The 61,301-nt window shown below is 46.7% G+C and overlaps 1 protein-coding gene and 1 long non-coding RNA gene across 12 annotated transcripts; one reads left to right on the top strand and one right to left on the bottom strand.

Moving 5' to 3' along the window:
* Positions 1-1,216: 1,216 nt before the first annotated feature.
* On the bottom strand, positions 1,217-12,860 carry LOC103796647 (uncharacterized). 4 transcript variants are annotated; one of them, XR_013524827.1, is made up of 5 exons: positions 12,652-12,860; positions 12,266-12,427; positions 8,313-12,177; positions 6,967-7,637; positions 1,217-5,436 (listed from the first exon to the last, which is right to left on the bottom strand). It is a non-coding gene; the product is annotated as an uncharacterized LOC103796647 (long non-coding RNA). The 4 variants fall into 4 exon arrangements; XR_013524828.1 differs by lacking the exon at positions 8,313-12,177; XR_013524829.1 differs by lacking the exon at positions 12,266-12,427 and having other exon boundaries at positions 8,313-8,440.
* C12H10orf71 (chromosome 12 C10orf71 homolog) lies at positions 7,447-41,876 on the top strand. Of its 8 annotated transcripts, none has more exons than XM_078345345.1 (5): positions 7,447-7,510; positions 24,502-24,604; positions 26,725-26,832; positions 26,914-30,770; positions 34,141-41,876. In XM_078345345.1, the coding sequence occupies exon 5, from the start codon at positions 34,284-34,286 to the stop codon at positions 38,586-38,588; it is 4,305 nt and encodes a 1,434-aa protein (XP_078201471.1). In that variant the 5' UTR covers positions 7,447-7,510; positions 24,502-24,604; positions 26,725-26,832; positions 26,914-30,770; positions 34,141-34,283; the 3' UTR covers positions 38,589-41,876. The 8 variants fall into 8 exon arrangements, with proteins under 8 accessions (XP_078201471.1, XP_078201472.1, XP_078201470.1 ...); XM_078345346.1 differs by having other exon boundaries at positions 7,447-7,566; XM_078345344.1 differs by having other exon boundaries at positions 7,447-7,734.
* The last annotated feature ends 19,425 nt before the right edge of the window (positions 41,877-61,301 follow it).

Below are 61,301 nucleotides of genomic sequence, written 5' to 3'. Positions count from 1 at the left end.
CATGGTCTTCATTCCTTTCTACAGCTGCAGGGCAAGGAGTTACCCAGCTTCTTGGTCATACACTCACCACCTCAGCCCCAAAATCCCAAGTTCTCAGTCATTGCAGACCTGCTGTTGCCTTCCAACCCAACCACGAGAGAGCCAAGGCAATCACAATAATGGCCAAATAACTTCGTTAGCCTGCTGCACCTACCCATGCTAAGCACTTGTATCATCCCATTTAATATTTGCAACAGTCATATGATGTAGATACCAAATGGAGGTTTGGCAAAATCAAGCCATATGTCCAAGGTCACACAGCTGGTGTGGGGTAGATCTGAGAGTGCAATGCTTAAGGCTCTGCAGCCAAAATTCGTGAACTGAGCAGCTCAGCTACAGACTCTGCTGGCTGTACCACCTGGAGTTTTGTGTGGCTCGGCCCAGCTGCACACAGAGAAGTGGAAATAGCTGGACATACCTGGCACGTGTGAGCCATATCCAAAGGCTCCTGGAAGGCCAGACCTCAGAGAACAACATGGCAGGATGGGAACCCACCTGAGCTGGGTGCCAGAACCCCCTGCAACCAGCCCAAGCCTCACCTGTGCCTAGTTCTGTGACCTTGGACCATGTATTCAACCTCTTAAGCCTCAGCTCTCTTGCCTGTAAACCACCTCAGAGATGTAGTAAGGAGAAAAGGAGGTTACAAATGAGAAAGCAGCTACAAGTGCCTGATCCACAGGAAGTGTTCAGAAAATAATTGTTGTGTCAAGTTAAGTAGGAAGCCACTCTTGAACAGCAGCTCCCAGGAAATCATCCACAGCAAGTGTGGAAGACAGAGTCGGTGCACCCTGTCCAGGAACAGGCGCTCTTTCTTCTCCAAGGGTAACCCCTGAACCAGCAGCATCAGTATCGCCTGAGGACTTATTAGAAATGCTCATGTCCAGGCCCCACAGAGGACCCACTGAGGCAGGAACTCTCAGGGAGGGCCCCAGCCATCGGTGCTTCCTCCTCTGGGGTACTTGAGAACCACTGCTCTGAGATAAACCCAAACTCTGAGGCTTTAATGGCAGGGAGAGAGGCAAGGCAGCAAGGACTCCCCCGTGGGGCAGTGCCCCACACTCATTCACTGCATGTGAGGTGAGCGGAAGAACATGAGGCAGGCAAAGTACGTGTCCTCTTGGAATTGCTTTTGGGAGAAGGGAGTATATACAGACAGAGCACAGTCCAGAAAGCAGGATGGTTTCTGTTAATTATCATGACCATGAGGAATAGAATGAGGGTGTGACAGAGGTCAGCTGGGGCCAAGGTGAAGATCTCCAGATGGGATAGCCGTGGAAAAGTCTCTCTGAGGAGGTGACACCTGAGCTGGGGCTTGAACGATGAGAAGGAAGCAGCCATGTCGGGGCGGGGCAGAGTGCTCCAAGCAGAGGATCCGATAGACAGGTGCAAAGGCCATGGGGCAGGATGGAGCTCCATGCAGAGACGGGCAAGGAGCTTATGAGGCTGGAGCTGGTCCACCTCTGAGGCTAGAACAATCCTGCAGCAGCCGCAGTGCGTGTGGGGCAGGTAGACAATGGCCTTCCTCTCCCTGTTCCCTGTTCTCTTTACGGGAAAGAGAATGGCTGGCACCTGGGGTGCAGAGTAGCGACAGCAGGCTTGGGCTTTGCATTGCAGTCCTGCCTCCAGAGTCTCTCTCCCCTCAGCCAGGCTGCTCTGTACAGAATCCCCTCCTCTGCCTCTGCACTGGAGGGAAGCGCAACTTCCAGGAAGGCCCTGCTTCCACCAGCATGTTAGTGACATGGCACCACGGAAGTGAGTGATCTGAGGAGAATGGGAACCCTGACTTTGATGCCAGCTCTGCTGCCCAAGTACATAATTTGGGGTGAGGGGCTTCACCTCTTTGACTTCATTCTGCATGTGGAAATGGAGGTAAGAATGCCTCCTCCTAGAAGGGTTGTGAAGATCCAGTCCACGCTGTGCATGAGATCACTAACAGCACACAGCTTCTGGAAGGGCTTGGAAAATGGCAATACACACCATATTTTTCTTCATGCTCAGAAAGTCTCATTTTAAGGCCCAATATTTTAGAGGCAAGGGTGAAAGCAAATAGAAATAATACCAGTGATGTAGGAATACACTTGCAAAAGTTTCTGCTTTAAGTCTGAACTCAGGGCAATGGCGATGGAGAAATTGAAACTCCTTTACCACGAGCAGCTCAGCCCTGATCTCAAGTCGGGTCTGGCCTGATGGACATACCAGGCAATGAGGGTGAGGGTCCGTGACCAGGAGCAAAGCCCAGCACTGTCCAGTGGAAATACAGCCCATACCACTATGTTATTTCAAATACTCCAGAGTCACGTTCCAAAAGTAATGTGCGGAAGTAAATTTCAACAATGTATTCAATTAAACCCAGAATATCCAAAGCATTTTCATGTCAACATCAAGACTTTTGTCCTAAGGAAATCCAGTGTGCATTTTACACTCACAGGTCATCTTGATTCAGACCTGACAAGCAGTTTCAAGTACTCATTAACCACATAGGGTTGGTGGCCACTCAAGTGGACAAAGTGGCTCTAGGACAGAGGTCACAAACTGCCCATGAGCCAAATCCCTCTGCTGTCTGTTCTGGGACAGCCCAGTGAGCTAAGAAGGGTTTGTACACACTTCAATAATTGAGGGAAAAATGTCAAAATAAAAATATTTATAATACATTGAAACTATATGAAATTCAACTTTCTTCTTTTAAACTCTGAAACTGAAGTTTCATTTACTGTGTTGGCTACTCCCATTTGTTTAGAGTGTCTCTAATTGCTTTCGTGCTACCATGGCCTAGCTGAGCTCTTTTGACAAAGACCCACTGGCCTGCAAAGCTGAAAATATTTACCATCTTGTCTTTTGCAAAAAACTTTTGTCAACCTGTGCTCTAGGGAGCAGCTCCTCTTCACACTGGGTTTCCAGATCCCTCTGAGTGTGGAGAGGTGAGCCACTGCACCCAGATCCACCAGGAAGCCAACCTCCCATCTGCTTGCCATGGCTTTGTTGTGAGACTTGTTAGTACTTCAGTGAACTGAATTTTCTTCATTTCACAGCACAGGTTCTATTTCTTACGTCTAAGCCTTCCACTGTAAAGTCCTAAGCAAAGAATCCTGAAGGAAGCGCCTTGAGGAGAGTCCCCAGCCAGCGTGACCGTCAGTTGACTGTGACAGCTGCCATCCCAGCACCAGGCTGGTCAGATGGGGAGAAGAGCAACCCTGTAGAAGGGACCTTGGCAACCTGGGCTCTTTCAAGCTATGAGCTACAAACAGGGCCCTGCCCCCATAACTCCAGCCCTTCTGAGTTAGACATTAGCAGGCAACAACCCCACCAACCCAGTGCTCCTGCAAGAGGGGTCCTCCTGCTCAGACCCCTCGCCAGGCGGCCAGCCCAGCGGGGCCTGAGCCCCCGAAGCACCCTCCTCCAATGAGGCACCATCTCAGCATCAGCCCCGGAAACACACTCGTGCTGTGCTTACAGTGGGCACAGAATCCCCATAACAAATCACTAGTTAAGGAGGTGCCCTGCAGGCATTGCCTTCACTGCAGGGAGAGGCAAGATGAACAGATGGGTCAGAGAAGGCTCTGTCCTGCACTTGGGCTGGGAGAGTACTAGCTAGATAGATGGCCAGGCGAGCCCTTGTCTGCATCCTCTGTGCTGCTATTAGCTGTGGCATCCCGAGACCTCTGTAAGCCTCATTTTCCTCATCTGTAAAAAGGAAACACTAGGCCAGGCATGGTGGCTTATGCCTGTAATCCCAGCACTTTGGGAGGCTGAGGAAGGCAGATCATGAGCTCAAGTGATCGAGACCATCCTGGCCAACATGGTGAAATTCTGTCTCTACTAAAAGTACAAAAAATTATAGGTGACGCATGCCAATAATCCCAGCTACTCGGGAGGCTGAGGCAGGAGGATCACTTAAACCTAGCAGGCAGAGGTTGCAGTGAGCTGAGATCGCATCACTATATTCCAGCCTGATGACAGAGCAAGATTCCGTCTCAAGAAAACAACACAAAATAAAGCAAAACAAAAGAAAGGAAACATTAGCTGCCTTCATACAGAAAGACTGAGGATTTTGTGGAACAAAAGCACAGAAAGTGTTTTCCTGGCATATAGTGAGTGCTCAGGAAATATCAGTTCCCCATATCTCATCCTTCCCTAGCTCCCCGATGGACAGTGATTCATGGGGATGGGACAGAATAATGCAGGGACCTATGATCAGGAGTATGCAGGATGTAGGTTAATTGATGTGAGGACTTAGAACCATGTAGGGCACAAAGTAAGCATCCTATATGCGCTGGCTTGCACTTTCATTTTGCTTTTATTATCAAATAGGGAAATGCAACACCCTCCTGAAAAACATTATGGAAGTGACTCCTAAGGAAAGCTGGGTGATAGTGAAGAAATGTCTCCCAACAGGAAGTCACAGAACCAGGATACAAAGCTAGAAGAATCAGGTGAGTGGCTTCCTGTTATTTGCAGGGATGTGAACTTCAAATACCTAGAACCAGAAATTGGCCGGAAGGACCTATTGTGCACTACCCTTATTGCCAGCTTTTGAACATTTCTAATTAATACCAATGCGGAGCAGATTAAATTTGCTGCAAAATTAAGTTCGCAATTACCAGATGCAGCAAGGCCATAGCTAGACCTTCTCCTCCCCACTCTGTTGGGTGGCCGTGCTGCCCTCACAGCGTTCCAGAGGCCTTGCTGAGGGTTACAGCCAGTGAAGCCACTGCAAGAATGGGCCACCAGAGCATGCCGCCTGAGGACAGCTTTATTTATGCACTTTTAGAATGTACAAGTGGGCCTTGTTTTTCTGGACGGCTAGGGAACTCACTGGCTCACATAGCGTTCATGGTTCCACATTTAGAGTTGTGTCTTCATTCACATTCTTTCCATGCAGCTCACAGCTCCTGGACTGGACGAGAGTGGTCACTTTGCCTGGGCCAGTACCCCGGACAGATGCCAGCTCTGGGCCATGCAGACCCTGAGTGTTCTTGGTCTGGAGTTTGGGCTGAGTTCTGTGGCTGGGGCTGGTCTGCACCAGGGTGCCCACTGTAACTGGCACAGACATGGAGTCTATTACAAGGGGCAGGTAGGAGCACTTCCAGGAGAAATCAGATTCTGCAGGGGTCAGCCATGCTCAGGCTTGCTGGAACCTCCAGCCAAGCTCTGAGGGCTGCCTGCTCCCAGGACAGCCCTCAGATGGGTCAACTGGGTTTTATTATTCTCTCCAGACCCTTCCTGCTGACATCATTGACAAAGCTACCCGCCACTGTCTGGTCCCCAGAACATTCCCCAGCCATCCCACGGTGCTCTTCCCTCAATCGGCCACTTGAAGCAAACACCATTCGCTCCTGCCGCAGAGCAAAGCTTGCCGTTCCTAGGATCCTAAACAAGACATAAGGTCACGCTCTCCTCCTGTGAAGAATGAAACGTAAGCTGGGGAAGGAAGGTGCTGAGGAGGGGAGGAAAGCAAATTAGGAAGAGCAGGGGCCCTGTCAAAGCTTCCAGCTCATGTTACCCACGGCCCAAAGCAAACACCTCCATAAACTGAGATTTAGTAATGCAACATTTCCTAACATCTGGAACAAAATGATTTGGGTCAAACAGATGACATATGAACTGACTATAAATTTGTTTCAATGCAGGGGGGAGGAAATTAACAAATATATCAAATCCATATCTATTAGGTATTGTCATCTTCCATAAAGTTCTTCTGTTCAGGACACAAAGCAAGGCAATTTAAATTTTCTTTAAAGGAAAATAGTAAGTAAATGTTGATACAGATAGTTGAGGATGTCACAAAAATCATGGGGAAAAATAGCAAATAAATGACTAACACTTGGGAAGCTTTGCAATAGATGAGCATATTCATGTACATGAGCTCCCCTGACCCTGAATCCCACAGAGCACAGGCATTCTCTCCACTTTAGAGATGGGTAAACTGAGGCTCAGGAAGGGTAAGTATGTGACATGTCAACTGGCTAGGAAATAATGGAGCCAGGGCTCCAAATCCTGTGTACTTTTTAAAAATGTTGTTCACATCTCAACTTGATGATTTTTCTCTGCTCTGTTGGCGTGTGTTTGTTTTACAAACAGAGGAGGTAGGGAGATAGGTAGGTGGGTGGATAAAATCGAGAGGTTCACTTTGGACCTCCTTCAAAGCATCTATGAGTGCAGAGGAGCAAGTGGTCATCCCCACAGCAAGATTCTGAAGCTCTCACGGCAAAAGGCAAATCTGGAGGCTCCCAGGAGGAGGTGGGTCTGAATGCTCCTGCTGTTTGGGCACCTCGGTCTGCAGGGCATGGACTTGGTTTAGACAAAAGTGCATAGACCTGGGTCCCTGTGACTCTGGCTGCTAGCAGGTTCAAGGCTGGAGATAGTGCCAGGCCCTAACTTGGGGCCAGGACACAGGTTGCTGCCCTTGAAGAGCCCACAGGGGCAAAAGGGACAGTCTGCAAATAGACCCAAAGACACAGTGCACTGCAGACTAGCAGAGGCCTTGAGCATAGCACAGAGCAGGACACCCAGCAGGGACAGTCATCTCTGCTTTCTCAGGCCACAGGAAGGGAAGCATAAAAAAGGATCTTGGAAAGAAGTGGGGAGAAAAATAATCGCTCTTGCATTAAGTCCTGGGAGCAGGCAGACTATCCTAGGGCCAGCCTGGGAGAATAAGGAAGGCACCCTGGGAGCTGGCACAGTGCAAGCCAAGGAAAAACCAGTGGAAAAAGTCTGGGAGGTCTGAGGGCAGTTTGGGGAACAGGTGACCCCAGCCCAAGACAGAAAGCAGCCATTGGGAAGGCAGGGATGAGCCCACCTCAGGATTGCAGGGGGGCCAGCCCCTCCAGAGGTGGAGAGGGGAGCCCTAGCCTGGCAGAACGGGATTTGTCCACTGGTGCTTGCACCTTGCAAAAACTAGGTTTGCAAGCTCACCAAGTGGACACTTACCTTGCCTCTTCCCCGATTATTTCATATCCATCTGCAACTCTCACCCTGAGACCCAGCCTGGCCTTCCCCCAGCTGTATATTATTCTGCTCCAAAAGCACAGCAGAGGACAGCTCCTTACTCGAGGAATGCGGGCAGCGGTCGTCCAGAGCCGATGATGAAACGGGCTATTTCTGCCCCGGGACATCAGCAGGGCTCCAGGCGCTGGCTCCAAGGCACACACTCTCCTGTTTTTAATGTTTCCCTAAACAAATGTTTTCCTTCCCACCTTGGGATATTTTTATTTGACTCTAGGTGCTGGAACAGCTTTAGCAATCGTTCTGGATTCAAGTTGGAATCGTGGTTAGGGTCCGGCTAAGCAGCAAGCAATTTCTCACTCCCCAAGTGATCTGTTACTCGTGGCTGATCTGGATGTAAAAATAGCAGCTGAGGCTGTTTGTTTAATCTGACTGTTACTTGACACCACGCGGGTGTTGCAGTGCGGACTGTTTGCCTCTTCCCCACCAAGAACACCATTTGGTTTCCCCCGGCTGGGTCTCTATTTAGGTAAGCTTCACGGACTTCCCGTGTCTGGCCAGCTTCTGGTCACTGATCTTCCTCAGGTGGGTAGGTTTGTGAGCTGGAGAAGGCTTGGGTCCTGAGTTCACTCTCCTGTCACCTTTGGGCAGCCTGGCTAAAGAGGAAAGAAGAAGTCTTGGCTGCTGGGCAGAGCCGGGGTTCTCTCCCATTCCCGAGGAGGCCTGAGCAGCTGGACAAGCAGAGAGCGGAAGGTACAGCCCAGACACTTGTCTGGCTCCTTAGCGTGGGCAGGGAGGCTCAAGCTCATGGCAGAAGGGACATTCCCGCTGGGCCGCTGCTGTGCTGGGGATGTAGTTTGGTGCCAGGGTGCTGTGCAGGGTGGTGTGTGTGTGCCGGGAGCCCACAGGTGCTGGGGCTGAGGTTCTCTGTGTGCTGGAAGGGCCTTGGGGACAGTGTACCAGGAGCTGTATATATGCGTGGCTTTGTCCTTAGGTGTCATCTGTTAGGGCTCTCTGCTCCCACATGGCTAAGTGAGTGCACAGATGTGCCCAGGCCACAGTGTTGTCAAATGGGGGCCCCCCGTGGTCCCAAGTTATCAGCAATCAGAGCTGAGGGAGGCTGGCTCTCTTGGCTCCCCCCAGCACTGGGCCAGGCAGGGTCACACCAGCTGTAACAAAGAGGAAAACTGGTGACTGCAACGCTCTGGCCTGTGGACTCTGTGAGCATGTGCATCCCCAAAACAAAGCCCTCCACAGGCTGCCTGCTCTTCCACACCCTGGGAGGCCCCACCAGACTCTCACAGGGTAGGCTTGGCTGAGTCTGAAACTACCTCTTTAATTTTCTAGTGGAGAAGAATTGATCATTGAGTAAGGCAGTGGTCAATGTGTGTGGAAAGCTAGATAGCCTTAAGAAGAATCATTGTGTAGGCCTTCCGCGTAGCTCCATAAGTATAGGAACCTGGGGAGATTAAACAGATGTGTGTGGTAAGTGAGGTCCTGTTTTCCAGCATTTGAGTTCCCTTTACACTAGTGGCTAGTAACTATGGTGTGTGGTCTGAGCACCTGGTTTTGTAAATAAAGTTTTATTGGCACACAGACATGCTCATTCATTTGCATATTGTCTAAGGCTGCTTCTATACTCTATCAGCAGAGGCCATATGGCCTGCAAAACTGAAAACATTTACAATATGGCCCTTTGCAGAAAAAGTTCGCTGACCACTGTGTTACAAGAACACTTCTTGAAATGGGTCAATTTAATACAAAAAAAAAAAAAAAACAGTGAAAGTTCTTGCTGTCAGAATAGCTTGTAAGTCAGACCCTTCCAATGGCTGGCTGGCTCCTGAGCCTCCTGCACCTTCCCAGGCCTACTTTTCAGGCCTGGCTGGTACAGGAAATGTCCAGTTTGCTGTCATGGTGCTGGGAGGGTTAGCTTAGCAGTGGAATCACCAGACACACAGCATGCCCATGTGGCCTGGGCCGAGCAGGGCAGATTGTGCTTATCGGGGTGGTTTATAAATAGCCTTCTCTGGGTGACTCAAGTCCAACACACATCTGCCCCTGGGTCTCTGGGATGGGAATGAGTTTGTCTGCTCTTGGATGACCAGAAGCTCATTGGGAAGGCAGCAACTGTGTGCAGTGAGGAGAAAGGGGGCTGGCGGAATGCTGTGTACTGGAACAGAGGGGTTTAGGTCTCCTGGAACCTGGGGAGTGAGAGGTGTTGAGAGTAGAAAAGGCCAGAGACGGGCTTGCATCCTCCCACCTTGATGCCTTTTTGCCAGGACAGAAATAAGTGTCTTTCCTGACCTAAGGAAGCCCTGGAGACCCCTACTGAAGAGGGGAAGACCCATGTCTTGAAATAGCCCTATTCTTCCAGTCTCTGCCAGAAATCTCAGTAACCCAAGCCTGCTGGTGGGAACAGGGCTGGTCCGTCTTTTTCATTGCCTCTTGGGATTTCATTCCATATGCCCCTAGGTTACTGGAGGGAAGCAAAGGGCTTCGAGAGAAGGCCACACTGCAGGGACACATGGGGCTGCTGCTCCCCAACAGGGCCTGGGCCCATCAAGGCTGGAGTGGGTTTTGGTTTTATTTCCACTTGAGGGTTTAAACCTCATTTCAAAAAATCCATCCAGTCCATAGTCCTTAACTCAATCGTATGCTTCATTTAGTTAATTGGAAAAACCTCAGACACCCCCTCATTTTTACTTGGTTTCCAAGGGTTGTGTGGCATGAGCTGGTGGATGGGACAAAGTGGGAAGGACAAGGGATCCATGGAGGCCTATCAGGACCCAAACCTGGAGCATGCAGAGCACATGCTGATGCTCAGATATGTCACCCCCAATGTAAGTCATCAGTATCACTCTGGAATATTTCCTGGAAGGGGCTGCCTGTGGGAAGAATACAGTGTGATTAATCCACAGCCTCCTAATGTCAAGGGGAGGCAGAGTGGATGCTCAGCTGACCTGAGTTCTCAGGGGAAAGACTGAAGCCAGCTCAGTGAAAAGTGCATTACCTTCCAAGCCCGCATCAGACGGCCTAGGGTAATTCTGACAGCAAGAAAATTCCAACAACCGATCAACCATGAATAGCTTCCTCCCCAGACCTAGAGACCTTCCTGTCTTAGATGAAGGGAAAGGGATGTTCTTCTGGGCCATGACACGTGGCAGACAGGCAGGCCTTCCTCTCATCCTCCATTCTCTGCTTGACCAATCCCAGGGGCTCCTTTGGGCCACCCCACTCTGGTCTGTCTTTCCTTGCCTCAGTTGATCACCTCTTTCACTAAGAGCCCCCTTCCCAAGTGGACTTGAGCTGCTAAGGGGCTGCAAGCCTGGCTGAAGGGAAGGATTTCATCTGGGATATTTTCCATTTCAAAGCCTTCACCTGAAGCTTGAGGAAGGCGGGGAAAAGGGAGGCTCTTCGGTTTGCTTGGGAAGCCTCTGAAGGAGTTTCCGAGGCTCTCTCCCTACTCCCCACTGTGTTTGGATGCTGGTTCTAGGCCTGGCACCATTGAGCCTGCCTGCAAGGGCCAGGTCACGCCAGGTCACATTGGAGCTGCCCCTTGGCTTGCCCTGTCCCGGACTGCCAGGCCATAGTAGCTCCACCAGCTCATCCTCTTACCTGGCCCTGTCTGCCACCCTCAGAGGCAGATCAGCCCGAAGACTGCAGAGGTCAAATAGTCCAAGCTCAAGCCACCTGGGCCACACCCACCAGATGAGAACATTTCTTGCCCTCAGTTTCCCCACCATTTCCCCTGTGGAAATCATTGCCTGCGGACCTCCCATGTGCAAAGCTTTGGAGTGTCTGGTCTCATTCTCAATCATCCAGCATGGTGGGTCTTGTGAACCCTCTCATGGAGGCAGGCGTGGCAGCTTGGAGAGATTGAGTAATTTGCCCAAGGATGCACAGTGAATGAGGGGCTTGAGATCTGAATGCAACACCCATGTCTTGTCCTCACTGCCTACTGATACCTACAGCTCTCTTCACCACCCAACAGAATCCCTAGAAAGGAGGCCATCCCATCACCAAAGAGTCAAAACCTTTCTTAGGAAAAAGAAACCTTCCTTAGGAAAGCCGAGCATGCCTAGAGAGGCACACAGGCTTCACCCCAGCTCCTCGGGACCTCAGGAAGTTGCCCAGGGTGCTGCAGGGATTCCACACTGCACTGGGAAGCCTATGGCTCTGCAGGGGACACAGGACAGGCAAATCTGGGTTCACAGGTCAGCTCTTCCACTTCTCAGCAAGCCCCCTGGACCTCAGCTTTCTTCTCTGTAAAATAGGAATAACAGCTCCCACATTGAACGGTCCTGCAAGCATTAACTGAGCAAATGTATGAAAAGTTCCAGGCACGTGGTAGAAATGCAAGTACTGCCCTCCTCACTCTGCTGTCCTACTTGGAGATTTTTTTCCTCTCACTTAAACTCCAGCTTGGGCCTGTACCTTCCAGAGGTCAAGGAGAAAGTCCGATGCCTCAGGGTTCAGCTGGTTCATGCTCACAACTCAGCAGGAGAGCAGCTGGCACCATGCAGGATGGACCCCAGCCCCATGGTGACCACGCATGGTGATCACTGCCCCTCTTACACAGAAAAGGTCATGGATCTGAGCACCTTCCACATGTAGAGTGGGTGGAAGGCCAAGCCCAAGTGTGGACATGATGTTCCTGGCTCAGGACAAGGGCAGACACAGTACAAACCACAGCCATTGACAAGCACCAGACCCAAGTGGCCCAAGAGACTATGACTTGTCACTACAACCTCCCTGAAGCAGAGGCAACCTCCCGTCACTCCCGATCAGCTTTCTCCAGGTGTGGTCTCATGGCCAGCAGACCTCCCGAGTCCTGAGCGGGACCACGCGCTGTCTGCTTAGCCAGCCCCCAGGGCATTCTGAAATGCATGAGGATGCTGCCTTAGGAAGGGAAAGGGGGGCAAGGGGCAGGCACTGTTCTCAAACACAACAAGAGGTGCTCCAAGGAGCCAAGTTTTTCCCACCAGCACAGCTATAGGCTGAAATAAACATGGTTGTTAGAGGAGCATGTTTCGGCTTTAAGTTTGGAAGGGAGAACTGGGCTGGCCACACAGAATGCCTTTCTTTGCCACGAGGAAGTCCGTGAAGCAGTTGGTCTTGGTCAGCTCCTCACACTGCACTACAGGAGCCCATTCTCGCCTTTCCTTCCCCTGGCTGAGCCACCTCATCACTGCTGTGCTGGTTGGAGAAAGGATAGTGGTCATCTACCACCTACTTTCCAGCCTCCCGCAGGGACATGAGGAGAAGGCCAGGCACAGCTTCAGACCTATGAGGGAGGCTTAGGAATTGCCAGGGGTGCTCTGTGTGAGGTCCTCTTCTCCTTATCCCAGATGCAGACCGCTTCATGGCTTCCAGGGCAGGAAAGATAACCTCTGCAGGAGAGCCAGGTCCTACACATGCCTCCTCTAGCTACTAAAGCCAGTGCTCCCTGGTGGAACAAGAAGCAGAGGGAGATAGGTGAGCAGTGCTAGGAGAAAGGTTGCTACCCTGTCCTCACCCTGCATGAACCTGGTGGCAGATAGAAGACCATCTCATCTCTTGTCTCTCTGCCCTCACTGCATTCTGCAGAGACCTGGCCCTGAATCCTGGCTCTGCTGCTCTCTGGCTGTGTGACCTTAAGCAAGTTCCTCAACCTCTCTGACCCTCAATTACCTAAAATTTCTTTGGTGTCAGCCCTCCTGAATTTGCCAGTTGTTGCGCCCATTGGGTGAGGCCATGGATATAGAAGGTGAGACAGGTGGCAGGAGCTCCATCAACAGAATGGGTGTCTGAGACTGCTGGGGTGCTAACACTCGGTGACAGCTTCTCCAGCTCTGCTTCTCTGCCTGTGTCACGCAGCCTCATGGCACCAGTTTACATATGAGGAACCTGGTATATAGATGTTGCCATGGACTCTGTAGAATCCCTGCCCTCCCATGGTTCTCAGGAGTCCTGCCTGAACCTCCTCTCTCTGCCAAGCCTGGCACCCTTCAGGGCTGCTTTCAGGGGGCTCCCCTCCCCGTACAGCCTGGCTCTTTCCCCAGGGGCTGGAGAGAGGATGGTTCCTGAGGAGATACCCCCATCCCAACAAAAACAAATGCCTCTTCCTCCAGGAGCTGGGCTTCTGTCTAGACAAGGCTCTCCAAGGTGGAATCTGGTCATAAGTTACAGTTATTCCTTCATCACCAGATCCTGATCCACAAGCCTCAGGCTGCTGGGTCTGCCTTTCCGTTTAACCCAAAGTCACCAAAGCAAGACTGAGGCTCACACAAGTTGAGTGGCAAGTCCAAAATCTGTCTGATTCTGAAGCTCTTAACTGGAGAGCTGTGTGCCCCACTAGGTTTCAAGGTCTTTGCACCCCATGCTGTGAAATCCCAGGTGTGATGGGGTATGGGAATAGAAGGACATCCTATGACCACAGGTCTCAAGATGAGCTTGAAGGAGGCCTGAGGGTGAGAAACAGGAGTATGGAAAACTGCACAGTAGCCAGGGGCAGGTTGGTCGGCAAAGGCACAGCATGGTGCTGAGCAGAGACTCTTAACCTGTGGCTGGGATTCCAGAAGCTGCTAGAGGAGGCTCTCTAAAGACAGATGAATGGGACCACCACTTCTCTAGGAGCCCTGGGTTCCTGCCCCACACCAATGTATTAAATTCTGCCCTACACATATTTCTCCTCTGTAAGGAACAAGAGTAACTCCTGTGTCATGAGGCTATTGTGAATATTGATTAAATAATAAATATTAATTAATAATACTAGGTTATAAAGTACCTTTATACCAGGTACTCAGTCCCCATTCAGTGGATAAGAGAAATTTCTCTCATCCACTCATTCATTCACTTGCTTAGCAAATAAATGGCCCCATGCAAGGCACAGGCACTCTGTGGGGACTGGAGACATAGCCTAAAGCAGAAAGGCAAGGCCAGGACCATGGACCTGCCACCAGGGGGTGGGGGGTCTCCTCCCCTCCCCAGGTGAACCTGGTTAGTCACTGTGTTTGGGCCTTGGGTCTCCAATTCTCCATCCAGATGAAAATCTGGCATTACCATAAACAGGGCAACCATAAGTTGAACCTAATTAAGGTATGCCTAAAATTTCTGGTCTTAGAGAGTTTGTGTTTTTTTTTTAATCACTGTAGATCATAAGTCATCATTAAGTCCTGAAGTCACTTAGTAAGTTGGGAAGAGGTTTTTTTAAAATGAAATACTAGAATAGATTAGATTAGGATGGAGCAGTACATATAAGAAGGGTAAGCTTTGCTTTGTCAAGTTTCCCTTAATACATATGTGTCCAAGCATGTTCTGTGCCATAATGTAAATGCATTTCTCACCACATGTAGAAGAAAAACCTCTGCTCTGCAGAGACACAGGGTGTGCATGTCATTCACTCGCTCCCCAGCAACCTGAGAGGTGAGGTGCAGGGCTGCAGTGGCCAGGGCTTTCTGAACCTTCTTCTGGTTCAGACATCCTTCCTGCTGTGGTGGGGACCCAGAAACTTGTGGGTTGGCTGGCTCCAACATCGAGAGACTCCCAAGCAGTGCCTGCTGTGGGGACCAATTACATGAAAATTCCTGTGTCCAGCATGGGGAGCAACCTTGGGGGCGGCAGTGCCGGAGGCAAGCACAGCCAGGCTGGTTTTATTATCCCTATTTTCCAGGTGTAGCAGTTAATGACACCCATGATGACAAACTTTAGAACTGGGTCTCAGCTCTTTCCACTGCCAGCACTGCCTATTTGATGACTCTGTCATGTCAGGTCCTGCCATTTCCAGAATCCAGGGCAAGATGTTCCTGGGAAATGTGGAGGGGAAGAGCAAGTGAATACATGAATGAGTGAAGGCAGGAAGGACAGCCTGGTGCTGGCCAGTGCTCCCTCCCTGATTCTCTAACAGTGGTTCTTAGCCAGAGGTGATTTTGCTCTGAGCCTTGGGCAGTGCCGATGATGTGAGGGCTGAGAAAGTCTGTTGGGAGCACCTGTGCCAGGTCATGGCATGGGGTCCACTTGCAGATGAGAAAGCCCAGGCTCTCACATTCCATGTATCTCTTAGGGCTGCTCTGTACCCTTCAGCCATGGTTGCTGAGTGGTTTCTTCAGCCACTACCCCTGGGGCATACTGGACTTCTACCTGCTGCAGGATTTAGAGGCCCCTACATGTGTAATGTGGTTTGTGGAAGATTCAGAGTCCCACCAGGCCAACACTGCCATCATGGCACCCAACCACATCCTGTTCCTAGGACTGGACAAAGCCAACCTTGTTCTCTCCCAGGGCACAGGATCTCAGGATCAGTTTGGGAGCCTTTGGCTTTCCCAGTCTAGAACCTAGTACAACTCGGCAACCATGGCTGAAGGGTAAAGAGCAGCACTAAGACCTGCACCCAGATCCCAGGGGGACCCACAATTTGCATGGCCCCTGTACTCCTGAAAGAACTGTGTGTCCCTCCTCCAGCAACTGCCCCGGCTGGCCTGGCAGTGGGGGTGGCCTTGCAGCTTGGGTTGGGTCTAACAAGGAGGTGCAAGGATCAGAAGGCTAAGCAGCAGAGCCATGGCTGCCAGGCTGACCCTGCTTTCTCCCAAAATCTCTGCCCTTCAGGCAATTCCTCTCCTGGGCAGTGGAGTGGGACTGGCACTCACTCAGCCCTGAGAGAGTGAAAGACAGGGTGAACAGAGTTGTCTTGGATCACATGCTCTCCCTTCCAGATCTTTCCTGCTCCTACTTTTACCTGTGATGCCCACATGGCTGCTCCTATAAAACACCTCTGAGCTCATGAAGAGAAGCCAAGGGCCCTTTGCTCAGGTAGCATCTGGCCACTGAGGCTGGGCCCCTCGAGGTCTGCAGAGAACAACTGAGAGTATGGTGGAGAAGCTGGCAGTGCCAAGCCTGAGCTCTTTCCTGGTGGAAGGGACTGTCTGGAGACTGTGTCTGGCTAAGTCCAGCCCATCTGGCCACCAGGAGCTCCAAGGTGTGATCCTCCATAATGCTCCACCTCTAGAAGTGGTCAGAAACTGTGCGAGGAGGTGCTGCTGACAACTCACAGTTAGCCTTTGTGGAGTGAGACACTACCCCAGTCTAAGCAGTACAAGCCCCACAGCCTGCTGGGATTCAGAGGCATGCCATAGCCCCCTGAACCCTGCAAGGCCCACTGGGCACACCTTGTCCCACCTCTGCCTGGGATGTTAGGTCAACAGCAAGAAATCAGCCAGTGCTACAAATCCAGCACTTTTTGCCCCAGAGAGCTGGTTATTAAACAGTGCTCGGTTTGCCGTGGTCATCAGGGAACAGGAACCAGGAGGGGACAGGTTGTGGGAGACTGCTTGAACTCAACCAATTCTCCCCCTCTCTTCTTTATCCTATGAAGTCTCATTTCTCCTGCCACAAGCATCCTTCCCTGGGTCTGTGATGCCAGGTGTTCGGCACCCTCACATCCTGGGTTAGACTAGGCCCAGTCTTCCCTGTGCCAGGTTCCTTGGCCTCTAGCTGCAGGCACAGCCCTGGGTCTGAGCAGCACTTGGAAGCTTTTGGTGAATGACCTATCCAGACATGGCAGACTGGCTACCCAGACCAGAAGTCAGCTTCAGGCTGGGCTGAGCCCACAGAGAAAGCATCGCTCCTTCACTCTCTCCCCAGAGGGCAGCAGCCCCTGCTACCACCTGCTCACATCCAGTTCTGTGGGTCTGGCAAGCCCAAGCAAGCTGGTTTCTTCAACCCCTGGGGCATACTGGACTTCTACCTGTGGCAGAATTTAGAAGCCCCTACATGTGTAATGTAGTTTGTGGAAGATTCAGACTCCCACTAGGCCAACACCGCCATCATGGCACCCAACCACATCCTGTTCCTAGGGCTGGACAAAGCCAACCTTGTTCTCTCCCAGGGCACAGGGTCTCAGGATCAGTTTGGGAGCCTTTGGCTTTCCCAGTCTAGAACCTGAGTTTGGGTCCAGTCAAGCCAGGCCAGGCTGCAGGCTGACACCCCTCTCCCATGTGCCAAATATCAGGCTAGTGGAGCCCAAATGTCCAGACCAGGTGTACAGCAACCTTTATGCAAATCAAAGTTCTGCTTTACATGCATAAGAGGCGCTGCCCAGTGGAAGCCAGTCTAAGGCCATCAGAGGTAAAGGCACTTTTACAAAGCAACACCCTCCCAGGATCCATCCAGTTCTGGAGCAAAGGGCCCCGGTCAGCCCTGCACGTGGCTGTATCTCCAGCACCAAAACAGGTAACAAGTCACGCTTATGAGATCCTATGCTTTCTTCTTATGAACTTATAATTTCTGATTTCCAAAAGTCAAAAGAGGTTACAAAGACACAGCAAGCCCCACATGGAAGGAGCTGAGGAGGCATAATTCTGGCGCCAGAGAGCAGGGCACTGAGGCAGAGGACTGGGTGAGGCCCCGCCCAGCACTCCCAGGCCTTAAGCAAGGGACCAGCGGTTGACCCAGCCAGTTACAGCTCAGTTTCGTCAGATGTAAGATGGTGAGGGGAGCCTATCATGCCAAGTGTTACTGAGGATACGTGAGCACAGGCAGGTGCAGAGGTTAACCTGCTGCTTCACAGATACTCAACACATGTCAACTGTCCTCACCTGGAGGACCTCAACTGAGGAAGTCAATTTGCTGTTTCATTGTTGGCTGCTATGGGCTGAATGTGTATGCTCCAAAATTCATTGGGATTAACCCAGTGAATGATATTAGGATGTGGGGCCTATGGGAAGCAATTCGGTCATGAGGGTGGGGTCCTTTATGATGGGATTAGTGCCCTTATAAGAAGAGACATGAGAGGGCTTGCTTATACATGTGCACTCTCGCTCTCTTTCTCTGCCACATGAGGATACAACAAGAAACTGTCCATTTACAATCCAGGAAGAGGACCCTCACCAGACACCATATCTGCCAGTTCCTTGTTCTTGGACTTCCCAGCCTCCATAACTGTAAGGAGTAAATGTTGATTTTAAGCCTCCCAGCCTACAATATTTCAGTTCAAGCTAAGACATTCTCCTCATAATGCAGAGAACATAGATAAGTACATTCCTCTCTAAAGCAAGAGGGCTGTTAGAATTGCACAGAGAGGTCAATTGCCTTGGCCAAAAACTGACCAGCAAAGCACAGGTCCAGAGCAAGGCACCCTGTGGTGTGGGGTGGTGGAGGCTGTGTGTGCTGTGCATCTGTGGGTGGAGGACCATCTGTGAGCAGGACTCCAGACTGTGCACAGACAGGGAGGAGTTGTCACACTTCACTCCACTGAACTGCTCCTCAGACAGGCCTGAGTCAATGATTCAGAAAACCAACCCAGAAAGAAGAATAAGAGGAATCAATTCCAATTTGTTAGAGCCTTCTGGGTGTGATAAAGCCAACCCCTGCCATCTCCACTGTCTTCCTGTTTCCCCTTCTCTAAGAATTGAAAGCACCATTCAATTAAGGTAATTAAATTCACCCGAAGATCTTGGGCTCAAAACCACACTACCGGCAAGTGGTCAAACACAGCAACAAAGCAAACCCCAATGGCTTCCTGTGGAAAGATGGGCAGGGACAAGGAGGAAAATGGAACGCATCTTCAGCAGCTCAGAAGCACAACCTGGGCCTGCAGGGGAGCCCCCAGCTCTGCAGAGCCTAGCTGTCTGAGCCTCCAGCAGCACCAGAGCCCTCCTCAAACAGGAAGGACTCCATGTTTATGGGCTGAATCAAAAGTTTCACTTCTATGGATGTCTGGGAGAACTGAGCTGAGAAGATCCTTAGGACATGACATGAAAGTGAAATGAAACCCTCCTTTTCTTCCCCAGAGCCACCAATTCTCCCATGAACTCCAGCCCATGAGCCATAAGCAGGGCTGGCGACACCTCCCAGGACATGCCTACGGGAGCCTGAGTCCACAGGCCACAGATTAGGGGTTTCATCCTGGAGTAAGCACAAGGTGGTAAGGTGGTGAGTCCAGGCTCTCACCCGCAGTTCTTCCCTGTCTTTACATGCTGTGTGGCACTGAGCAACATCCTGCACCTCTCTGCGCCTTCATTTCTCAACCCAAAAGACAGTGACAAGGCCCACTCAGCTTGCCTCAGAGGAGTTATGAGAACCAAACAGGAGCGTAGATGCTGACGCTTGTTATGAACTACAGGGTGATGCATATACATGAACCGTGACTCTCACTGTGTCATCCCAGTATTGACTCACCGCATTGGCTTCCTCTGATTGTGATCCTCTTTGAGTGCTAAAAGTCGGTGCCACCCTCGGGTTGCCAGATTTAAAAGAAGAAAAAGAAGAAGTCGTCCAGTGGAATTTGAATTTCAGATAATGAATAATTTTTTTAGTATGAGTGTATCCCACATATTGCATGGGATACACTTACACTAAAAGAGCATTTATTGTTTATTTGAAATTCACTTTTCACTAGGTGTTCTGCATTTTTAATTTGCTCAGTCTAGCAGCCTGGCCATGCCAGACCACCTGTGCAGTGTCTCCAGGACCGCCGAGACCCAGCCCCAAGCCTACTTTGTCACTCACCAGCTGTGAGACGTGGAATATCCGGGTCCTCCCTCTAAGGGTGCTTTGTCTCACCTCATGGGTGATTGTGGTCCCGGATCTGGGCGTTCCAGGGTCACCAAATGGGGCTCTGGCCCTATGGACCTGACGCGCTCCTCAGCTATGTGGGACGGGCACCTGTAATAGGGCCTGGCATGTAGGGATGATGAGTCTCCTTTGCACTTCCTATCCTTACAGACTGGGACACATGAGGGTCTGGGGCAGATCAGCAAAAGCTGGACTGCATGACTTTCTCAGGCTTGGGCTGACTGCCAGCTGGGAGCCCAGAGGAAGACAAGGAGAACATGGACCTCTGTCCCTCTGCACACCACAATAAACCTCGGTCATCACATCCGAGGGTCCAAGAATTGCACTCAGCAACCAGCACTGAAAACACTGCCCAGTGATCAGAGTGCACCAAGCGCTCTGCAGGCAAAAGATGAACCAAGACAGGGACCTCACACCAAGGATCTCAAAGTCTAGTAGGAGAGATAGATTCACTGCTATGAAAGAAGAATAAAGCAATGTAAGTGATAAAAAGAGAAGAAAAGATTCTACAAGGAACAGAACAGATGAGGAAGTTGTCAGCAGCTGTGGTTGAGGACAGAGAGAGACATTCCAGGCAGAGGGACTGCTACTTGAGGGATCCAGTCCAGGACACTTGGGTCCTGTGGGAGCAGGCAGAGCTCCCCTGCCAAGAGGGCCTTGAGGGTCATGCATAGGCATTTGTAAGGGATTAGGAGGGAGAGAGAATTGCATCCGCAAAAAGCAGCACATCCAGTCAATATTAACAGCAACATGAGGCATGGCATGGAAACAAAAGCATCATGTGAGAAAACATTTCAGAAGAGTTAGAATTTAGCAATGACTGTGCAAAGGTTATTTCGGTGCTCATCTCAAGGAAAAGCTGATTCATGGTGATCCATGCTCAGATTGAGTGTGTTTGATGTATTCTGTTTCAAAAGATGACCCTACAATTAGGAGAAGACAATACACATCCTTGAGTGTAATTCTCCAGGCTCCAAGGCTACAGGGGACTCCCAATTCGCCTGTGCACATAATCACAGTGGGCATGGCAGACCCTTCGCTGTTCTGCAGGTGCTCAACTGGAAGGTCCATTTTTAAATTCTTGCCAGAAGATCCTGTTTCCCCTGGTGTGCTCCGGTGTTTTGCAGAACCTTCTCCACCTGCTGCTAGTTTGGCCCGGGTCAGCAGAGGAAGTGCTGGAGGTTTGCAGAACAGGATGCCATTGAGTCCTGCAGAGTTACTAGAGGTACAGAGCAACACCAGCATTTGGTCCACTGACCCTGTAATTTAGATAACGCATCACCATTCACACTGTGGCTGTAAGCAGAGCCCCAAGTAATGCACTCAACAAATGTTTGCTGGACGCTGGCCCTCCAGAAGGCATCAAAACCACTCCCCAATTTAGAGCACTGAGAGTGAGAGCTGCGAGAGGGACCAACTGGGAAATGGCAAAGTCATGATGAAGTCACCTCTCATCTCTCCCTGATAAAAACGCACTCCGAACATACACAGTACATGCCACACTGCAGACGGACACCTTCCCCAGAGCCAGCCAGTCAACAGTCTCTAAGAACAATCCCATCCACCTGCTTCCATCTCTTAGCAGGGGGAATTTTTCATATTTGGGTGTTTGGAATCAGAAAGCAAATAATATCCACTTGGATTCAAATTCACTAATTTGAAATTTGTGATAATTCTGTGATTAACAAATTATAATTGACCGTCAATAAAATAAGTCCTGCTAAGCCTGTCGACAGTGTGAGTAATATCATGACAGGTGGAGGGGTGTGCTCATTTATTTAACAGAGATTGCTTGCACTATGCGCTATGCTACATGAAAAAGAGACAGGCATGGATCCCTGACACCAATAAGCACTCAGGTTAGCAGGAGGGACAAACATTAAACAACAAATCATTCAGTTAAATGTTTAATTATAATTATGCTAAGTGCTGCAAGATGACAGGTATAGCCTATGATAAAGGGATTTAATGGGCGGACTTGGAATAGCCTGAGGAAACTGCTTCATCGAAGGGACACGTGAACTGGGCTCCGAAGCACATGCTGGAGTTAACCCGGTAACGATGAAAAGATGGAACTACAAAAGTCCAGGCAGAGGGAACAGCATGTTCAGAGGCCCTGAGGCAGGAAGTAGGGTGGCATGTTGAAGAAGCTGGAAAAAGACCAGGGCAGCTGGAAAGCCAAGCATGAGGGTAAAGATCGAACAAGGTGTGGATGGAAAGAGAGAATCTCTGTTAAGGAGATTGATCTTCATTCCTTAAAACTGGAAAGCCATTGAGGAATTCTAAGCAAGAGGTCAATATGAACAAGTTTGAGTGTTGAAAGCTGCCTCTTGGCACAGGGCAGGAATGGGCTCCTGCAGTGGTTCAAGGATCTGAGACAGCATTTTGGGACACATAGTGACCATGGAGATGGAGACCAGGGTAGAAGGAGGAGACCTTTGGAGGTGAAACTTATAGGACTAGAAAATGGATGTCATAGGGGAAGACATAGGGAGGAGGAGGAGGAAGTTAAAGGCGATGTCAGGTTTCTGGGGTCCCCAGGGAGAAAGCTGGCTTGCAGAAGGCTCATGGATTCTGCTTTAAACATGTGGGTTGGAAGGGCTGTGAGACAGGGGTACCGAGCTGCCTGGTGGATGGGAGGAGGCATGGCCTGCCCTGGTCACAGCCTCAGTGTGTGGATGCTTGCAGGGACCACGGTGTGGGGACAATCACCTGAATGGAGACTGTAGAGTGATAAGAGAAGAGGTTCCATGGCTGAGAGCAGAGGAAATCCAGCAGTCAAGGAAAGGAAGAGACTAAACATTCAGACAGGGAGGAGAGAAGAAAAGAGTCCAAGTAAAAGAGCATCTCAGGTAGACAGTGGCCACGGGTCTAGATTGCAACCTAGAAGTTAAGTCAGATGAAGAGCAAAAATGGCCCCTCAGAAGATCCATCAGGGAGGAGTGAGGGCCAGACACTAAAGGCCGAGTGCAACGGGTAAGGAAATAATGGAGGTAGGGAGGAGATAAGAAGCATTTAAGAGAACAGTCTTTGAAGGCCACAGACATAAATAGGAATTGACCAGGTCATGATTAAATATTGATGTTTATTTCTATGCATTCATTAGACCAGGTTCCAAGACCTTGTTTAGAGGATGGCCCTGCCATGTGCACTGTATCTTCCATCATGCTGTCTGAAGGGGACATGCCCTTTCACCGGCAAAGTGCTCTATGAGCAAGACTTTTCACCAGTTCAGAGTGGCTTCCTTCAAATTCTTCAAAGTGGTGAGCAAGACAGATATTTGCTGGCCTCTGGAAAATTCATTCCTGCAGCAATGTCAGTGAGTCCACAAGGCAACTGTCTGGGGGAAAGCCCAAGCACAGGGTGAGGTGTCCCCTAATCATTCACAAAATAAATGCCACCTTGTCCTTCTGCATCTCAGTCTCATCCATGTGTGGCACCAGGTGGGTTTCATTTTCATCCCTAAGTCAGATCTCAGTGGAGCTGCAGGCAGGGGTGTGGCCTTATTATTTAGAGTTCCAAATGGATTGATCTGAATTTTTCGGTAGGCCGTAAGACCCAGAGCCAGGAGTCTTTCTCAACAAAATTCCTATTATCTTTTCCCTTTTTATCTGTGTCTCAAAAAAAAAATTTTTTTTTGCCCTCCAGGAAAAAAAATGTCAGAATAAAGATAACCCAGTTCAGAGCATTACCACAAATGGTTATTGAGCTTCTATTTATTGAGCTCAGTATACAAAGGTGTACAAGACTCCCTTACTGGATTCAAGGAGCTTCCTTTCTAGTTAAAGAGAGAAAGCAGTGATTATCAGTTCTTGAAACATATGGATCATGATATATGAAGTGACAACACGGCTGAGCTATGGAAAAGGTAAACCCAGCATGCTTTGGGAACATGAAGGAGGCCCATCTAAGCCAGCCTGGGGAGTCAGGGATGGGTCCTCACCGTATGGTGGTAGACACAAAGCACCTCTGTGACTCTCCAAAGAAATAGACTCCACAAATTCAAGCTATTATGATTATTAATATTATTAATAAACTACCTTGAACTAGATTAATATCCAGGAGCTGCAAGCTGGGAAAGGTCTTGTGGAAACCCCAAAGGTCTGCATTTAGAATGTGCAGAGTGGATTTATTTTAATTAGTTCACTCTTCATTCTGAGCATTGTGAAAATCCTCCTGGGCAGCTTTTTGGTTCTTTTAGCTGTCAAAAGACTCAAGCCTCCTGCCAACAATGAATCCAATACTGTGCTGCCATTTGCCGAGTGGACTCAACTTTCACTTCTCCAGTTCTCTTTGCTGCAAAACCCAACTTATCAGTTCACTGGGAAAAGGCCATTGGGTCAGATTTTACTAGCAAAAGTAATTCACAGCTGGGTCAGTCAAATTAGAAAACTCAAAGGCTTAAAACAGGTTCTAAAAATGTCTTGGCCCATGGACAAATTAATGAACATTAGAAGAGACATAAACAGTCAAATATGCCTGTTTTTTTAGAATTTTGTTGCCCTCAAGTATGGATTCCTTTTCGTTTTTGAAGGCCAACTACAGTGTTGTATAACTGACATTTAAAGATACTTTGGGTTGGGCATGGTGGTTCAACCCCGTAATCCCAGCACTTTAGGAGGCTGAGGCAGACAGATCACTTGAGGTCAGGAGTTCAAGACCAGCCTTGCCAATATGGTGAAACCCCGTCTCTACTAAAGATACAAAATTTAGCTGGGCATGGTAGTGCACACCTGTAATAATCCCAGCTACTTGGGTGGCTGAGGCACAAGAATTGCTTGAACCCGGGAGGCAGAGGTTGCACTGAGCCAAGATCACACCACTACACTCCAGCATGGGTGACAGAGTGAGACCCTGTCTCAAAAAATAAAATAAAATAAAATAAAATAAAGATACTGAACTTCTTCACTGAACTTGCGCTTGGACCTTTGGTCAGTTGGGTTCCACTGAAATTATTTTTCTTCTTTCTAGATGGGCAGTGATGACACCAAATATAAGCACAAAAAGACATTTTAAAACTACAGATCCTAAAACCCAACACGGCAGGCTCCTGCAGCTTCCAGTGCTGTAACAGGTATGGAACTAACTCAACAGCAGCATGTAGAAACACCTTCTGTTTTTGGCCACTATGCTGAAAGGTACCATGGGGGCTGGGGGGAGAATGAGGTCAAGTTTATGACTGTCTCATCCGACCTCAGGTATATCAAATCAGAATTGAAGAAATTATCTGAGTAAAGGTAGGATAGTGGGGAGAGAGTGTCTCTTTTTCCTGAGGCAGAAGCAATGTGGTTATTTTCTGAATGCTCTGAAGATCAGTGAACATCCTTCACCACTGTTTGGAATGAGGATGTAAACCCAGGATTAGGTAGGGTTCTTCAGCCATAAGCCATAGAAGCAGAAACTGAACAAATGAGACAAAAATGCATATGTATTAAAAGAAAAATGGAAGTCTTGTAGACTCAAGGTGATGGCTAAAGTTCCAGGCTAGGAAGCATCAGGGACCAGGCCTAGCGAAAGCTCTACCACTGGCAAGGAAGCCTGAGCACACTTCTGTCCTTCTATGGCTCCAGGAGAATTGCTACAGTCTATGGGCCTGTCCTAGGTCTCATACCTGCTCTTGGCCCTGGGAAGCCTCTGCATTCACCTTGACTTTCAGCCCCACTAAGACTGAAAACCAAAGGGAGAGGATATTTCCCAAAAGGAATCAAGTGCTTTTTCTCAGAGGATGTAAGCTGAGTATTCAAAACACAAATAGCAAATACCTACTAATATGAAGATATGTTTAATTGGGTAAAGGCTCCTTACTTGACTCTATCTAAGCTTGTAAATTTAGGCCTACAACTAACCTGTTTTCATCTAAATGAAAGTGTAGAAAACCCCAATTCTCATTCAAAGTGTAGAAACCCCCAATATTACTGAATTCAGCCATTGCCAAGATCGGAATCCCAGCATTGAGGACACCAGGAGACTCCTGACCATTTTGATAGGATCTCAGGGTACAGAAAACCTGACTCACAGTGGTCAAAGCCACTCAGCTTCCATCAAACCCCACGCCAGCCTTGATAACACAGACTCGAGGGGGATGGTGCTGCCACGGGTTCACAGCTTAGCAGTGCTGACCTGGGCTCCTCACCCATCCACACTGCCACCCTCTGCAGGCTGGCCTTCAGTGGCCATTGCTTATCTCAGAGCTGCAAAGTGAATTCAGTGTTATGGTTGAGTCATGCACCCCCCAAAAGACTCTCATAACTTCGGAATGTGACTTTGTGGAAATAAGAGTGCTACAGAGGTATTATACTTAGTTAAGACGAGGTTATTAAGGTAGGCCCTAATCCAGTATGACTGGTATCCTTATGAAAAGGGGATATTTGAGTAGGGCACAGTGACTTATGACTGTAATCCCAGCACTTTGGAAGGCCAAGGCAGGCAGGTTACTTGAGCCTGGGAGTTCAAGACTAGCCTGAAAAACACGGTAAAACCCCATTTATACAAAAAATACAAAAATTAGCCAGGTATGGTATAGTGCACCTGTAGTCCCAGCTACTTGGTAAGCCAAGACGGGAAGATCACTTGAGCCCAGGAGGTCGAGGCTGCAGTAAGCCATGATTATGCTCCTACACTCCACCCTGAGTAACAAAATGAAAAAAAAAATTAATAATTTAAAAATTTAAAAATTCTTTAAAAAGGAAAAATGTGGACACAAACAAACATAGAGGGAAGATGATGGGAAGACACAGGGAGAAGATGGCCATCCTCAAGCTGAGGAGAGAGGCTAGGACAGATTCTCCCCTACAGCCCTCAAAAGGAACTGACCCTGCAACACCTCTGTTTTGGACTTCCAGCCTCCAGAACTGTGTGACAATACATTTTCAATGTTTAAGCCATTGTTTGTCATGGCAGCCCCAGCAAAGAAATCAAGTAGTTTCTCGCTTCTTGTCTGCATTCAAGGCAGGAAGAACGGCACTGACAGAGCAGAGAGAGCAGGAATTATTCCTTTGACCAGAAAGGCAGGAACTTTCACAGACTGTTGGCTGCTTCCATTGCTGTGACCACAGGCATGTCCCCTGGCCATGCTAGCTGCTTGGGAATCTGAAGACCGGAGCTTGTGTCTTCTACTGGGGAAGGTGTGAGCCCGGCCAGCCTTAGGGTCTCCTCTGCTCCCCACGCAAGCTGATGCTCTTTCCTTGTATGCAGCCTTCTAAAAAGTATATGCTGTCATGAGTGTGTGCTTTCCATGGAGCCAGAAGCCTGTCTTTCAAGGTAGGGCTGAGGAGCCTGTGCAGAGAGACCTTCCCAGAGCAGGTCAGTATCTCCTCATCAGCTCATTTAGTCCACTAGAACTCAGGTTCCATCCTTTCTCCAGCTCAGTTCTGTCGTTCACAGAAACAAGTGTGTCTGCTGATGAATCAACATTGGAAACTCACCAGAGTGCTGTGGTCAAGAGATGGAAACAACAAACCCCAATAAAGCCTGGCTTCCAGGGTGAAAGACAAACATCACTGACAGCCCGGCTGCTCTGAGCCTATGCCAGGATGCTACCCCTAACCTCCTGGAGCTTTGCAATGAGGCAACATGATCCCCACTCTAAAGAAACAAAGAGAATTGTTGCAATCTCACAGCACACATGCAGATGAGAGAGATGTACTGAGGTGCCTGGCGGCCAGCCTGTGGTCCCTCATCAAGAGGACATGGAGCCAGATAGGACCTGGGGCTTCTGACATGCAACTTGGCCTCCCTGATGGGACCACCTTCACTGTCCATCTCCTGGAGCAATAGCAGTGACTAAGGCCAGCCAAGCAAAGAGGGAAGAGCGTCGCCTGCTCAGCTCTGCTGCTGTGAATGGGAGTTGTCTGGCAGTGTTTGATCTGCCAGATGAATGCTTAGCAGCACCCTGTCAAATATCTGCTGTCTTAGACACCCCTCACTTGCGTCCACTCTGCGATCCATACATGCTATTTTATGTAACTTTTAATGTACCCATTCTCTTATCCCCTGCCCCAGGCTGGGCAATGTTCTAGGCAATGGGAGGTATGTGTCCCAGGTAGAGCAATAAGTATTCCAGAAGGCAGCAGCACCTGCAGACAGGATCCACAAGAGAATGCCATGCAGCACCATGCACCCATCAGGATGGGTACTATGAAAAAAGAAAAAAACAAAGCAGAAAATAACAAGTGTTGGTGAGGACATGAAGAAACTGGAACCCTTGCACACTCTTGGTTGAAATGAAAATTGATGCAGCCACTATGGAAAACAGACAAGAAGCTCCTAAAAAAAATTAAAAATAGAACAGCCATATAATCCAGCAATTCCACTTCTGGGGATATACCAAAAATAATTGAAAGCAGGACCTTTGGGAGATATTTGCACACCCACATTTGTAGCAACATCATTCACAATAGCTAAAAGTTGGAAGCAACCCAAGTGTTCATCAGTGGAGGAATGGATAAGCATATGTATATATACATATGTACACACACAATATATATATATACACATACATAGACACACTATATATATACATACATATACACACAATATATATACATACCTATAGACACTATATATATACACATACTTATACACACACAATATATATACACACATGCATATACACGCAATATATATATACACATACATATACACACAGTATATATATACACATACATATACACACTATATATATACACATACACACAATATATATAAACATACATATACATACAATATATATACACACAGTATATGTATATATACCTACACATACACACTATATATATATACATATACACACAATATATATACACATACATATACACACGATATATATATATACACACACATATACACACTATATATATACACACATACATATATACACAATATATATACACATACAGACATACTATATATACACATACATATACATACCATATATACATATACACACCATATATATACACATACACACTATATATATACACACATACATAACACATACATATACATACAATATATACATACACATATACACACAATATATACATACATATACACACAATATATATACATATACACACTATATATACACATACATATACACTCTATATCTATACACATACGTGTCTATATATATATCATACACACACACATATATATATAGTGGAATATTATTCAGCCTTGAAAATGAAATTCTGGCACATGCTATAATATAGATAAACCTTGAGGACATCATGCTAAGAGAAATAAACCAGTCACAAAAAGACAAATACAGTATGATTACACTTTCTGAGGTTCCTGAAGTCATCAAATTTATAAAGATAAAAAGTTGAATGGTGCCTTCTAGCAGGAGGGGGAAATGGGAAGTTGTTACTTAATGGGTGAAGAGTTTCAGTTTTGCAAGATGAAAGAGTTCTGGAGATTGACTGCAGGATAGTATAAATATACTTAACACTACTGAGCTGTATCTTAAAATTGATTCAAATGAAAATTTTTATATTGTGTGTATTTCACTACTTAAAAAAAAGAAGGTGCTATAACAGAGGTAAAGAAGAATTAGGGAGACCCCAGGGATGTAGAGTTGGGCAAAAGGGGCATGTTGCTGGAGCCCAGTCAGAGACTGGCGGAGGGGCCATAGCTACAGAGGACTGGGGTCCCCATGTCACAGCAAGACAGGAGGGCTGGAGAAATGCCAGGGATGCTGACTTCCCCTCCCTCCAGGCTCCTGCAATCACGTCCACTGCCCACCCCCACAGGCTAGTCCCAGAGGTAAGGGGCCCAGGCAATGCAGACTCTGGGCACCGTATCCTCTTGGGGCAGTTCTGGGTTGAGGAGCAATCAGTGATAAGACAACGTAGCAGTCCCCGCATGCCTTCCACTGACAGTCTAATCATGGGTAAACCACAAAGATGTAAACTGAACCTTAGATCATGCTCAGTACCATGAAGAAAATAAACCATGCACAGAGAGAAAGATGAGCAAGGAGGGAAAGCTCCATGGAATATCAGGGAAGGGCTCTGCAAAAACACCACTGCTCTTCAGGCACTGTATGGGTCCAATTCTGCAGAAGACCAGAACCAACAGAAAATGTTGGTACAGAGAGAGAGCAATCTATTTTAAGAAACTGGCTTAAGTGACTGTGGAGGCTGACAAGTCCGAAATGGGTATAGCTGGAGACCCAGGAAGAGTTGATGACACAGCTCCAATCCAAAGATGATCTGGAGGCAGAAATTCCTCTTCCTCAAGGGTTTGTCTTTTTTTAAGCCATTTTATTGAGGTATGATTGGCATACAAAAAGTTATATGTATTTAATGTGTACAACTTGATGAGTTTGGAGAGAAGTATGCACCCCTTGAAACCATCACCACAATCCATGCATAAACCCATCCATCACCTCTAAACATTTCCTCCCACCCCTTTTATTCATTATTTTTGTCTGTATGTGTGATAAGAGCATTTAACATAAGATCTATCCTCAGCAAATTTCAAGCACACAACCCAGTATTGTTAACTACAGACACCTGCTGTACATCAATCTCCAGAACCAATTCATCTTGCATAACTGAAACATCTCATCCTTTGACAAATAACTCCCCACTTCCCCACTCCACAGCCTCTGACAATCCCCATTCTACTCTGCTTCTGTGAGTTTCACTATGGCAGATTCCTCGCGTAACTGACATCATGCGTATTTGTCTTCCTGTGACTGGGTTGTTTCTCTTAACATTAGGTGCTCCAGGTTCACCCATGTTGTCACAGATTTCAAGATTTCCTGCTTTTTTAAGGTGGAATAATTCTATTGTATGCATACACCACATTTTCTTTATCCATTCATCCATGGATAAAAATTTAGTTTGCTTCTGTGTCTTGGCCATTGTGAGTAATGAACATGTGGGTGTAGATACCGCCTTAAGACCTTAATTTCACTTCCTTTGGGCCTGTACCCAGATATGAGAATGCTGGATCAGATAGTAGTACTAGTTTTAATTTTTTGAGGAATCTTTATACTGTTTCCCACAGTGACTACATCAATTTACATTTCCACCGACAGTGTACAGGGTGGTGTACACTGTTTCCCTTTTCTCCACATCCTTACCAACACTTGTCATCTTTTCTTTCTTTGAGAATAGCTATCCTAGCAGGCACGATGTAATATCTCCTTGTAGCTTTTATTTATTTATTTATTTATTTATTTATTTATTTATTTATTTTTCAGATGCAGCTCTCAAGTAGACCACAGTGAGGTATATTTATGCCTTATGCCTATAACTTAATTTTTAGGCTTCACCGTGATACATTTGCATTTCACTTGGTGATAATTCCTTAGTAATAAGGTATGATGAGATTTTAAATATTCTCTTGATTTGAGAAAACAATGAACAGACTAAATATAAGATTTAAAAAGTTAAATTACATTCTAAGTCTTAGTTGCTTAAATTAGGAGGAGTTTTAAATCTTGTTAAAAACTATGGAAATCTAGGTCTTGTATGCAGGCAGGCATATTTTTTGAGACAAAGATCTTTTTGAGAAAAAAAATACCAGCCTTTCCTAAATTGTGTAATATAATATATACACAATTTTACAGTCAACTTCAGGACCTACATTTACCCACCTAAGCCCATCTAAGGAATCCCAAGTGTATGTTAATAGTTGCTAGTGAATGTTTGGGTTGTTCCCAGTTTTTAGCTATTATGAATAAATGCTGCTATGAAGATTATTTTATGTGTGTTTGCCTCACATATATACACATTTGTGTTATGTACATACCTAAGGTAGAATTATTGCCTTATACATTTTCAAGAATGCTTAATTGTGTAAATTTTTGCATATGTGTACATTCAGCATTAATAGACATTGCCAATCAGCTTTCAATAGTGGTTATATGTATTTACATTCTCTTTTTTTTTTGAGAGTTCTAAAAGTGTTTATTTGTTTACTTGTTCTGGATCTGAGTTCAAGTCCTGGATATTCTTGTTAATTTTCTGTCTCGTTGATCTATCTAACATTGATGTTGAAGTCTCCCACTATTATTGTGTGGGAGTCTAAGTCTCTTCGTATGTCTTATGTATCTGAGTGTTCCTGTATTGGGTGCCTATATATTTAGAATCGTTAGCTCTTCTTGTTGCGTTGATCCTTTTACCATTATGTAATGACCTTCTTTGCCTCTTTTGATCTTTGTTGCTTTAAAATCTATTTATCAGAGGCAAGAATTGCAACTCCTGCTTTTTATTTATTTATTTATTTATTTATTTTTGCTCTCCATTTGGTTGGTAAATCTTTCTCCATCCCTTTGTTTTGAGTCTTTGTGTATCCTTACATGTGAGATGGGTCTGGATGCAGCATACCGATGGGTTTTGGTTGTATCTTTTGATTGGGAGATTTAGTCGATTTAGATTTAGGATTAATAATAATATATGTGAGTTTATTCCTGCCATTTTATGTTAGCTGGCTGTTTTGCCCATTAGTTGATGTAAATTCTTCATTATGTTGATGCTTTTTGCTTTTTGGTATATTTTTGGAAAGGCTAATACTGGTTGTTTAATGCTTCTTTCAGAAGCTCTTGTAAAGCAGGCCTGGTGGTGACAAATCTCTGAGTACTTGCTTGTTCACAAAAGATTTTATTTTTCCTTCACTTGTGAAGCTTAGTTTGGCTGGATATGAAATTCTGGGTTGAAAGTTCTTTTCTTTAAGGATGTTGAATATTGGCCCCAACTCTCTTCTGGCTTGTAGGGTTTCTGCTGAGAGATCTGTTGTAAGCCTGATAGGCTTCCCTTTGTGGGTAACCTGACCTTTCTCTCTGGCTGACCTTATTATTTTCTCCTTCATTTCAACCCTGGTAAATCTAATGATTATGTGCCTTGGGGTTGCTCTTCTTGAGGAATATCTTTGTGGTGTTCTCTGTATTACCTGGAGTTGAATATTGTCCTGCCTTGCTAGGTTGGGAAAGTTTTCCTGAATAATATCCTGAAGGGTATTTTCCAGATTGGATTTATTCTCTTTGCTGCATTCAGGTACACCTATCAAATGTAGATTAGGTCTTTTCACATAGTCCCATATTTCTTGGAGACTTTGCTCATTCCTTTTTATCCTTTTTTCTCTGATCTTGTCTTCTCATTTTATTTTGTTAAGTTGGTCTTCAACCTCTGATAACCTTTCTTCTGCTTGATCAATTCGGCTGTTAAAACTTGGGCATACTTCGTGAAGTTCTCATGTTTTTCAACTCTGTTAATTCACTTATATTCCTCTCCATATTGTCTATTCTCGTTAGCATTTCATCAAACCTTTTTTCAAAGTTCTTAGTTTCTTTGCATTGGGTTAGAACAAGTTCTTTAACTCCCAGAAGTTTCTTATCATCCACCTTCTGAAGCCTACTTCTGTTAATGGAACACACTCGTTCTCCATCAAGCCTTGTTCCGTTGCTGATGAGGAACTGTGATCCTCTGCAGAGGGAGAGGCATTCTGATTTTGGGTATTCTCAGCCTTTGCAGGCTGGTTTCTTCCCTTCATTATAAATGTATCCATCTGTCATCTTTGTAATTACCGACTTTCTAATTAGGTTTCTGAGTGGACGTCCAAATTGTTGATTCCCAGCGCTGGAATCTGAGCAACCCACTGTGCCAGCTAAAACAGTGGCATTAAGATTGATGGTGGTTTTCTGCCTGGGAGTCTCCAGTCTGGCTTCCTTCTTGAGTCCATCCTTCAATCAGCTGAATAGGCAACTCTGCCTTCCCAGAGCTCCAAACATCAGCTAAAAAGGGGACCAGTCCCGTTTACTCTGCACCAAGAACCACCGTGCCGAGGGGCTGGCAAAACTGCAGCACCAGCCGCAAGAGTCACGCTGGCAACCCATGGGGCTCCTCCACTGGGAAACTCCTGGTCCATGAGCAATACAAATTCATCTGAAAGTGTCCTCTCATTCTCTGCATTTTCACTGGGAGCTACAATCCCGAGTTGCTAGTGATCAGCCATCTTGGATCTCTCTTCCTCCTTGTAGCTTTTATTTGCATTTCCCTGATGGTTAGTGAAGGTGAGCACCTTTTTATATACCTGTTTGCCATTTCTATGTCTTCTTTGAAGAAATATCTGTTCAGTTCCTCTACCCATTTTTAAATCAGAAGCTTTTGGGTATTGTTTTGTTTTGTTTGTTATTCAGTTATAGGCATTTCTCATGCATTTTGGATATTAACCCTTTGCCAGATATGCAGTTTGAAAACATTTTCTTCCATTTCATAGAATACCTTTTCATTTTTGTGATTGTTTCCCTTGCTGTGCAGAAGCTTTTGAACTGATGCAATCCCAGTTGCCTATTTTTGCTTTTGTTGCCTGTGACCTCAGTCTTTTTACTCTTAGGGCCTTCAGCTAATTAAATGAGAGCCGCCTGCCTTACAGGTGATAAAGTGCTTTCCCTAAAGTCTGCTGATTTTAGTATGAATCACATCTAATAAATACCTTCACAGCCATAGCTAGACTGATCTACAATCCAGACGTATAGCAGGCTAGCCACGTTGATAAGTAAAATTAACCATCGCAGGCACCATTTTCCACCTGGATGAGCACATATTCTTGCATAGACCTGGAAACCCTGTTCACACCCTGCACTTTTTTCTTTTGCAGAGAAAAAAAAATCCCCACTTTACAATTACATCTGGTCAATGAGAAGCTCTAGTTTTGTGGGAAGAGGGAAACACCTAGCCTTGCCAGAATCATCACCAGAAGCGCCTGCCGGCTGAAGAGGACAGCTTTCCTGGAGACAACAGATGATGCAGGGAAACAAGAAGTGCACAGACGGGTTCAGCGACTCCTCCAGCATCGGCAGTGTGTTGGATGATGCAGACAGAGAGGTGAGCAGCCTCACAGACCGGGCGTTCCGGAGCCTATGCATCTCAGAGGACACATCCTTCCATGACTCTTACCTGGCCGTGTCCCCAGATATCAGCCAACAGGTGTTTGGGACTCTCCAGCAGAGAACAGTGAGCCACACCCAGAGGAAAAGTGGCATTTGGAGCCAATTACCATCACAGGGCACAGAACATTCGGGCTGGGCAGCCACCTTCCAACAGCTGCCCAAGTACGTTCAGGGAGAGGAAAAGTACCCCAAAACCAGCCCCCCACCAACACCAGTCCAGAGGAGACTGGAGGTGCCAGTTTCCGGTCTCCGGAGCAGCAACAAGCCTGTATCCAAAGTATCAACACTAATTAAATCTTTCGACAGGACCGAGACCCAACGTTGTGAGAACAGAACCACTACCAGCAAGCCTCCGGCTCTGAAAAATCCCCCCAAATTTGCCCCTCTTCCAGAAAGCAGTGTCAACTTCTGCTTTGATTCTGCCTTTCTGACAGTCAGGAGGGTGCCCGCTGAAGTTTCCAACACCCATCAGAACAGCCAGCAGCCCAGCAGAAAGCACAGAGAACAAGAGTCCCCCAAGAATCCAGAAATGGCCTGTCACGGCTCCAGCAGCTTCCTCCCGGCTCCAGCCAGTGACGTGACCTGCTCATCTGAGTCAAAGTTCCCCTCTCCACACCACAAGCCAGCCACTGGTGAGCCTGGGAGAGGCAAAGGCACCTTTCTGCACAGTGAAAATAGTGCTTTTGAGTCGTGGAATGCCCACCAACCAAAGCTGCTGGAGAGAAAGGACGCAGCTGGAGCAGTCCCAGAAAGAAAAGCTCCCAAGTACTATGGGGATGCGACCTTGCTAAGAGAACCCTGTCCTCCTGAGTGCACAGTCTCTCCCTGCCAGGTCCAGGCCCACTGCGGTCAGGAAGAGAACAGAGTGGCAGCAGGAGCTCTGTCCACATCTGTACCCTGGGGGTGCAGGGATCTAGGATCCCAGGTATTTGCTGTGGAAGGAAAAGCTCCCAGCTCACAGCCTGATTCTCAAGAGAAGCCAGCCCAGCCCCCATGGAGGAAACAAAAGACTGGCAAGAAAGGGAAAGAAAGTCTACAAGATGCATCAGAAGAAAAGACACAGACCAACAGGAGAGGCCCACCTTTGTATACAAAACACAACCCCCAGGGACAGTTTTCAGAAAATGATGCTCTTGACCTGCCTGTGGAACCCAATGAACATTATGATCCCCCCTTTAACATCAGTAAGCTCCTGACCCCCATCATACCCAACAAGCATGCCCTGGATTCAGCAGAGAGCCAGCCGGCAGAGGGAACCCCATCACCCCCAGGACAGCTAAACGGATACCAAGAGAAGGAGCCCAGTGAATGTCAATCTCGAGACAGCTACAAGTCCAAAGCCCCTAGCCTGCTGTTCAACCTCAAGGATGTGCGGAAGCGTGTTAAGAGCACATACAGTCCTTCACCTCTCTTGAAAGGGCTTGATGAGAAAACCAGAGGTAAGGTTGACGGAAAGCAAGAACCCATAAGCAATGGTGTCATCCTCCCCAACGGGCTTGAGGAAAGCCATCCAAACCAGATTTCTAAGGAGAGACCTGCCAATGACCCCACTGCATCGCACATCAATGCCCAGAAGGACCCTACGGATGACCCCAGTGAGCCCTCTGCAGACAGCTATCTAACCCTCAGCACAGCTCCAACTATCACCAAAGCCCCCTTCTATGTCAATGGGGAGGCTGCTGAGAGAAGCAGTTATGAGAATGAGGAAGCGGAGCGAGAGTTGGAGATAAGTCCCGCTGGGTCCAGCTGGTGTCCAGACTCCAGGGAACGCCGCTCCAGGAATCACCTCTCCCTAAGGCTTTGCAATAGGGATCCTGAACCTGGAGGGGCTACTGAGAAAATGAAGACCCACCAGTTAGAGAATGGGCTCTCCAGATCTGTGTCCCAAGAGACAGAACCTGAGAGGGAGGCAGGACTTCAGAACACACACTTGAACCAGAAATTCTCCCCAGGGCCCCTCTCTCCTGAGGAGGAAGATGTGTTTTACAGTGACAGCCAATCCGATTTCATGCCGAGCCTCCAAGGTAAGGCCAAATTCAGCACCAGCTCTTCAGATCAATCCTTTGCCTCATTTGATGATCAACAGAAGACATGGTTTACTGAGAACCAGCAGGAAGACAGGAGGAAGGACGTGAGTGCAGGTGACAGTCAGAAGGATGAGAAGGAAAATGTGATGGGGAAGGATGAGCCGCAGTACTGCGCCTTAAGCAAAGGGCATTCATGCCTGGAAGAGCGCAGCCAGGGGGAAGCATTGCAAAGAGAAGGGGAACATGTGTCTGGAGGAAGAATCAGGAAGGCATCAGCAGAGGAAGCTAATTTCAGAGGCTCTCAGATTGGAGGAAATAAGGGTACAACCTTTTCACAGGCTAAAGACCTTACCCCCTCCCCATCTTCTGCTTCAAACAAGCACATGCTGTTTACGATTAAAGACAACACCCTTAGAGTCACCCCCGTAATTAAACCTATCATGCTGCCTCTCCTGAGGACCATGTCCTTGGAGGACTCCCTCGGCAGTGGCCACAAAGAGGAGGAACTGTCAAGGCCAGAATGGGGTGAGGATCCTGGGTTCTGTGTCCCTGAAAACCAGGACATTCTTGGTACATCGACACCCACTAACACAAAGGGTACACGTGTGAAGTGCATGGCCAATGAGGTCATGGGGGACCCCTGGCAGGGGTCCAGCACAGCCAGAATGGAGGCCTCTCAGCCAGCCCCAAAGGGCCCATCTATGCCTCTGGTAGGAGACGGGGACAGGGTGAAGTCACCCCCAGATGCAGCATACAGCGTCATGGCAAGCAATGGCAAGAGCAGTTCCACAGACCCAGGGAAACCAGCAGCCCCACAGCACATCCCCACCATCGCTTTACCTGAGGGCGACGAAGAAGACCAGCCACCCCCGTGGCAGCCTGAATCCTGTTGGGAACAGCAGACACCAGGTTTCAAGAGTCATTTTTTGTCCACACCCAGAGCAGGCCCTGCTGGCAGAAGACCGGTACCTGGTGAGGCGGTGAATTCTCCCAATTCCAGCTCCGTAGGGGAGAGCAGCGCCTGCTCCCCTGCCGCCAGCAGCATTTGGGATGAGGCTTCCCAGGCCCCCAGAGAACTGGAGCTGCTGCCCAAGGAGCCTCCTCAAGCCAGCACCTGGGCCAGCCCCAGTCCTGCCAGGGTCACCCAGAGGGAGGACCTGACCCATGCCCTGGTGTGGGAGGGCAGCTCTGACCCCCAACTTGAACTGCTGGAAGAAGACCTCCGGACACTCTCTCCAAGAGGTTCCTTGCTGGATGTGGCCACCAGCCCAGCAGGCGCCCGTGGGAGACTTGAGCTTCCTGCACAGCTGGAGAGGGCGGCAAGCAAACCACCTGCAGTCCCACCCAAAACAGAGAAAGCCCTGCGGCGGGCGAAGAAGCTGGCAAGCAAGAGGAGGAAGACTGACCAGACAGAGGAGAAGCATGGCAAGCCACAGGAGGGAAAGCTGTGCCCGGAGGACTTGGAGCAGGCAGAGCAAAGGCCACTGTGTCCCAGAGAGAGGCCCCGACACAGTTTCCCTATGGTCCGTTCCCTGCCCCCTCCCGTGCACCGACACTCTGTGTCCAGCTTCTCCGAGTCTGTCGGGAGACGGCCTGGGGGCCCCCAGTCCCTCACACCCCTGCCCACTTACCCCGCCACCCAGAAGGTCCTCCAGGATCCGCAGTCCGGGGAGTACTTTGTCTTCGACTTGCCACTCCAGGTGAAAATCAAGACCTTCTATGACCCAGAGACGGGCAAGTATGTCAAGGTCTCCATCCCATCCTCTGAGGGGACCTCCCCAGAGCCGCCCCCACTGGATGCCCTTGCTGCTCCTTATGTGCTGTACCCTGGCTTCCAGCCGGTGCCTGTGACAGCCTTGATGCCACTGCGCTGTTCGTCTCAGCTCTCCGCCCCCACCTTCCTCAGGCAGGGCCCTCGCGCCTCTGTGGCCCACACCAGGCCCCAGAGTGTCCACGAGGCTGGACTACAGCTGACCCCAGAGCCTCATGGTGACTGCACCCTGCACTCTGCCGGCCAGCGCCCCCATAGGCCTCCCCAGAGCCCAGGAGAAGAGGGCGCAGAAGCTCCAGGCCTGAGCATCATCTCCACCGAAGACCTAGAGGACTTTGCCACAGAAGGCATTTCTTGAGTTACTGCAGACTGACCTCTACCCTCAGATGAACCCAGAGGAGCTGACTTCCCCCTCCCCCAGAACAAGGAACACACACACACACGTGCACACTCGCACACACACTCACACGCATGCACGCTCAACATACTTAGCCTTTTTGGATCCCTAAGTCCAGAAGGCAGTAGGGATCCCAAGACGACCTCACCCGAAGGGCTCCCGGGCTCTCCTCTGACGGAGGGGCGCTGCTTGCTTGGCCTGGTCCCCTTCATGTCAGTTCCCAGGTGCACTCTACTCCAGCCCTTCTCCTTCGCTTCCTTCCCCCCTGTCCTGGCCTGCCCTGCTCTTCCCTGTCCCTGCCAACCAGGTGGGTGTGGCAAGGCCACCACCTGGTCCTGAGGGTCCCTGTGCACCCACACCCACCCACTCACTTGTAGGCTCCTTGGTGAGCAAACCCCTGAGGGCCCCAGCTCAGACACAGCAGCCCTTTCAGGTCACCTCAAGCAGACTGGCTGAGGACCAGCCCAGGGCAATCTTGCAGAAATTATTATTTGAATAGAATGGGTTTCCTTCACAGGGAGAAACTTGCCTATGAAAGCTATTTTCTGATCAAGAAAGGGCCACTTTTTAAAAAGTGAAACAAGTTTGCAGATAAGGTTCTGTCCCTGGACTCCTGTCTTCCTTCTGTGGGCAGTGGGGTTCAGGGTTGACAGAGCCACCTCCCTGTCTTCCACAGCCTGGCATCTCACCTTGTCACTTCAACACCTGTCCATGCCTTTGCAGGGCCAGGCCCTCCACTAGGTCCTGCCCCATTTCAGTGACCAGTACCTGTGCCCTGCACTCAAAGGGAAATTGTGTTCTCACCCTCTCACCCCTGCCAGTTCCTGACCTTGGGGATTTGGAGAGAAGTATCGAATTAACCCAAGAGTCTGAGAGTTTTACCTAGTGAAACTGGGGGCCACTGCCCAGCACAGTAAAGCCAAAATCCACACTGAAGTCTGTAGTGGAAGAAAGGAGGGTGTTTATTTGCAGGCACCAAGCAAGGAGAATCAGGCAGCTCACACTTCAAACCTGCTCCCCAGTGGCTTGCAAGCATGGATTTTTAATGGCAAGGGAAATTTTTAGGAAAGCAGAAGTTCCAGGTGAAATTGTAAATCAGTACATGGAGGGTACATAGTGGTTTGGCCTAAAAAGGCAGGATATCTTGAATCAGGGGCTTATGGGTCATAGGTGGAGTCCAAAATTTCTGGAATTGCAATTGGTTAAGGAAGAGAAGCTTTGTTTAAAAATGTGGGTTAGCAGAAAGGAATGTTAGCTCTGGCTTGTTGGGGGGACTTTCCCCAAGCCCCCCAGGAAGAAATTTAGAACAAAGAGCCATGCTCCAAGTTCAGTCCTCAGCTCCCTATTATCTGAGGTCTCTGTGCCAGTGGATCCGTATGGTAGAGTCTGGGTTTCTGAAAAACCACTCAGAGACACCTATTCAGATGTTCTCTTTAGTTTCCAGAGGGACCCAAACATCCCACGATTCTAGCTTACTTGGCTGTTCTTTTAGGTTACTATTACCTTCCTGCTTATCAAGTTGCTCATTTGCTTCTCAGGGCTAGCTAGGTGCTTGGAATTTCTCTTGAAGGAGTCCAAGATTTTCCTGTATTTCCACAGTTGGGGAGGGGTCCCTGCCTCATCTCAAGAGCAGGTGCCCACTTTCAGGCAGCCGGTTAGGAAGGAACCGAGCACCCGGGGTCCTGGTAGATTTCCACGCCACAGCTTCGACAGAAGCCTCTTAATTCTTGTTCTACTGGAAACACAGGGCCAAAACGTGCCTCCCTCCTTGTTTAGAAACCTCAGCAGCTGCCAGGACTGTGCTGCCCAGGGTCCAGGGGACCATGCAAGATGCATCGTCCTTGTCCTGTTGTTGCAAAGGTGCTGTTTCCACACTGGGAGGATAGGGAGGCATTCAGTAAACCAAGTCCCAGACTCACACAAATACAGGGGTTTTGAACACAGTTCAGGTCATCATTTGGATTCAAGATTTCATACCCAGTTGATTTCCCAACAAGTGTAGCCACACCTCAGGGATGACAATACCACATAAACCGCCACCCCCCATCAATGCCATTCAGTTTGGCCACACCTGTCACCAGCCAGGTGACCAGCCAGTAGTACAGGCAGACCACTGTCCCAAAATCTGGTTCCCATGAGTCACTCACTGGATGCACGCAACAAGAACAAAGTTGCATTTTGGCCCTAGCTCCAAATCACCTCAAGCATCCTCTCCACTTTGTTTTCATCTCACTAAAACATGAGAAGGAATATCTCATTTTACAATTCTCAGAATCCAAGGAAAAGAATGGCCTAACAAAGGAAGAGTCCCTCCGTTCAACAAGAACCACAGTTATAGTAAATATGTCCCCTCAGGGGAAAACATTACTTTGGGGACCTTATTTTGGGGAAGCAATCTTCTTCCTTAGAACTGTATCGACGGGGCTGTGGGCAGAGCTGGACACATAAAGACTTGCTCCCAGAAAGTCAGCTAGAAGGAAGCCTCGCTCCCTTACAGCAATAGGAAGTGTTCATGAAGCAGATAATGCCAGGGCACACAAGCAGAGAGAGTCTCCAGCCAGTGAAGCCCAACTCACTGGCCAGTGATGTTTTCTTCTTTCCCTTTGCTCCTGAGGGAGGTCATGTATACCTCCTTTCTTCTTCCTCACTCTCTCCTTCTCTTTCTTTCTTCCTTATTTCCCTCCCTCCTTCTCTCTCTTTCTTCCTTCTTTCCTCCCTCTTTTATACAAATGTTTGCTCTGTGCCAGGCACTTCGATTGGCGCTGATGGTACCATGACAATAAGATCTGGTCTCTCTATTCAAGGAGTTAAAATCTAACAGAGAGAGAAGACAATCACAATCCCGCATATTAAGTAATTTAATGGGTTGCTCTAAGGAGCACCTAACTTGGTCTGGCCTCAGGAGTTGGCACCTGAACCAAGTCAAAAAACACAAAGCTTTCCATTAATTTATGAAAAAAAATCAGAATTTCCCCAGCTATAATCTATCAAAGATGACATTGATTAAATACTAATAGAGTTGTCTTGCCATATCAAAGGGTATTCATTCAGCTAATTTTTCATCAGCATTTCTAATCAGCACAAAAGCTGAACCAGTGTAGCCTCACAGGATAGACCTTTATTGATAGGTCCTTCAGCTTCTGAACTGATATTTCACTCACGGGGTTGCCCAGAAAAATCACTATTTCTAGCATTGTGTTTACTGGGACAGTGGTAAGATTTATGAGAACATGTTGTTTGTGGAAATTACAGATGTTGTCTGCATCTTCTGTGTAATGCCCTGGCCCTCTTCTGTGAGTATGACCCCTCTAAATGTCTCCTGGGGAGAGGGCATGGAGGTGGAACACCTCCGGGGAACAGTTGAAGGTCCCAGGCTGTTTAGCTAAACATGACCAAGGGCTCACATTATCAAGCATGTACCATGTTCTGACCCATGAGTGGAGAGCTTGAGCCTGGACTGGGTCCTCCCAGTAAACCCATCAGAGATGCCCTCATTAGCCTCATTTTACTGTAATGGAAACAAAGGTGACAGGATGGGATATAACTGCCCATAGTCACAGAGCCACTAAGTGAGGGGCCACACCAGAGACTTGGGCCCCTCTTATTTCTAGGTGGACTCTTTAACCCTCAGCCAATGCTTTGTAAGCGTGATCCCTGGAGCAGCAGCCTCCACATCACCAGGGGCATGTGAGAAGTCCAGAATCCCAATCTCCATCTTCACAAGCTTCCACAGGTGGTAGATCCATTTGTGCATTGAATTCTAAGTGCTGTCAGCCTCTGCTCAGCCTGGATAAATTTTGGGGTGGTGCACTGGATGTCGTCATGTCTCTACAGCATTGTTTTGTGCAAAGGAAAAAAAAGCAGCACGTCTAGATGGGGGAGTTGCAGGAAAGCTGGTTGACACTCAGAGTGAGAAAGACATCTCTGAGGATGAGCATCATCTTTTTTTTTCTTTTTTTGAGACAGAGTCTTGCTCTGTTGCCCAGGCTGGAGTGCAGTGGCACGATCTCAGCTCACTGCAACCTCTGCCTCCAGGGTTCAAGCAATTCTCCTGCCTCAGCCTCCTGAGTAGCTGAGATTACAGGTGTGCACTATCGCACCTGGCTAATTTTTGTATTTTTGATAGTGACGGGGTTTCGCCATGTTGGCCAGGCCGATCTTGAACCCCTGACCTCAAGTGATCCGCCCAGTTCGGCCTTCCAAAGTGCTGGGATTACAGGAGTGAGCCACCACACCCAGCCACCAGCACCATCTTGACATTGTGTCAACTGCTGGGGATAGCTGAGCTCCCGCCACTGGAGACATCCAATGGAAGCTGATGACCCCTTTCCTAAAACAAAGATGGACTCATATCAGAAGGGACCTAACTATCTTTTGGAACCCCAGGCTACTTTGGGGTCCCCAGTATGCCAGTGGCAAAGATGCGAGGTCTCAACAGGGGGTGGTCATAGACACATGATGGAAAACATTTGCATAAAAAAGGGAGCTCTGTGGCAAAACCTGAATTCTATGCATGTGGAAAACATTTTGGCCCAGATACACCATAAAGTTGGACACAGCTGTTTATACAGGTCTTCCAAATCATTCGGATATGAAGTCCAAGGTGACTGGAGCAAACTCAGAGCCACATCCCCCAGCTTGTCACCACCAGAGCCTTGTTTAGGCTTCCTCAGTGTCACCACGCAGAGCCACCTGAACAGAGGACTCTTCCCTTCCACCCGGTGGCTGTGTGGGCTCCTCCCTTAGCTCCCAGCTCCCAGCAGAATGCTGCAGGCTGCCTGGGCCTCAGAATCATTTACGCATTTGTTAACACCTGTTAGTCATGCAGGCCCTATTTCCAATTTACCTCATCAGATTCTCCAAGTGTGGGAAAGGGTCACTGCAGAGGTTCAAGTTCCCAGGAGGTTCCGGTTCACCCAGACTCTCAAACGTCACTCCAGAGCAGAGTTCCACACCTGAGCCCCACATACTGGCCAGGCACTGCCGGGCCCAGAGTTCTGTCCACGGACACCCTCCTGTGGAAGGTTATATGGAGGAAGGGCCTGGGGGGCAAGAAGAACTCAGAGGCACTGTTTTCTCCATGTGGAAGCTATGAATGGGGAAAGGCATGGCAGCTCTGGAGGGCCACCCAGGGCAGGGCTAGCCCTGCCCAGAGCCACCTTGCCTCTCTGCTTCCTGCTACCACACCTTCCCCTCCTCCTCCAGGTGTGCCCCAAAGCTCTATCAAGAGGCTACTCTTCCTCGGAAGGGAGGAGGAGGAGGGGCATTGTTAGAAATAAAGACTTCCCTTTGAAGGGAAGTTCAAACTTTTCCTCTGAAGGTTTCATAATTGCATCTGCTTAGACAAACTGACAATAGATTAAACAGAGAAAAGGCCTACAAATTTATTAACATGCAAGCCCAGGGGAGTCGCACGAAGTATGAAACTCTAAGAAGGACCAGATGGTTGAAGCTTAAATACCCTCTTCAGATGGGAGAGGGAGTTGGGGGTTGCAATTCTGAGGAAGAGTAAATGACTTTTTTAGGGAAGATAAATGGGCCTAAAGAACAGACAGCGGCCTAGAGCAAAGTCCCCTGGGTCCTGGGTGTCGCGTCCACTTCAGTCTTCTTTCTGAGCCTTCTTTCCTGTAAGTTCATCTCTGTTTGATGAGATAGGGAGGGGGTCCAAGACAACTGCATTCCTTCTGGAGGAACTTCCCTTAGTCAAGAAAGCCCTTCCTTGTCCTTTGGGAGAAGCAAAGAGGAGAGGGACACGGTCGAGAGAAGGTCAGAGGGACCTTGGTTCTGGGGCTGCTTCTTTAGTTCAAAGTGTTCAGCATGTCAAGGTGCCACACTTTAGGGTAACACCTTCAACTGGGTGCAGCCTGGGGCTCTGAGCAATGCCAGCCAATGTCCGAGGATGAAGGCGCTCCACTGGCCACTATCCCAAGCAGGGAGTCGATGTTCTTGTGTTCATCGTTGGCCAAACTGTGGTTTCGTTTTCAAGTCTTTGCACTGTCTCAGAACTTTTCTCCAGCCTCAGCTTGCTCTGCGCACTTCCCAGGTCCTTGCCTAGTGTCAGTCCTGCTCCAGGGTCCCAGCCCTCATGTCCATCCTTTCTGAGCTTTAGAGCCCTCCCTTAGGCCCCTTCATGAGAGGGTTGTCGGCACCTCCGTCTTGTCCTTCGTGATCATCTATGTTCCTGTGAATTCAGAAGCCTTGGGCTCGTGTGGTCCTCGTTCCCATTTACAAACACCGTATGTGTAGTTGGTCTCCTTCAGCATTCTCATGCTTTTACCAGCCCATTCCTCCTCACTGAGGAAGCCTGAAAGAGTCAGCAGGCCAAGTCAAGAGTTAATTGTATGGTTGGCTTCTAGTAGAGACTGCCAGTCAGCGCTGACAGAATTGGAGGCCTCACTGCTACTTTCTTGCACCAAGTCCTCATGTACTTGTGTGAGGAGTGGTCCCTGCACAGGGCAAGATGATCTCAGCGCCCCCACTCTCCAACTGTCCTGACTCACACACGGTTACTACGTCTCCACCACGGGGCAAGGTGATCTCAGCGCCCCCACTCTCTGACTGTCCTGACTCACACACGGTTACTACGTCTCCACCACGGGGCAAGGTGATCTCAGCGCCCCCACTCTCCGTCTGTCCTGACTCGCACACAGTTACTACATCTCCACCACGGGGCAAGGTGATTTCAGCACCCCCACTCTCGGTCTGTCCTGACTCGCACACAGTTACTATGTCTCCACCACGGGGCAAGGTGATCTCAGCACCCCCACTCTCCGACTGTCCTGACTCACACACGGTTACTACGTCTCCACCACAGGGCGAGGTGATCTCAGTGGGTCCCGGCATCTGTTCTGACTCACACACAGTTACCACATCTCCACACACAGTTACTACAGCTCCACTGTCTAATGTGCTGGTTTCCCAGAAGGCGGATACCTCGTGATTGAAAACGTTGACCAATGCTTCACATCACTAGTCATTAGGGAAATGCAAATGAAACCACAATGAGATACCACCTAACACCCAATGGATGGCTGCTATCAAAAAGAAAATGGAGATAGGGGACTCAAGATGGCGCTGTGAGAACAACCCAGGATTGGAGCTCTCGTTGTGTCCCCGGAGCGGTGAGTCTGAGCTGCATTTTCAGACTGATCTTTGTTGCCCACGGAACGGGGAAATTCCCAAGTGAAGAGGAGACGCGGGACGCCAGGCAGAACCTCCGCCTGGCGAAGCAGGCAGCCGGGGTGGCGGCGGCTGGCCCTGCCCAGCGCTCCCCACAGGGTGCGCTTGTCCAGGTGCCCCGTTGAACTGGCAACCGGAGACGTGAGAGGGCTGGACTTGAGACTAAGCTAGACTTGGACAGTGGGCCAGCCCAGGGGGTTGCAGGGACAGAGCGTTAGGGGTGGCCCAGCAGGACAAACAAAACCGCGATTTCAAACAAGCCCCGTGCGATGGCCCGAGACGCTCTGAGGGGGAGGGGCATCCACCATTACCAAGGCAACCCGCCCCAATTGAGATGCACGCCCACTGCTGACACAGCCTGCCGTAGCCGAGGCAACCCGCTACAACAGAGAGACTCCACCGCAGGGCATGGCGGAGAACACAGCAGAACAGCTGAGCCAGGACGAGCCTCACACCAGCAGGGCGGAGCCTCGGCAGGCAAACAGCAGCTAGTCTGCATCCTAGCTGGGCAGGACCTCAACGGACATCCAAAAATAAAGCCCAAACCCCTCAACACAGAGCATTTGAGAAAAAAAAGGGTTTTTTTAATGAGCTCTGTTGCAGCAGAATCAAACATAGCAGCCTAACAGCCCTGAATGAACAACAGAGCTCACAATTCAGCAATTAAGCTCCTATAAAGTACAAACTGTCTCCTCAAGCAGCTCCCTGACCCCTCTATATCCAAAAGACTGACATTAGGCAGGCATCATCCTGAAACAAAGATAGCAGAAAAAGAAACTGGTAGCATCCCTCGCTGTGCCACAGCTGCTAGAGGTGCACCCCAGACAAGCAGAGTCTGGAGCAAACCTCAGCAGTCGTACAGCGAAGGGGCTAGACTGGTAGAAGGAAAACCAAGCAACAGAAATACTTCATCATCAACATTCTGGGTGTCCACTCAGAGACCCAATCGAAAAGTCAGCAACTACGCAGACAACCAGCAGAAAAGTCCACAAAGATGGGAAGAAACCAGCACAAAAAGGAGGAAAACACCCGAAACCAGAACACCTCGCCTCCTAGAAAGGACCAAAACTCCTCACCAACAAGGGAACAAAGCTGGACGGAGAATGACTGTGACAAAATGACGGAATTAGACTTCAGAAGATGGATAATGAGAAACTTTTGTGAGCTAAAAGATCATGTATTAAATCAATGCAAAGAAACTAAGAACCTTGAAAAAAGATTTGAAAAAAGATTCGAGGAAATGATAACAAGAATGGATAACTTAGAGAGGAATATGAATGAATTAAAGGAGCTGAAAAACACAATACGAGAACTTCGCGAAGCATGCACAAGTTTCAATAGCCGAATCGACCAAGCAGAAGAAAGAATATCTGAAGTCAAAGACCAACTCAATGAAATAAAACGAGAAACCAAGATTAGAGAAAAAAGCACAAAAAGGAATGAATAAAGTCTCCAAGAAATGTGGGATTATGTGAAAAGACCTAACCTACGTTTGATAGGTGTACCAGAAGGGGACGAAGAGAATGAATCCAAGCTGGAAAATACTCTTCAGGACATCATCCAGGAAAATTTCCCCCACCTAACAAGACAGGCCAACACTCAATTGCAGGAAATACAGAGAACACCACAAAGATATTCCGCAAGAAGAGCAACCCCAAGGCACATAATCGTCAGATTCGACAGGGTTGCAATAAAGGAGAGAATACTAAGGGCAGCCAGAGAGAAAGGTCGGGTCACCCACAAAGGGAAGCCCATCAGACTCACAGCAGATCTCTCGGCAGAAACACTACAAGCCAGAAGAGAGTGGGGGCCAATATTCAACATTCTTAAAGAAAAGAACTTTCAACCCAGAATTTCATATCCAGCCAAACTGAGCTTCAGAAGTGAAGGAAAAATAAAATCCTTTGCGAACAAGCAAGTACTCAGAGATTTTGTCACCACCAGGCCTGCTTTACAAGAGCTTCTAAAAGAGGCAATACACATAGAAAGGATCAACCAGTACCAGCCATTCCAAAATCACACTGAATGCTAAAGAGCATCAACATAATGAAGAATCTACAACAACGAACAGGCAAAACAGCCACTTAGCATCAAAATGGCAGTATCAAATTCACACATAACAATATTAACCCTAAATGTAAATGGACTAAATGCACCAATCAAAAGACACAGACTGGCAAATTGGATAAAAATCCAAAACCCATCAGTGTGCTGTATCCAGGAAACCCATCTCACATGCAAGGATACACAAAGGCTCAAAATAAAGGGATGGAGGAAGATTTACCAAGCAAATGGAAAGCAAAAAAAGCAGGAGTTACAATTCTCATCTCGGATAAAATAGACTTTAAAGCAACAAAGATCAAAAGAGACAAAGAAGGCCATTACATAATGGTAAAAGGATCGATACAACAAGAAGAGCTAACGATCCTAAACATATATGGACCCAATGCAGGAGCACCCAGATACATAAAGCAAGTTCTTAATGACTTACAAAAGGACTTAGACTCCCACACAATAATAGTGGGAGACTTTAACACTCCACTGTCAATACTAGACAGATCAACCAGACAGAAAATCAACAAGGATATCCAGGGCTTGAACTCAGACCTGGAGCAAGCAAACCTGATAGACATTTACAGAACTCTCCACCCCAAATCCACAGAATACACATTCTTCTCAGCACCGCATCACACCTACTCTAAAATTGACCACATAATGGGAAGTAAAGCACTGCTCAACAAATGCAAAACAACTGAAATCATAACAAACAACCTCTCAGACCATAGTGCAATCAAGTTAGAACTCAGAATTCAGAAACCGACCCAGAACCACACAGCTTCATGGAAACTGAACAACTGGCTCTTGAATGTTGACTGGGTAAACAATGAAACGAAGGCAGAAATAAAGAAGTTCTTCGAAACCAATGAGAACGAAGACACAACGTGCCAGAACCTCTGGGACACATTTAAAGCAGTCTCTAGAGGATAGTATATAGCAATATGAGGAGAATGGAGAGATCCAAAATTGACACCCTATCGTCAAAATTGAAAGAGCTAGAGGAGCAAGATCAAAAAAACTCAAAACCCAGCAGAAGACAAGAAATAACTAAGATCAGAGCTGAACTGAAGGAGATTGAGACACGAAAAACCCTTCAAAGAATCAATAAATCCAAGAGCTGGTTTTTTGAAAAGATCAACAAAATAGACAGACCACTAGCCAGATTGATTAAAAAGAAAAGAGAGAACAACCAAATAGATGCAATAAAAAATGATAAAGGGGAAATCACCACAGATTCCACAGAAATTCAAACCATCATCAGAGAATATTACAAACAACTCTATGCACATAAACTAGTAAACCTGGAAGAAATGGATAAATTCCTGGACTCCTGTGTCCTCCCAAGCCTAAACCAGGAGGAAGCTGAAACTATGAATAGACCAATAACAAGGTCAGAAGTTGAGGCAGCAATTAAGAGCCTACCACACAAAAAAAGCCCAGGTCCAGACGGGTTCACAGCCGAATTCTACCAGACACACAAGGAGGAGCTGGTACCATTCCTTCTAAAACTATTTCAAACAATCCAAAAAGAGGGAATCCTTCCCAAATCATTTTATGAGACCAACATCATTCTGATACCAAAACCCGGCAGAGACCCAACGAGAAAAGAAAACTTCAGGCCAATATCCATGATGAACATAGATACAAAAATCTTCAATAAAATATTGACAAGCCGATTGCAACAGCAAATCAAAAAACTTATTCATCATGATCAAGTAGGATTCATCCCGGGGGTGCAAGGCTGGTTCAACATACGCAAGTCTATCAACGTAATTCACCACATAAACAGAACCAAAAACAAAAACCACATGATTATCTCAATTGACGCAGAGAAGGCATTTGACAAAATTCAACAGCCCTTTATGCTAAAAACCCTCAATAAACTCGGTATCGATGGAACGTATCTCAAAGTAATAAAAGCTATTTATGACAAACCAACAGCCAATATCATACTGAATGGGCAAAAACTGGAAGCATTCCCTTTGAAATCTGGCACTAGACAAGGATGCCCTCTTTCACCACTCCTATTCAATATAGTACAGGAAGTTCTAGCCAGAGCAATCAGGCAAGAAAAAGAAATAAAGGGTATTCAAATAGGAAAGGTGGAAGCCAAATTGTCTCTATTTGCAGACGACATGATAGTATACCTAGAAGACCCCATCGCCTCTGCCCAAAAACTCCTGAAACTGATAAGCAACTTCAGCAAAGTCTCAGGATATAAAATCAATGTGCAAAAATCACAAGCATTCGTCTACACCAAAAACAGACTTAAAGAAAGCCAAATCAAGAATGAACTGCCATTCACAATTGCTACAAAAAGAATAAAATACCTTGGAATACAACTCACAAGGAACCTAAGAGACCTCTTCAACGAGAACTACAAACCACTGCTCAATGAAATCAGAGAGGACACAAACAGATGCAGAAACATTCCATGTTCATGGTTAGGAAGAATTAGTATCATGAAAATGGCTATACTGCCCAAAGTAATTTACAGAATCAACGCTATCCCCATCAAGCTACCATTGACTTTCTTCACAGAACTGGAAAAAACCACCATGAACTTCATATGGAACCAAAAGAGAGCCCGCATAGCCAAGTCAATTCTAAGCAAAAAGAACACAGCGGGGGCATCACACTACCGGATTTCAAACTATACTACAAGGCTACAGTAATCAAAACAGCATGGTACTGGTACCAAAACAGAGATATAGACCAATGGAACAAAACAGAGGCACCGGAGGCAACACAACATACATACAACTATACAATCTTTGATAAACCTGACAAAAACAAGCAATGGGGAAAGGATTCCATGTTTAACAAATGGTGTTGGGAAAACTGGCTAGCCATGTGCAGAAAGCAGAAACTGGACCCCTTCCTGACACCTTACACTAAAATTAACTCCAGATGGATTAAAGACTTAAACATAAGACCTGGCACCATAAAAACCCTAGAAGGAAATCTAGGCAAAACTATCCAGGACATAGGAGTAGGCAAGGAATTCATGAACAAAACACCAAAAGCATTGGCAACAAAAGGCAAAATAGACAAATGGGACCTAATCAAACTCCACAGCTTCTGCACGGCAAAAGAAACAGTCACTAGAGTGGATCAGCAACCAACAGAATGGGAAAAAAATTTGGCAGTTTACCCATCTGACAAAGGGCTGATATCCAGAATTTACAAAGAACTCAAACAGATTTATAGGAAAAAAACAAACAAGCCCATTCAAAAGTGGGCAAAGGATATGAACAGATACTTTACGAAAGAAGACATATATGAGGCCAACAATCATATGAAAAAATGCTCATCGTCACTGGTCATCAGAGAGATGCAAATCAAAACCACATTGAGATACCATCTCACGCCAGTTAGAATGGCGATCATTAAAAAATCTGGAGACAACAGATGCTGGAGAGGATGTGGAGAAAAAGGAACACTTTTACACTGTTGGTGGGAGTGTAAATTAGTTCAACCATTGTGGAAGACAGTGTGGCGATTCCTCAAGGCCTTAGAAATAGAAATTCCGTTTGATCCAGCAATCCCATTACTGGGTATATATCCAAAAGACTATAAATCGTTCTACTATAAGGACACATGTACACGAATGTTCATTGCAGCACTGTTTACAATAGCAAAGACCTGGAATCAACCCAAATGCCCATTGATAATAGACTGGATTGGAAAAATGTGGCACATATACACCATGGAATATTATGCAGCAATCAGAAATGATGAGTTTGTGTCGTTTGTAGGGACATGGATGAATCTGGAGAACATCATCCTCAGCAAACTGACACAAGAACAGAAAATGAAACACCGCATATTCTCACTCATAGGTGGGTGATGAAAAATGAGAACACATGGACACAGAAAGGGGAGTACTAAACACTGGGGTCTATTGGGGGGAAAAGGGGAGGGCCAGTGGGAGGGGGAGGTGGGGAGGGATAGCCTGGGGAGAAATGCCAAATGTGGGTGAAGGGGAGAAGAAAAGCAGAGCACACTGCCATGTGTGTACCTACGCAACTGTCTCGCATGCTCTGCTCATGTAACCCAAAACCTAAAATCCAATAAAAATTTAAAAAAAAAAAAAAAGAAAATGGAAAACAACAAGCATTGGCAAGGGTGTAGAGAAACTGTACACTGCCCGGTGGTCCACGCCATAGTCCTGGTTCCCATCCCCACTGCTTCCAATCTCTTGCCCTCAATTCAATCAGGCCCCAAACCTGTCAATTCTACCTCCAGGTATTTGTCAATCCATCGCCCATCTGCACCCACCGTCATCCCTCACAGGACTGTTGCTGACATCTCTTCACTGCTCTCACTTCTATTATGACCTCCTTCCCCACTGCTCCCACAGGGTAGCCTGAGGTTCTGACTAATGCACCTTCCGGATTCGGGAAGTACCAAAATGTTCCTGCTCACCTCAGGATAGAGCTGGGCTCCAGGGCACAGTGTGCAGGATCATCCTGTATTGGAGTCTCCATCCTCTCCAGCCTCATCGCCCACCTGTTCCTACAGCTTCCTTACACCTCAGCTTCCCTGAGCCTCTTCAAGATGATGGAACAGGCCATTTCTTGCCCTTTCCACATGTCCTTTCTTCTGTGGCTGTGTAAAGACCTGCCCACCAGGTTTTAACACCGCTGCTTCAGAAGGTGGGAAACTTTGACCCCCTCCCTCAAAGGTGGGAAAACACCATGCCACTTCTGCTAGCCCTCTGGAACACACTCCTGAAGTCCTAGTGGCCACAGAGGCAGTCTTTGTATCCTATGTCACTCCACCATAGGAAAGCCACATCAGTCCATATGGAGAGATGGCCTGGAGGGGCGCTGGGATCACGTGTACTAGAGGGTGTACTAGGTGGTTCGTTTTGGTTTTGTTTTTGTTTCTGTTTTCTTTTTGAGAAGGAGTCTAGCTCTGTTGCCCAGACTGGAGTGCAGTGATGCAATCTAGGCTCACTGCAACCTCTGCCTCCTGGGTTCAAGCAATTCTCCCACCTCAGCCTCCCGAGTAGTTGGGACTACAGGCAGGAGCCACCATGCCCAGCTAATATTTATATTTTTAGCAGAGACGGGGTTTCACCATGTTGGTCAAGCTGGTCTCAAACTCCTTACCTCAAGTGATCCACCCGCCTTGCCCTCCCAAAGTGCTGGGATTACAGGTGTGATCATTGTTATAAAGAAATACCTGGGGCTGGGTAATTTATAAAGAAAAGAGGTTTAATTGGCTCACAGTTCTGCAGGCTGTACAGGAAGCATAGCGGTATCTGCTTCTGGGCAGTGTGGTGGGGGATCTCAGGAAGCTTCCAATCATGACAGAAGGCAAAGCAGGGGCAGGCACATCACATGACAAAAGCAGAAGCAAGAGAGAGAGTGGAGGGGGAGGTGCCACACACATTTAAGAGACCAGATCTCACAAGATCTCACTATCATGAAGACAACACCACACCATGAGGGATCCACCCCCATGACCCAAACACTTCCCACCAGGCCTACCTCCAACACTGAGGATTATAATTTAACAGAAGATTTGGGCAGGGACATATATTCAAACCATTATCAGAGGTGGAGGCCCCCAGCCAGTTCGGCATGCTAATCCATACTGTTTTAGCTCCATCATGGGCTGACAGAGACCAGGTTCCTGACTCACAAAGCTGAGAAAGACAATGAAGATTATTGTTGTTTTAAGCCACTAGGGTTTTGTAGTGCTTTATGACACAGGAGCAGATAACCAGAGCCCTTTCTTTCTCCCAGTCTCCCTTCCCTCTCTACCTTCATACAATCCCTGAAACCTCACTCTCTTCCAGCTTTCTCTTGTCCACTTCCTGTGGGTCCTGACCAACAGCCTTCGCTTGTCCACCTCCTGTGGATCATGACCTGCAGCCTTCTCTTGACTACTTCCTGTGGGTCCTGGCCTACAGCCTTCTCTTGTCCACTTCCTGGGGGTCCTGACCTACAGCCTTCTCTTCTTCACTTCCTGTGGGTCCTGACCTACAGCCTTCTCTTGTCCACTTCCTGTGGGTCCTGGCCTACAGCCTTCTCTTGTCCACTTCCTGTGGGTCCTGACCTACAGCCTTCTCTTGTCCACTTCCTATGGGTCCTGGCCTACAGCCTTCTCTTGTCCACTTCCTGGGGGTCCTGACCTACAGCCTTCTCTTGACTACTTCCTGTGGGTCCTGACCTGCAGCCTTCTCTTGTCCACTTCCTATGGGTCCTGACCTGCAGCCTTCTCTTGTCCACTTCCTGTGGCCTGACCTGCAGCCTTCTCTTGTCCACTTCCTGCGGTTCCTGACCTGCAGCCTTCTCTTGACTACTTCCTGTGGGTCCTGACCTGCAGCTTTCTCTTGACTACTTCCTGTGGGTCCTGACCTACAGCCTTCTCTTGTCCACTTCCTGTGGGTCCTGATGTACGGCCTTCTCTTGACTACTTCCTGTGGGTCCTGACCTGCAGCCTTCCCTTTTCCACTTCCTGTGGCCTGATCTGCAGCCTTCTCTTGTCCACTTCCTGCAGTTCCTGGCCTACAGCCTTCTCTTGACTACTTCCTGTAGGTCCTGACCTTCAGCCTTCTCTTGTCCACTTCCTGTGGGTCCTGACCTGCAGCCTTCTTTTAACTGCTTCCTGTGGGTCATGACTTACAGCCTTCTCTTATCCACTTCCTGTGGTCTGATCTGCAGCCTTCTCTTGACTACTTCCTGTGGGTCCTGACCTTCAGCCTTCTCTTGTCCACTTCCTGTAGGTCCTGACGTACAGCCTTCTTTTGATTGCTTCCTGTGGGTCATGACTTACAGCCTTCTCTTGTTCACTTCCTGTACGTTCTAACCTAAAGCCTTGTCTATTCCCTGTGGATTCTAATCTACAGCCTTCTTTTGTCTAAATTCCATGGATCCTAATCTTATAACTCTCTCTTATTTACTTCCTAAGGATCCTAACTTTATAGCCCTCTCTTTTCTACCTCCTGTGGATCCTGTGGATCCTAACCCTACAGCTTCCTTTTGTCTAATTTCTACACATCCTAACCTTAATGTCTCATTTCTACAGATCCTAATTGTACAGACCTCTCCTGCCTAATTCTTACCAATCCCAACCTTATAACCTTTTCTTGCCTCATTCCTCCAGAGTTTAACCTTGCAGTCTTTCCTAATTTCTAGAGACCTGAAACATATAGCCTTCTCTTTTATATCTATTATATACCTTAAGGTGTCCCACCTTAGACACCATGTCCCTCTAGGGAGGCTGTCCCTGATGCCCTAACTGCTAACCACTGGCACTGTGTACTTCTCCCCTCATTGAACATATTGTCATTGTGTATTTAACTGTCTCCCTCACCCAGGCAATGGTCAGTTTTGGAGGGAGGAAACTTGCCTGTCCACATTATGTTCCATCCCCAGAGACTAACAAAGTGCCAGGTATGAAGTAGGTAACCAGTAAACATCTTTCAATACAGTGGAATTCTTATTTTAAATTGTTGGGTTGAAGCCAGTAAAAACAATTTTTTGGAAGAACAACCAATGGCATTTTGACTGTTTCTTCACTTTTCCCGGCTGGCTGTTGAATACCATGCAGATGAGCTCCAGTTCCAAGCCACAGTGAATGCCTTCCCGCCAACCCCTGTGTGGTGGCTAGATTGAACCCCACAGATGGAGTTTCAGGTATCCAAGAACAGGGGTCCTGCGATGTAACCCCTACATAAGTACTTACATCTGACTAATGCTCTTTGATGAGAAATGTCATGCCTGCCAACAAAAGGAGGCCAGAAGCCTTGCCCAGGACTCACAACAACATCCAAAGTGCAAATTAGAACTGAAATATTATGTGGTTTTGTGATGATGAAATGATGAGGACATTAGGCAAATTGTATTAAGTGAAAGGGTAGATAGGCCTGAATTCTGCGTTTATTACCACAGGGATAATTCAGCTTCGGACTACAGTCATTAACAAGTGGCAAGGCCAAGTACAGATGGACTTTTAACTTTTTAGTCGCCTAAGAGGAAACAGGGGTGCAATTTTTCAGGACCGAGAGCTTAAATTAACATCATTATTTTATTGCTCTTCTCATTTCCCCTCAATCCAATGAATCTGCTTAGTTTCAGTTTCATAATGGAGAAATAAATATTATCACAGAAAAAAAATGGCTCTAAAAGGTAAATAGCATCACTACCCAAAACATCCACACATCAGTGTTTAAATCTGTGGATAGAATTTGAACACAATGAAGCACAGAGGATCTTTCAAAACTTCTAGAGCATCCAAAGGATTCTTAGCATCCATGATTGAGACATGTTTATATCTCAATCCATTGTTCTATGAGTTTTTGAAACAGGTGGCTTTGAAGGTCAAATCAGATGGCTTTGGAAGTCAAATCGGCCACTAAGAGTTTTTTAATATTTCAAAAAATTCCCACAACTTTCTTTGAGCATGTTCTTGAGCCTCCAAAAGCTTGAAACAAGCTGACCCAGCTAAATACATTTGTTGAAGGAACCCAGACTACACTGTGTTCTACAGCATATTATCATTGCTGACAGGGATGGCTCACCCAGCCCCAGGAAAGGCCTTTGCCTCTTTCACTCTGCAAGAGCCAGGGGTGGGGCAGAAGCCACCAGAAGCAAGGAGACAGTAGGAAGAAATTCCTCAAAAAATGCCCTCATCATATTAGAATCTAATCTCAGTTCTCCAGGCTGTTGGCAGAAGATGCTAAATGCTGTGGTTTCATTGTGGCCCCCCAAAGTCCATGTGTTGGAAATGTAGTGCCCAATGCAACAGTGTTGAAAGGTGGGACCTTTTGGAAGTGATTAGGTCATGAGGGCTGTACCCTCATGGATGGATCAATACTGTTATCTCAGGAATGGGTTCCTGATAAAAGGATGAATGTGGCCCCCTTCCCTCTCTCACACACGTGCCTCAGTCAGGCGAGGTCTTCTGCCTTGTTATGATGTTGCAAGAAGGCCCTCACCAGATTCATCCACTTGATCTTGAGCTTCCTGGCCTCCAGAACTATAAGCCAAATATACTCTATTGTTTACAAATTATCCAGTCTGTGGTATTTTGTTATAGCAGCATAAAATGGACTAAGACACTAAAGACAAGGGTCCTTCTAAGTAAATCTGAGCCCTATGTTGATGGCTGTAGAAATGATTTATGAGGTATGAGTCCTTCCTCTCTGCTATTCAGGCAGGGACTCCAGCAACCCAGGTGAGATGTGTCCTTTCAAGGTGACATCTTCAGTAGACCCATCAAATTGGGTCATTCTGATTTATACCAAAAGCCTTTTCAACATTTAATAGGAATTTTGTATCAAAAGGAATATGAATAATTTTATCATGCTCCATGAATAAGCTCTAAGCTGAATCTACCAGTCACTAAAATTGACCACCATACCTAACTGAACTACATATCATGAAGGCATGTCTCTTCTATCTTCCCTCTTCAACAGGTGTTCTTCTGCATGAAAAAACCAAATGGTTTTTAGATATTGGGCAACAGGCAGCCTAGGACTGGAATCCTGAAGAGAGGGCACATTCACACAAGGTGAGCCCTAGGATTTTACCAGCTTATTGTCTGGAGGAAATTTTCAGGTTGCAATGCAGGGAGGAGAAACCCAAGAAGAGCCTGGTGGTTTGTCTTTGTAGCCACAGAGATCAGAGTTTGGAGAGACCCAAACAGAATCTTCAGGGCAGAATACTGGGGAGGGGGAAGCATCACAGAAAGAAGGCTTTGGAAATCTGCAGAGAAATCTCAAGTCTTGGGCTGAGTAGCGATACACATATATGTGAGAAGAAAATTCTAGGAAATGAAGTAGAATAATGCATATGCAGAATAATCCCCAGAACTCATACAAAGTTGGGAATAGTTCACGTCCCACCCATCAGAATGGAAATACCTCACAAGACACAGGTCATTGGCTAGAATCTTCAGAAGGGTATCACTTTGGAGTGAAGCTAAATAAGTCTTAGAATAAAGGCTCACTGGATCTACCCTTTAAAAAGCTTGAAAGAAAGCCTGCAAAGCTGTAGTGTCCTATAGGGTAGCCAGTAGCCAAATGTGGCTGTTTTAAATTAAATGAAATTAGAAGTTTAGTTACTCCATTGTACTTAGGTAAATAGAAAGTGTTCACAAGCCACATGTGAGTAGTGGCTATCATTCTGGACAAATTATAGACCATTTATCAAGATAAGTTCTAAATGATCCAACTAATTTCAAGTAACTTAATTGTTCACCATGCAAAATATGACTCCATTTAGAAGAATATAACAAAATCCAGCAATTTTCAGTAGCCAATAAAATATTACCAGGCAGGCCGGGTGCGGTGGCTCAAGTCTGTAATCCCAGCACTTTGGGAGGCCAAGGCAGGTGGATCACGAGGTCAAAAGATCGAGACCATCCTGGTCAACATGGTGAAACCCCTTCTCTACTAAAAATACAAAAAAATTAGCTGGGCATGGTGGCGCGTGCCTGTAATCCTGGCTACTCAGGAGGCTGAGGCAGGAGAATTGCCTGAACCCAGGAGTAGGAGGTTGTGGTGAGCCGAGATCACACCATTGCACTCCAGCCTGGGTAACAAGAGCGAAACTCCATCTCAAAATATATATATATATATATATATATAACCAGGCATGCAAAAAGCAGAAAAATACAACTCATCATCAGGTAAAAGAATTCACTCAATAGAAACATACCGTAAATGAAAGAAATAATGAACAGCCAGACAAGGGCATTCGAACAGCTATTCTAAACATGTTCTACACACTCCAGAATGCAGAGAAAAACATGAGCATGAGAAGGAGACAAATGTTAAGAAACAAAAAATAACCCAAATGTAACTTCTGGAAGTAAATATTCCCATATCTGAAATGAAGAATATACTGGATCAAAGTAACAATAGATTAGACAATTAGAAGAAAATGCCACTGAACTAGAAGATATAGCAAGAGAAACTATACATGAAATGAGATGCATAGAAAGACTTTTAAAAAATTAATAGCATTAGTGACTTGTGGGACAATATCAAGAGGTTTAATATGCACTTAATTGGAATCAAAGTGAGGAAGAAAGAGATAAGGAAAAAACTGAAGAAATAATGATTGATTTGTTTTCCAGATTTTTATGATATGTTTGGATGTCCCCTCCAAATCTCATGTTAAATTGTAATCCCCAGTGCCGGAAGTGGGGCCCACTGGGAGGTGACAAGATCATGGGGCGGATCCCTCATGGCTTGGTGCCACCTCACACTAGAGTGAGATCTGATTAAGTTTGTGACACCTTTCCTCCCCCACTTGCTCTTGCTCCTGCTCTCACCATGTGAGATGCCTGCTTGCCTTTTGCTTTCCACCATAATTGTAAGCTTCCTTAGGCCTCCCCTGAAGCCCTGCAGATGCTGGTGCCATGCTTCCTGCACATCCTGCAGGATTGTGAGCCAAATAAACTTTTCTTTATAAATTACCCAGTCTTGGGTATTTCTTTATAGCCATGTAAGCATGGCATAACACAAATTTAGTAATAAATATAAGCCCAGAAATCCAAGAAGTTCAACAAACGCTATACAGAATAAACATGAAGACACATGCTAACCAGTGAGAGAAAATTTTTAAAGCAACTCTAGGAAAAGGAAACATATTACATTCAGAAGATCAAAGATAAGAATTACAACAGACCTATCACCACAATCTATGCAAGTAAGAAGACAGTGTAGCAACATCTTTAAAGTACTGAAAGAAATACTCTGTCAATGTGTAACTGTTTGGCCAGTAAAAATATCATCCAAAAATAAAGATTAAATAAAATCAGACAAAAAATTCTGAAACAACTTATCTCTGGAAGATCTGTACCTCAAGAAATGTAAAACCAAGTTATTTAGGCAGAAAAAAATGATATCTGATGGCAGGCTGAGAATCTGAACATACACTTGAGAATTCATGAATCATAAAAATTGGAAATATGTGGATAAGTAAAATAGTCATTTTTTACATTTAACATATTTAAAGATAATTGTTTAAAGCAAAAATAATGTCAATACAGTGTGGGATTTATGTAAACAGAAGCAAAATATATATCAACAATAGCACAGAGAATAAAAGGAGGTAGATAAAAATATTGTTGTAAGATTTATATAAAATTATATAATGTTATTGCATAATATTGTATGATAATATATAATGTTATTGCATGATAACATTGTATGATAATATATAATGTTATTGCATGATAATATTGTATGATAATATATAATGTTATTGCATGATAACATTGTATGATAATATATAATGTTATTGCATGATAATATTGTATGATAATATATAATGTTATTGTATTATAATATATAATGTTATTGCATGATAACATTGTATGATAATATATAATGTTATTGCATGATAATATTGTATGATAATATATAATGTTATTGCATGATAACATTGTATGATAATATATAATGTTATTGCATGATAATATTGTATGATAATATATAATGTTATTGTATGATAATATATAATGTTATTGCATGATAACATTGTATGATAATATATAATGTTATTGCATGATAACATTGTATGATAATATATAAGTTACTGCATGATAACATTGTATGATAATATATAATGTTATTGCATGATAACATTGTATGATAATATATAATGTTATTGCATAATATTGTATGATAATATATAATGTTATTGCATAATATTGTATGATAATATATAATGTTATTGCATAATATTGTATGATAATATATAAGTTACTGCATGATAACATTGTATGATAATATATAATGTTATTGTATGATAATATTATTCGAAGGCTGTTTAAAATTAAGGATTACATTGTAAATCCTAGAGCAACCACTAAGAAAAATATGAGATTAAACCAATAGTGCAGTGAAATGAATTATAGAAAATAATGTTTCCAAAAGAAGAGAGGGAAAGACAGAAAAAAGGAACAAGGAGAATATGAGACAAATATCAAAATGGTAGATTCAAATCCAAAATAGATAACTATATTAAATATGAATGATAAATGGTCTAGGCACCCCAATTCAGAGACAGAGATGATCAGATTGGATTGAAAAAGAAATACCTAATTATAACCCATCAGTGGACATTTAAATTCAATGTAAAGGCACAGTTTTAAAAGTAAAAGCATACAAAAGGACATATTTTGCTAACACCAATAAAAATAAAGCTAACTTGTCTACATCAGAATTGAACAAACAGGACATAGGGGTTCTAAGTAAAAACAAATCTTCAAAATACATGAAATGAAAACTTATAAAATGACAATGATAAATTTTTAAAACTGTAGTCAAAGTGTATTAGTCCATTCTTGCACTGTTATAAAGAAATCCCTGAAGGCTGGGCACAGTGGCTCACACCTGTAATTCCAGCACCTTGGGAGGCTGAGGCAGGCAGATCATTTGAGGCCAGGAGTTCAAGACCAGCCCGGGAA

Source organism: Callithrix jacchus, chromosome 12 (genome assembly GCF_049354715.1).
Source record: "Callithrix jacchus isolate 240 chromosome 12, calJac240_pri, whole genome shotgun sequence".
In the NCBI taxonomy this organism is placed as follows: domain Eukaryota; kingdom Metazoa; phylum Chordata; class Mammalia; order Primates; family Cebidae; genus Callithrix; species Callithrix jacchus.
This window is presented reverse-complemented; position numbering and strand designations above follow the sequence as displayed.

What these genes read in the sequence shown, in the direction of transcription:
- C12H10orf71 (XM_009009561.5), top strand. Translation starts at nt 34,284, where the DNA reads ATGATGCAGGGAAACAAGAAGTGCACAGACGGGTTCAGCGACTCCTCC.